The sequence below is a fragment of the Haliotis asinina genome, chromosome 3, assembly GCF_037392515.1.
Source record: "Haliotis asinina isolate JCU_RB_2024 chromosome 3, JCU_Hal_asi_v2, whole genome shotgun sequence".
NCBI lineage: Eukaryota > Metazoa > Mollusca > Gastropoda > Lepetellida > Haliotidae > Haliotis > Haliotis asinina.
Window position 1 is genome coordinate 26,433,913 of NC_090282.1, and position 72,089 is coordinate 26,506,001.

At 39.7% G+C, this 72,089-nt stretch overlaps 1 protein-coding gene across 1 annotated transcript; it reads right to left on the reverse strand.

Annotated features, from left to right (window-relative positions):
* Nucleotides 1-31,712: 31,712 nt before the first annotated feature.
* LOC137278806 (atrial natriuretic peptide receptor 1-like) lies at nucleotides 31,713-54,462 on the reverse strand. The gene is made up of 19 exons (XM_067811316.1): nucleotides 54,453-54,462; nucleotides 53,886-54,079; nucleotides 47,588-47,701; nucleotides 47,192-47,327; nucleotides 46,585-46,715; nucleotides 44,992-45,103; nucleotides 44,549-44,630; nucleotides 44,026-44,125; nucleotides 43,033-43,206; nucleotides 42,419-42,523; nucleotides 39,499-39,570; nucleotides 38,295-38,457; nucleotides 37,073-37,225; nucleotides 36,781-36,979; nucleotides 35,655-35,795; nucleotides 34,733-35,115; nucleotides 33,869-33,952; nucleotides 33,366-33,457; nucleotides 31,713-31,766 (listed from the first exon to the last, which is right to left on the reverse strand). Exons 1-19 carry the CDS (start codon nucleotides 54,460-54,462, stop codon nucleotides 31,713-31,715), a joined length of 2,499 nt encoding a protein of 832 aa, XP_067667417.1.
* Between the last annotated feature and the right edge of the window lie 17,627 nt (nucleotides 54,463-72,089).

Here is a 72,089-nt window from a genome sequence, read left to right on the forward strand (position 1 = left end):
GCATAGATTGGATTTTACCGCACAGTGTGCATTAAGCAGCCAGTACTGCTCATTAAAATACCAAATACAATTATGACGTGAATTACCCGAGACAGACATGGCATCATGGACGCTTTGTAACCTTACAGTGTGACAGGTTCTTGTATCCAGAAGGAAAGAATGATGACCAGGTATTCGGCGACCTTTTGGTGACATTAGAGCGATGGGAACTGTGATGTTCCCTGAGCAGCTATTGGGACGATAAACGATAACGATAATTTCAGAATAATTTATCCTATTCTAGGTTATGAACCTACGATTTCTGATAGAACGGGCATTATATGTGCTATAATAACGCCACTTATCTGGTCTTGGCCTTCACGCCACAGGGGCATGCTCTAAGCGCATATTACCAAAGTATGAACAATTGTCAGCTGTCTTTCCGCAAGATTTAAAGGCACGCTTAGGTGAAGGGTTTCATTGCACAGTTGCACTGTGTTTGAAGGATCTACCACCAAATGTCTTCGACTTTTGTTTTGTTTCACATGTATTGAATGTAATGAAAGATGATGCCATTGTGTTAATCAATGCCCCGAACAAGGTCCCATGGGCTTGTCTCACCACAGTATTTCAAAGCTTCCCAACACCTTCCCAGGATTGTGACAAACCTTATAATGTCTGTCATTTGCGTCACGTGTTAAGATTGTTTATCATAACAAAACTTCATCTGCAGAAAACGCCACAGGCATGTAGATGAGCTCATGAGCTCATGACGTCTTTATGTTATAAGTGTGAACCTAATAAACATTCACTGTTATATTTCTCACCATTGTTTTACGGAAGAAAACTGCCAAAACACACAGCTTACCCTGCCAATGCAAAGGGAAAATGCTAAGCAACTGCACAGCTGTTAAAACCAGGGAGTCAGGAAAACAACACTTGGACCAGACCACGTCTAACATGAACAGCTACAAAACAATCAACAAGAAACAATACACCAAAGCAAATAATCTTGATTACGTTCAAACATACCGCCCTACCCACAACCATAATTTATACACAAAGGAAACGTTCCACTTAATAAAATCTGTCTGTCATTCAGTCGTAGCTCCACTAACATTAATCCATCCTAACTCATTATGCCCACAAGGTCTAAGGGATACATCATTCAATAATGCACCTGCCACCCATGATCTACACCAACACAAGAAACTACATGAAACAGCGACACACCTCATGTCAATACAAATTAATAATCCAGTCCATTGATATAGGAACTAATTCATACATGCAAGACGAAACATTGCTCTCATAACATCAGGGACATTCCTAACGCATGTATTGCCCCAAACGTGAAACAGTACATCAAACAAATTGTACAGGCAACAAAGAAATACCACTAGCAAGCATTTTGTAAAAACAATGTGGAAATCAGCATTTCACTGAACACCTAGAACCTAACCACAAATAGGGAAATAGCAATGCAGATACTGCCCAATTTTCGAAAACAAGTAATCCCATAACACAGTTCAAAATGTATTTACATCTTCACCTGGGGTAGCGGGAGGGGATGTAAATATGAAGTCATCATTTGGTTAAACGTGTATTAAGCAAATCATGCTATGAGTAGAATGTGGTTTACAACACATTGTCATTAGATGGAGAAGCTATTCACTTCTAACATTATTTTGATGTGTTTTGGTTACTGTTGTATTTCCAACTATTGCTGAGAAGAAACTCGTTTCATTTCAGAGTGTAAACAACAGGGTGTTGAGTTTGGACAGTTCAAGATGATCCATGATTTATGACCCGGACTAGGTTAAGATTGTCAAAAGTACAGTATTTCAGTTCAGAATGTTTGTCGAGTCCTTAACATATTTCAGATATATGACGCATGCAGAGCCCAAAAGATTCAGTGTTATGGGCCTACATATCCACCACACACCTACCCTCATCCCCACCTGAGTACTGAGAGCGATCGCAATGAAAATGCCTATGGTTACTAAAGAGTGATGATCAAACCGGAAAAAAATGTAAAGCGTTTACTTACAACAGAAAGTCGTTTGCAAAGAGGCAAACGTTATTGCAAGTCTCCAATCACCTTTGTTCAATGCGAAATCTTAAAGCAATTTTACTGTCGGGGAAATGATCACATGTTTTAAGTTCATACTGGCCTCGTTAGGTGGAATGGATGTATGTAAAGTATACTCTCGGAGTTAGCGTCAACATATTATTACATGTTACAAACCGATGCGTTCTATTGTTTTCCTGAGGATGCGTGACTGCAGTGGAAACGTCCGTGACTGTATGCGAAGCATGCGTGACATGTTCGGATGAATAAAATGTACCATCCCAATTCTTATGATCAAAACTCCTAAAGAATCAATAATTGACTCAGTCTGAAAAATCAGATGCATACGTTTAATTGCCCATGGGAACCAGGACAGTTTCAGTTCATACGCCTCTGGTATTCCTCATAACTGATAGTGTTTCATGAAGTTGGAACTCAATGGATCGGAACAAAATTTATACAAAAGATACTGTGAGTCCTTTCTACAGCGCTATCGCCCAAATGTTTCACATGTGGAGTTGGACAGCATCACGTGTATTGACACCTTTGTGTATTTTCACAGGAAATGCGACGAAGGAACGATATGTTTACATCTTACTTGGTCACGTCCTTCCAGGGGTTCGAACACTGTATGAAGATAATTGGATTTCCCAGCATGATAACGACACAAAACACATTGTGGGCTACACCTACATCAAACACTGGTTGGTGGACGAAAATGTTCACGTTTTAGACTGGCCCAGTTGCAGCCCAGATCTTAATCCTGTATGGGGACAAATGAAGGACAGAATAAACCAAAAGGGACTTAGATATATTGAGTATCTGAAGAAAGTGGTCTAATACTGAGCTAAGCTTATTAGACGATTTTCTACAAACATTGATTAGTAGTTAGTCTGTCGTACAGATCCTGAAGCAAATACTTCCAAGAAAGCCCACGCAGGTCTAGAAAATGTGGCAAGTCTACATTTCCTTAGCTTCAGGAAGTGACGGATGTCTCAATGCTCCATTTCATGATATTATTGGGTTTTTTTACCATGATCTCTTTTCAGGAAAATATGTTCATTTCAGGGACTGGTTGTTAGTCTATATTGCAGGGTAAGGATGTCTCAAATGACACCTACATTGTATGAGACAGTAATCGTATATCCATTTAAATAAAGCTTCTACAGTTTATATACATGTAAAGGTATTATCCGAAACAACTTTCTCGTTTATTTCTGGGTATACTATATGTCTGTTTAGGACGCTTTCACTGGTTCATAGAAGAGTCAGAAAAAAACAGGCCCATGTGTATTTTTAAGATTCAATATGCTAGCCATATTGCTTTATTGAACTTTCAAAAAAGAACTATGTTTCCTTCTACCTAAGACTGCCCTCATTACATGTCCCTTCATTTCGGATGGAATAGGAAGTCCGTAAGTTTGGCGTAGTGGCAGTATCGCCAGCTTTGTATTTTGGTACTTCATTATGTCGTGTACTGGCTCCCTGTTAGAGACCCGCTGTTAACACTGAATCGAACGATTGGTACAGAAACTGACACACGCTTCGCAGGTTTCAATTTGGAGCTGTCAAAACAAATCCATATTTTCAAATTTTAGTCATCGTCTTAAACAAAGAAAGTAGATCCTGAACAAATTGCTTACACCTGGAGTGGACTAATATACCAAAACAAACTAATTACTCAAGCATCAGAATACTTCGACTCTAAAAATCATGAATTATGTCTAAAGTGTTCGAGCATTATGAGTTTGGGTTTACGCCGCTTTTATCAATATTCCAGCAACATCACGACATGGGACACCAGGAACTGGTTTCACATATTGTACCAATGTGGGGAATTGAATCCAGGTCTGCAGCGAGACGAGCGAACGCTTTAACCATTAGCCTACCCTACACCCTCGTGGAAGAGCTGACATTTAAGGAGAGGACAGTCATGCATTCCTCCACCGCAGGTGTCTGTATGGAAAGGTTCTCTCTCACACACACACACACGACATAAATCGATTTCAGCATACATATCAAATTAAACAACCCTCGAGGATAATTCTGTTCATTAAAATATCTAATACGATTAAGACTTGAGTTGATGTGAATTAAACGGGACAGACATGACATCACGATGTCCGTGAACGTTTTGTGACATGACAGCATGACACCTTCCCGCCTTGAGAAGGCGAGACAGATGACACTGACATGACGAAGTGGTCAACATACTCGGTGAAACGCGAGCAATGGGGAACTTTGATGTTCCTCAAGTACCTACTGATGAGTTGCCAATTGATAATTTTCATATGTCGCTTCGGGGACATATGTCCTTCCGAAAAATCGCACAAACGCACGTGACATAAATACTTAGTTTAACCCACACAGATTGAATTAAACAAGTCTTAAGGGCATAGCAGCCATTTCTGCTCATTAGTACCCTAATACGATTATGGCATGAACTGATGTGAATTTCCTGGGACAGGCATGGCATCATGGTGTCCGCGAACACTAGTTTTATTAACATCCATCCGCGAACGTTTTCCTTTATGCATCGTAACCAGTGTTAAGACATAAGTTGCCGACTGTAGGGTTTTTGGTTTGGGATTTTATCAGGCAGTACCTGACGGGGCATTGATAATCCTTTTATTAAATCACTGACATGACACAGGATTATATAGATTTGGTTACGTTTCTTTTCAGAAGCGTCTTCAGGTGGTACAGGGTGGTACATAAACTTCATATTTTACATACACCGGAAAGTTAAACGCATACGGCATATTTTACAATGTATGTATGTATGTATGTATGTATGTATGTATGTATGTATGTATGTATGTATGTATGTATGTATGTATGTATGTATGTATGTATGTATGTATGTATGTATGTATGTATGTATAGTTATACCCCACTCTTGTTACGGTATTCTCGTGGGGTGAGGGAGGGAGTTTAGTTTGGAATGATATATACATCACATATTGTGTCAGGCAAACGAAAACCCTCAGGGCAGCAAGTTCTGAATAAATCTCCACTAGTATCTTCGATGCATCTTCGACTCGGTCGAGTATTGTATTACCTCCCTTTGCTGGCTTTTTGTCCACTCAGGTGTGTATGATGCCAGGTTGGGCGTACCAGTCACATGACTTATGATATTTCCATAATTCCGTTCCTCTTCATTTTTACCCGTGACGACCCGTGTTAGACGTAATCTTCAGTACACCATGTTAGTCGTTAGAGGCTGTCGGTGCCGCGTGGTCAGACTCGCTGACTTGGTAGAAATATGTCATCGTATTCCTGATGAGTAGATCGATCCCCATGTACACACCGGCGCCAAATACATGGAATATTGCTCAATGCGGCGTAAAACTAAACTTACTTTCTGAATCACTTACTCACTCCGCTTCTTTCATCAAACTGATAAAACTTTGGAACATATTAGAGCTGTGACGGTTTATAGTAGTATCGATAATCGTGATACTTTATCGGACGATAAATATATCGATGCTTTTTCGATGATATGTCGATGATACGTATCGATGACCTTGAAATCGTTCATTTTCATCAGAAATTGACGGTTATGTCAAAATGTACATTGCTATATCAAAATATACGTTGTTAACGAAAATAACTCAACAGTTTATCGTGATGTGCATCGAATCGTATCGTATCGTTCTAAGATATCGCGATAGTATTTTACTTTCTGTATCGTCACACCGTTAGAACATATGTTCCCTGAAAGAGAAAGAAGGATTTCTTTCATCTATATGTTTGAAGGTTTCAGACCTGTCAATTTGCCTGTATGATTTTTTCCCCAAAATCCGAGTTGTACATTGAGCAAACCGTCCCATATTTGACACGGGATAACTCGGTTGTAACGGCTTATCTGATTGGCTACTATGAGAAGGCGGAGCCAGCAAAGGGAGGTATTGCAATTATCTGGCCGAGTCGTAGATGCATCCCGGGTAGTTTTGAAGATATATAGGAACGTATCCTAATTACTGATCAGATGGTCATTACTGATGATGTGTCAGAGTTTGCAGTCTCGACTCGATTGCTTCTTTGCTGCTTTAACTATCAGGAATGCGTCTCATTTGACAAAAATAGATTTTGAACATCTAAACGTGACGATATGAAGTCCCGTTTTCTGCCGATGCCTCTTTTCATACGCTATAAAGTAATTAGTGTGCACGAACGGACTGCATATCCTTATGTTTTGTCAGATGACTTTGTTGGAGAAAAAATGCAACCATGTTGAGGCAACGATTGCTTCTGAAATATTTGAAGTGGACGTCAAAAATCGCATAATTAAAAACGTCACGTTTTTACACAAAGCTGCGCTGAAGGAAGACTCCAACTCCAAAGTGCCCATGGTTGCTTAACTTCAACTGCGACCCGAGGAACTCTATGCACAGGAGGCTGCGCTCTACAATGACAGGGTAAAGAATGAGACGTCACTGTGACACTGTAACGTTGAGAATTAAGATGACATGTTGGCCAGTGAAAGAGAGTGTTGATGGAAAAAAGGAATAACGTATTTTTATGATTGACAGTCCGAAGAAGTATAAACAATGCGTATATTTACAACATAACATGTGCCCCCTTTATGTCTTCAGATCTATCAAAATCCGGTTTAGAAATAGTCTTCAGTAACCCACCTTTGTCGTAAAGGCGAATAACCAGATCAGGTGGTCAGGGTCACTGACCTGGTTCATGTATGTCCGAACTGTGTAGAATGTTGCTCATGATGCCAGTCAGAGTACTGTCTGGTCCAGACTCGATTTTTTACCGACCGCTGTCATATAGCTGGGATATTGGTCAGAACGGTAAATGTCATTATGTTAACATGCATAGAATACCACCCAGAACAAGAAAGGCTTTATTGATACACGGTGTATGCATGGGGCGGTAAACATTACGGATTTAGAAAGTGGTCACTTGTAACATATGTCATGGATTGCATTTTTTTAGTAAAGTGCAAATTCTAGTACTTTTTTGGTTGAGTCCCATCAAAAGGAGGTCAGAACATACCACCGCCCGGAGCAGTTGACGCTATGGTAAGATTCGGACAGACGCACATGACATACGTCGATTTTTACCACATAGATTTAATAAAACAGACAGACAGACAGACAGACAGACAGACCATTAATAGGCCAGTGGCCCAAAATACAAACATAGGTATAATTAGAACTTACATGCGTTTACCTAAAGACATCAGAATCTCTTAATTTCCCAACGTTATATAGAAATAGGCATACATTATTTTGTAACATCTATGTGTTTTGAAGTCATAATGTTTATAAAACTGTGTTGTGAGATAGCGTGTTTCAAATATTTATCCAGAAACCTTTTTTCTTACGTCTAGGTGGGCTTTACAATAAAGTAAAACATGTATTTCATCTTCAATTACATACAGATTCATTTGGTAGCAAAAAGGACAGAATCCTGAATCATAAGGGACATTGTTATATATACCAGTCTCAGAGCAAAGTTTATATTTTCCGCATCTAAATTGTGTTAAACAGTTTCTTAAATATTTAATAAAACTATTGTATATAGACTGTTAAAAACATGAAACTTGTATATGACACTTGGCAGCGAGACATACATTCTGCCTGTACAAGTGATATTATGGGATGGTTCGCACTGACGCGTATGACATGCATAGATATTTACCACACTGATAGAAAAAGCGTGAGAAGTATGACTATACCAGGAAGTAAAAAGCAACGTACTAGGAGACCCTTTGGTGACATGAGAACCGAGCATACATCCGTCTTGTGTGTTTTCATGGAAAGTTTCCCACTGACGCATATGACATGCATAGATGTTTACCACACTAATGAACAGCATAAGACGTATGCCCATGATTAGCATCCTTGGGGACATGAACACGCTAGATCTCTCTATCAGTCTTCGTACGCACTTGATATTATTCGTACGTACGATCGTGTGTTGTGATAGTTGTGGCAGTGCCTTCAAGCATTCAACCGTCATTCAACCGCCCATGTTGAACAGTTTGTTCTTTCACTCTTCCCAAAGGTGTCTTTTGTGTGTGTAGATATATTGTTTTGCTTTTGGATTTTGCTTTGTAAATGTAAATATCAGTTATGCGTTCTCACATAAACAAATACACAATACTTGACAAATTACGTGTACGTTTTGGTATCAATTTGAATAATCCCGTTGTCGTGTTCATATGTCCTTTTCTTCGTAACTGGTGTGCAAGAATGGAAATCTTATTCTTATTTTGAGTCGTTAATCAGAAAACGGAGGATCTCTGTTGCTTTAGTAGTGACTTCTGAAGCATGTGCAACGGAGCTGCAAAATTGCCAAAAAGAGCACCTGAAAGCAGACACCATTTTAAGATTCCGACTTCATACCATGTGTGTATGAATCACTACGAAATATTAATTACTTACCTTCCCTCCCCTTCTTGCCGGTCTAACTCTCACAAACACATACCCATATTTTATTTTGGGTTAATGTCTTTTAAAAATATATTGTTTATTCAAATCTTGTTGACACATTTCTGATGTCATCGTCAGCAAACTGAACACGGTGCTTGATACTGATTATCAACTAAATCCAGTTTGTAGTATCAGATTTGCCAATGAGCTCATTAAGCTCTTGCCTCTGGATCAATCAGCAACTTATTAAAACATGTCAGTATCAGACAGTTCACACATGCAAATCAAACACTCTAACCAAAATATTTTTAACATGGCATTCACATTGTGTGTTCTAGTTCAAACACCAGAATTACTGTCATTTGAGCAAGACATTAGACACTCGCTCAGAAATAACAGTCAGTCACAGTGTGGCTGTGCCTTGTTGCAACATCTACCGCCGACCCGGAGCCAGACAACGACATGCACAGCGCTGATTAAAAAGAGAGTCAACAGATCATGTCACATCTCCTGAAACCATAGTCATTAACTCTCTTTTCCACTTTGCTGTGCTCGAATGTGTATTTCAAGACTAGACGTGAGACGCAATAGCTGTAGGTATATAGATCACAGAAAGTCGTTTTCAAATTAAACTGGTAATGGTATTGATGTAATGCTTCAAAAGGTAACATCTAAAACGCTGCATCGAAACCTGAAAGTCAAAGTGATTTATTTAACAAATCGTTCCATCTTCAGTATATAGGTACTGTCCCATCGGAAACGTATGTGCACGTTAGTTTGCAGCGTAAGAGGTGTCAGAGATCCCTCTTATGTATTAATTCAGTTAAGTAACTGAGAATATAGACTTTGCCAACAACTTGTTAACCAGCTGAAGCGTACTTGGATTGACCAACGGATACCTTTGACACACTTCAGGCAAACAAGTAAGTTAATACCATATTTGATAACGAAGTATTGCCATCAGCAGATACTTTTGTGTTCAATTAATGCGCATTGTAGTATTAATTGCATGTGTATGAAGACTTACTTCAGTGGCACATGTTTTGGTACTGCTTGCATGAAGGGGATAATGTCAAAAAGGTTTCTAACTCAACATTAGTAATGTACAGAGACTTATTGCTTAAAAGTTCCATTTGTCACGACGTCCAACGTTATGTAGTTAACGACTTAACAAAACAAACTGTAACCTGAAAGAACTAACATTTTGTAGGCTAAGGTAGCAAAGACTTCAATTAACTCTGATGTGATCCCGAAATCTTGACGTGTCTTCTTGTCAACAATGTAAATCACATTTCGTCGCTTCATTGAGCATGATGTAATGGTTTTCATGGAGATCCACACACACAGCCACATATCCGGTTTTTCAATATAACCGGCATTTCAATATAATGCGTTTATTGGTTCTCAGAAGAGCAACAAAAGCATGACACATTTTTTGGAAATTTTCAGTATGCAGCAGATCTGAAACGGACGACACGTCTTATGTGCCCCCAGAATGCTGAACACACATAGACCAGAACAGATAGACTGTAAATATCAACTGCAGACTATTGAAGGGTTGACATACATCCCTCCACTACAGGTGGCATTATGGAAAGGTTTGCAAAGACGGACATGACATAAATAGAGTTTTACAAGACAGGTGGCATTAAACAAGTCTTGGGGCATAGTGGCTAGTCCTTCTCATTAAAATATCTAATAAGATTACGGTGTCAGCTGATGCACCAGGGAGAGAGTGAGTATATTTTTACGCCGCACTAAGCAATATTCCAGCTATTCCGGCGGTCGGTAAATAATCGAATCTGGAGCAAATAATCCAGCAATCAACAGTATGAGCACCGATCTGCGAAACTGGGAATCGTTGACATGTGGAGGTGGATGTTTATTGCTATTGCTCACAGGTCTTTCCAAAGTGACAATGTTCAGCGAGAACCTGCTGCAGGGTTACCAACTGATACTGTACCACAGAGTAGACATTGCCTGATGTCCGATGGGGCATTGATCCTTCTGTTTTAAATTAATATTGAACATTGTCGTGATATTTCATTATACTGATTTAGGTAATGTCAGCTTATATTTTGCATTTTGAAATTTCAATATGCTTGCCATGTTTCGATTTAGAGCTTTAAAAACCAAACATATTTCCAAAGTTTACTCTGCATATGTTAAAGAGGGAAATTAAGAATAACCAAAGAGTTTAAAATATGTATAGATCTGAAACGGACCACCTGTCTTACAAAAACAAAAAGCTCACGACTCATAGGCCAGACTGTGGAAGTCAATCATGTGCAAAGCGTTTGAAATTTTGATATTTGACGTGGAGGCACAGGTTCGAAAAGACGCACATGACATGAATCGCTTTTAACCACACATACTGAATCAAAACGTCTTCAGTGCGTAGAAGCTAGTACGTTTGTTTAAAATCCTCATAATATTATATCATGGCCTTAGCTGAAGTGAATTACCAGGAGGTGACATGACATCACGGTGTCCGTTATCACTCTCTGGAGGTGATCCACAAGATCTTGGCTTGGCAACTGAAAGTTATGGGTTTGTTTGTTGGTTGGTTTTGTTTTTGCAAACCGTGCCTGACCAGAGGGCATTGTCTTTTTTCTGTTAATAAATCAGAGAAAGTGAATTTTGTGGATGTCAACTTCTATATTATGAGGATCAAAACGTTTCATCAGGTGAATGAATGTTGTGAGGCAAAGAGCATACACGCGTACATCTGAAAAAAAATCAGTGCTTAACAAAACAGGGAAACCAACCGTTAACTGGCGCTGATAATTGGCCAGTAACGAATTGTAGCAGTGACTTTAATTATAGGTAATGGAAAAAGGATAAATTGGTGGCAGCGAGTTTAGATTCAAGCTACGTTTTGCTGTACTCCAGCAATATCTGGGAACACCCGAAATAGGCTTCAAATATTACACCCAATGTGGGGAATCGAACCTTGGTCCTCGACGTCACGAGTAAACGCTTTAGCCAGTCGGCTACCGGCAGCAGGTAATATCTTTGGAAGGTAAGGACAATAAAGATGGACAAATGGAGGCAAGAAAATATGTTTAGCACAGACAATTATCAAAACAGGCTCCGGGCAGATAGGTTCAGATGTTGGCTGAGAGTGATGCCTCCCAACATGATGTCATGGTTCTTGAGAATGTGTTTGGAAATGACGGATTTGTAGTCTAGTTTGTTAATAAAGGGCAGATGTTCTTTTCAGTCTGGTGTTGAGGAATCGGAGGATCTCCAATATCGTGATAGACGCAGTAGCAGGGGATCTGGTATATACATCCTCTGGGGTTGGGGCTAGTGTGATCCAATACAATTCTGCCACTGATACTAGTCCTTGTTTCAGAACTTAGGATAGTACCCGGAGCAAGACTGGCTATGTGTATGTACGGCGTGTGGATGTGACGGTGAATGACACCTTGAACCAGACGTCGTATGTTTATATTCCGAATGCCCTTAAGTATGGAGGTGGAATCGAAAATGAAATGTGATGCTTGAGGCTCGAGTTCAACAATAACGACAAATTACGATATGCTGTTTTCACTAGTTCAAAAAAGGAAAGAAAATACCAGACTAACCACTAGTCCCTTCCCCCATATTTTACAGGGGGAAAATTCTATAATACACACACAGAGAGAGAGAGAGAGAGAGAGAGAGAGAGAGAGAGAGACAGACAGACACACAGACACACACACACACACACATACACACATGTAAAGCATCCCTGAGACCCTCAGGAAACTCAGTACTCATACATATAACGGGATATTTAGACTCTTAGCAATTACGAGAAGTCACGAATTTGGCATTTGAAGTCGAAAGGTGACATCATGACAAGGTATCCACTGACGCATATGACATAAATTAATATTTATCACATAGATTTAATTCATAGCAGCTAATGATGTGAATCATCCGAGACATGACATCATGGTGCAGAGTGACATTTGTACCGTGACAATATGACAAGTGTGATTATAAGAGGAAGCAATAATCAACATACCTGGCAACCTTTTGGTGACGTGAGAACGGTGGGGAACCGGGAAGCTGGGTTTGCCTCTAATAATGTACCGACTGAAAATTGTATGAGGCATTGATCCTTAATATGTTTAATGAATCACTGTCATGATATCAGATGATATGCTTCAGTGATATTTCTTTCAGTTTATCGTGTCCGTGCTGAAGTTGTATATGACTATATATGACTGTATCCATGGCAAGCGTCATATCATCTCTTCTTTGGAGCAGCAACGGCGATGCGGTGTCTTAGTACAAATTTAGGATATTTCAACACAACGTAATTCCCCACAATGTTTCTTGCATTGGTAGCAAAGACTTTACATAATTTAACACTCCCCATTTCGAATTCGCAGTTTTCAGGGTTTTTTATCTTCAATATTGTTTCCATTTCATTCCAAAAGGTTTCTGTTCCTTCGTAGATGGTTGAGCGGTTACAGTTCCACCGCATTTAATGGTTTCAACTTTCTTTAGTGTGATGACTTTCCAGGGATTACTGTCGCCACAGACAACAAATGTCGACTAACAGTGGGGAAGATTAGCGATTATGACGTCTTCAAGTAATGACGTCACTATACATGAGATCACGTTACAAGCAAAACGGGTGTGAATTTGGTATAGTGTCACAGATATAAGACCAGCAATAGTCCTACATACACTCATGTGCCACATCAAGTTCACGAAATGGCCGTTGAAATCTTACCAGCAGAAGCTGGTTCTTTTAAATGTCAGTTTATTTCATCATTGCAATAGTTATAGGGTATGAAATTTTAGGGGTTGCAAATGTGACCTGTTACATTTTGGAAACCAAAGGAGAAAACCCTCAAATGCTTAGTATTGCGTTTGCTCAGTGAGTCAAGGATCCTAGTGGGTAAAATCTTACACTCTATCAGAAAAAAGCTTATAGGAGTTTGAATTCAGATGGGTAATAAGCACAATAACTGGAATCAGCAGGTTTACTGTCTGGAAATTCCTGAAAAAGGTATTCTCAAAGGAGAAACTTCAGAAAATTGTCACGAAAGTGGCACGAGATGAAAATCATCTGACAGAGATATTAGGGCTTTGTTGGAGATTGTATAGTGAAATAGAAGGAGATCTCTTCAGGATACATCTTCACTTGGGAACCAGACATCTCATGTATGACTATCCATGAGGACAATACAAAGGCGTCTTCATGAAAATGGTTTTCATAGAGGAGTTGTGAAGAAGGAAAACACCATGTCACCCCAAGACAGGTTCAAGAGAAGACCCTTTGCCAGAACACTCTTCAGGTGGAATGTAAATAGTGATTTGCCTGGGCCGTAGGATAATATTTTCATATGACTCAAGTTCTTGTAGGAAAAGATCAGAAACCCCGGTGCCTTGGTGTGTATAGGGATAAAGGTGTCCAGTGTCTCAGGGTCATGTTCTGGGGGTGTATCTGTTTTGAACGTGTTGGACGTTGATGGTCATATTAACTATACAAAGTATATAGATATTCTGGACAGCAACCTTTGGCCAGTAATAAGCAGTACCTTCCGGCATATCAGGGCTATATAATTCAATAGGGCAATTGTCCTGCCCTGTTTCTAGACAGACCATTCAGTGGAAACGTGAGAATGACATCCAGACAATGAATTGGCCCCCTCAGTCCACAGACTGTAATATCATTGAAAATGTACGGGGATATGAAGCTGCAACCCATTATGTTGTATATGAATGATATGAGGGAGCGTTTAGATCGAATAACGGCCTGTACTTTACCTGATCATCCGAAAGAACTTCAACCACAGGTTAGTGATGATCCGATAGAAAACGTTAGTGAAAAAAAACGTGAAGCTATTATTTTAATGGTGGCTTCTGAAGTCTCTGTAGTGGACGTGCAAAATCGAAAAAAGTTGCCCTGAGAGCAATTTATGATTCCGACATAAGAAGCATGTGTGTATGAATCACAATGAAATACTCATTTATCCCTAACCCTAACCATCCTGCATGTTTAACCCTTACCAACACATGCATATTGTTGATACCTCTTTTAAAACCTTTTTGTTCATTCACGGCAAACATGCCATTTCCTGCAAACTGAATCCGGCGCTTGATATTGATTATCAATATTGCAATATTCAATATTTCTGTGATCTCATTAGGCTGTTGCCTCTGGCTCAATCCGTCTTATATCAAAACATATCTTTATCAGTCAGTTCATACATGAAAACTCAAACAATCTAACAAATATACCTGAGACTTTTTCCTGGTATTTAAAATGTGTTTTCTCCCAGTTGAGAAGTAACTGAAAACAGCGTGACAACCATGTTGTTGATCTTGGTATTCTGGTAACGAAAATATCATCAACGATACAGTAGGGATGGTGCTGACTGATGTTCGTCTCATGTATTTACAACGTGCTCGCAACTGACGTGCAAAAGTGATATGCACAGCGCTGATCAAAAACAGAGGCAGTCACATCTTCTGAAACCATTCACATTGATAAAATTAACTCACTTTTCCAGTTTGTTGCAAATGTTTCAAGACTGGATGTGAGAGGAAATATCTGTAGGCATGTCGACCATGTCAATTCGATTTCAACTAAACTGTTGCTGTTGCTTGTATTGGGGATCACCTTGTTCGTATTTTTACTTCTGCAAAACACTGCGGTGTATAATTCGGTATATTTTGCTCTTTCTCATACCGAGTAATTAAACTTACATGTCACTATGTTTAACAGCTCTTTACAGGCAGTGATTTACACAGCTGTATTCATTCAAAATCATTTAAATCCATTACCAAAAGAACATCGGTTCAAAGCACACGTTGTTGCAGGAAATGTACGAGCCACTGTTGGGAGTTTCAAATGGTATTAATGCAATGCCTAAAAATAACATCTAATACACATGACTGCATCGTAACCTCCAAGATGTTTATTATACAGATAGCTCAGTTTTCCGGATGGCGTGATTGTCCTGAGGGACGACTAGCGGAAACGGATGTACACTTAAGATTGCAGCTAAAGAGATGTCAGAGAGCCCTCTCATGTCTTCACTCAGTTTATTAACTGGGAATATGGGCCTTGCTAACAACTTAACTCGTGGAAGAGTATTTGGGTTGCCTAGGGCATACTTTCGACACAATTCCGACTAAGATGTAAGTTAATACTATTTTTGATAACGAGTCATTGCTTTCAATTTGTCATTTGAGTCACGTAAATATGTCACATCTAAATATAGCATCCAAAACACATGACTTTGCATCAAAATCTCCAAGATGATTCAATAAACAAAACCCACGAAGGTCCAGGGTGGAATAGGCCTTCCGACGCTTGCCATAAAAGGTGTCTATGCTTGTCGAAAGAGGCGACTAGAGGGATCGGGTGGTCATGCTCGCTGACTTGGTTGACACATGTCATCGGTTCTCCATTGCGCAGATCGATGATGATATTGTTGATCACTGGATTGTCTGGTCCAGACTCGATTATTTACAGACCGCTGCCATGTGGATGGAATGTTGTTGAGTGCGGCGTAAAACTAAACTCACTCACTCACTTTAGTAAACAGATCGCTACATCCTCAGGATCCCATGATTGTCCTTCGAGACTACCATCGAAAACGGATATTTGGTTTTGAAAATTTCATTATGCAGTAGATCTCAAACGGACTACACGTCTTGTGTGCCCTTATAAATGCTAACACTCATAGAACAGAATATTCAGACGGCGAACATCCTGTGTAAACTATCGAAGACTTGGCATACATCCCTCCACCGCAGGTGGCATTTTGGAAAGATATGGTTTGATCAGACACAGATGACATAAATCGATTTTACAACACCGATTGAATTTAACAAGTCTTCAGGTTATATCAGCAAGGTCTGCTCAATAAAATTACTAATACGATTACTGTGTGACCACATGTGAAGTACCTGGGACAGACATGACGCCATGGACGTTTTGTAGCATGACAGCATGACACCTTTCCGTCTCCTGAAGGGGAGACAGATGATTATGACACGACACAATAATCAACATACTCGGTGACCTTCCGGTGAAATGAGAGCGATGGGGAACTGTGCTTCCTTATAGATTTTTTCTAAGTGAAAATCTTCGACAGGGACCTGCCGCTGGGTTGTCCATTGATGATGTACCAGAGGGAAGACATTGCGATGGGACACTGTTTTCCTTCTGCTTATTAAACCACTGTCGTGATACTTGATCATATTGATTTAATTACATGTTGTTTTCGCTGATTTCAGTGTTCTTGTCATGTTTCAATTTGGAGCTATCAAAAAACACAAATGCATTAAGATTTCACTCAGCATGGGTTAACGGGAAAACAGGGAAAATTGGGAAACAGGGGAAACAGGGAAAATAACTGAACAGTTCAACATATGTATGTAGTCAGAACAGAATAATGACTAATATGTTAGTCTGTGGAAATCTTGAATCATATGCAAACTGTCGACGGTTTGACATTTGACGTGGAGACATACGTCTTTCCAAAACTTAAAAAAGACACACGCGACATCAATCGATTAGTTTAAAGCACTGAGTACATTTGAACTCACACCTTGAACTTAAGCTATGTATTTTCAAAAGTTAAGAGAAAGCTTCCGGTGTCTTTGGAGGAAGACTCTGAGATTGCAGTAATTTCTAGATGATGGCGGGGTAGCATAGCTTTTATTAGAATTCTTTTGAACTGTATAATTCAATGCTTTATTGTTTTCAAGGCCATATGACCCATAATACATCGTTACATGTTTTATACATTAATTCCTAACATGCGTTTCAAAGATATTCTCCTCCTATGCGAAACACATTATAGAGATATTTTCCCAACATAAACAAGTGGTTACAATCAGTAGATATCAATAATGATTTTAAATTATCAATATTTTTGATTTGAGTGGAAATATATGGAACATCCTTACGAAAATCTTTGTACAAAGGACAATGATATATAATATGACATTCATCTTCTGTAACGTTACAAAGAGAACACATAGAATCATTCATTATTTTGATAATCGCTTAGGCCTTTTCTAATACACTGTATGCCTAATCGATTAAAACAGCATCTAAATACGATATGTTCTACATTTAATGTTTGTAACATTGTATATGTACAATTCTGGAGAAAGTGAATGTTTTATTAAGGAATAAAATTGTAATGACGCTTTATCAGATAGCTCAGAATGTCAATGTTGCCTGGTGCAGTCAATCACTCTTTCTTTAAAAGCATTTAAAACATATCAATATCCCCTACCCCTAGTTGAATCCATACATCACCAAGCCCGTAAGTAAATGATAGTTGCATTATATTAGTTGCCCAATTAGACCGTTTTCTAATACAGGGTTGTTTCATCATAAGGTACGATTGGTGAGGATATGGAGATTTTGATAGGATATGGACGGCATGGAGATTAATTTCAACCAATATCTAATACAATTCTTATATGAGTTCACATATAATGGATATCTCCCACATTCGCCAAACAGAGCAATATTTGAAAATGATTTACTAGCATTTAATAATTATCTACAAAATGATCGGTGAACAATTTCTAATCGCTTCATTTCCTTGAATCCCCATATTTCGTTACCATACATGAAAATCGGTACAATTCTAGCATCGAACATGTTAAAGGCATCTGTAATATCTATATTAAACTTGCGAATAAGACATTTCAAAGGGAATAGGGCTTTGTTGCTTGCTGCGATAAAACGGTACAGGCTCTTGTCCATACAAGCTTAGGGTTCATCATGATGCCTAAACACGTATATGCATGAACAACTTTTATTTGTTCTTCATTATAGGTCCACTTTTCATATCGTGATAACAGGTGTACAGGGATCATGGCTGCTGAGATGTGTGACTACTTTGGATGTACGATCCTCAGTGCGCCAACACTGACATTTCAAGACTGACGACTCAAGAGACCTCTTCTACATTGAACCTTCAACAGCAGACAACAATCAGTGCATCTACAAGGATCAAGAATCCAGTATATACAGACATTTAGGTCATATTTTAGATTTGTGACCTAACAGTATAGTATTAGAAGTCTGTACTGTCAAGCACTGTAATCGTATTTTTTATATATACAATTGAATATTGCAGCCTCGTTTGTGTATTATGTTGCTGACAAGCCTTTTATCACAGTACATTAAAAAATGTAACGCTTGTTTTTTCAAGACAAAGTCGAGTAATTCGTATGCTATCTTAGCTCCGTCACACTACTGGCATCTGAGACAGATCACCTACTGTCAATTAAGGAAACCATAGAGGAATCCATCACTGTCAGATTCAGCAACTACTAGTATGTGTGTTCACGCTCGACGGGTACGTCATGTTTGGTGTTAGTAGAAGTTGTTCATTATCAACAATATGAGCTGTCTTGCAACATATGTCATATTTGGGATTTCACGTTCTTAGTAAAGTACACATTCTAGTATATTTTTCGGTTGAGTCCCATCCGGGGCTTTCGTTTAAGACAAAAAAAGTACTAGAATTTGAACTTTACTAAGAAAATGAAATCCCAAACATGCCATATGTTGCATTTGACCACTTACTAAACGGCATTGTGTAATCATGACTTGACTTGTTTAAGAGAAAGCCCCGATTTCTGAGGACGCATCCTTTTGTTTGTAATAAAGTAATCGGTGTGCATGGAGGGATTGCTTATTCTTATGTTGTGTCCGATGTGTTCATTATAGAACATAATGCAGCTGCCTTGCGCTAATGATGGCTACGGAAGTCTGTGTTGTAGGCGTGCAAAATCGCCCTTTCCAAAGATGTTTTATGTCCTGTTCAGTTACATCAAAATCCTCATGAATCACTATAATCACACCGGCGGTAGCCGTGACAGACACAGGTAGATTATAGATCGTAAAAACCCGCAAAATACTCAGACTGTTTTGATAGATAGATATCTCCTGTTTTGTTTATTCAAGGCAAGCTCGTTGGCACTTTTGTGTTGACATTGCCAGCAAACCCGGATAAAGTAAGACCAAAGAGCTCGGCGGTTGATATCGACTATCAGTTGACACCAGGTTGCAGTGTTCAATTTGTCTGTCAGTCCAATGTCTCTTCCTCTATCAGCCTCAATACGGACGGGCCCGACAGTATTAGACCTGACACACGACTCACATATGCACATGATATACTCGAGCAAATATATTGGTTGTGCTACGTAATTGCTGTGAACGAACGGATGCCTCTTTTAGGCTCGTTGACATGTTTGTGTTGTCATTTTCAACAAACTGATACAGTAAGAGACCGGAACCCAGTGGTTCATATTGACTATCAATTGACAAAATGTTGCAGTATTCAATGTATGTATGGTTTCATTATGCTTTTGCCTCTGGATCAATCTGTTACTTATAAAAACATTGTCTGTATCAGACCTGCCATGCAAATCAAACGCTCTCACAAAATATTTCTGACATGGCGTTCAAATTCTGTACTCTATTATAAAACACACCATGTCTGCGGAACAGGCAAATAGTTTTAAGGGGTTACGAATATATCACCAATGACAGAGTCGGGATATTGGTGACTGATGCGCATCGCATGAAATTGTGTCGAAGTCGCAGTTGGCTTGGCAGATTTCCATTCTTACATCAAGCCAGTCACATAGTATTGTAGGTTCGAATCCCGATTCGTTAGGCTTAAGGTTCTGGTTTCAACACCATGCAGATGCTAGTAGATGTAGCCAACTTTCAGTAAACCGCCCCTTCGTGTTGATTTCCAGTTATACGACATAAACACGAAAATAATCACTTCTTATCCAATAAAACCAATTCTGTTAGGCAAGAGAGCTACGCAAAAACACTCATATACTGTGATCGTTCAGCTATATTTTCTAATGTGCTCTTCTTTAAAATGTGTTATCTGAGCAAGATATCTGGCACTCAGTCAGACGCTGCTGTCAATCACAAAGTGGTTGTGCCTTGTCGAAACCATCTGTCGCCTCGCTGGGAGCCAGACAGCACCATCTAGTGCGTTGTTTAATTAAGTGAGACAACTGGTGAAGTCACACCATCTGAATCCATTCACAGTAACACCCTTTTTCCAGTTCTGTACATGTATGTCCATTTCAAGAATGGATGTGAGATGACATAGCTGTGAGTATGTATAGACCGCGGCAATTCGTTGTAAAACTGAGTTGTTGACTGTCATTTTTTGCGTTGGGGTTCACAATGAATGTCACATTATTCGTATACTTTTCTTCCACGTACACTGCAGTGTATAATTTTCTATATTTTCCTCATCATCATAACGAATGAATAAAATCCCATGTAATATGCTGGACAGTTCTCCTTTATATGCAGTGATGAATTGCGCTTGGTTTGTTATTTTCAAAGGTAATGGATTTACAGTTGTATTGACACAAAACAATCGAAATCCGTCCACACAAGAACATTGGTTCAAAGCACACAGTGTACATCTATTATGCTGGAAATGTTTGAGCCATTAATGGTACTTCTACTGTAGGTTCCCATGGACCTTAGTATGGTGAGCAGCTTTTCAGTTGTTGGCGATCCATAGCCCGTGTTCTATATCGTGTTGTCCTCTTTAATTGCAATATTTTAGCTTTCAGTGCTAGTTTTATGTTCATATCTGTGATGGTCTGGACAGGCTTTTACGTTTTCAATTTATTGATTTTAACATTAGCATATTTTTTTTAAATTGTTCTCGTCACGATATATCTGCAATACTGCCGATGTGGCGATAAATTACTCACTCACTAGGGCTGCTTCTGAGTGGTAATAATGTAATGCCTCAACAATAACTTGGGAGTTCTAAAACACCTGAGTTGACATTCTCAAAATAATTTATCAAAACTCGCTCCATCCGGGTTAGAACTTATCATCAGGATCCCACGTTTGTCAAAGTCAGGTGTACCAGCTCGACTACTTTTTTCCTGCATAGCATCACATCCTGTGAGCAGTGCTCACGATGTCAACCAATGAATTGTTTCGCCCAGGCTAAATGATAATAGCAGGAATGTTAAACAACAAATAAAATTTCACAACTCACAGATAAAAGTACCATAAAATTTATTATGAATTCCAGCGCAAAGAAGCACAAACATCGCATGCGTTTTGCGGCGTAACATTTGTCCTAGTGCCTTTTTATGTCTTCATCTCAGCCAGATCAGGCAAATAATTATAATGTTTCCTTTAAGTCTATCATGATATCTTCCAGTGCAATACAACTGTATACATATATATACAGTACATCCCAACATATTTAAAAACCAGCATCATTTCTTAACCATTCAGGCTTACGTCCTTGCCGATGCCGAAAATGTAATGTTCACTGAGTGTCTCAGATGGAGGGTGAAATCTGAAGTAAGCGTTGTTCGAGCATGTTGGTAGCGACTCTTGTCACGTCTTCAGTTTCATGGAGACCACATTTCAGTATCTCACTACCACTAGGATATCGCTTTGACAAAATACGTTTCTAAAATATAACATAGTCATGTCAGTTGTGAAGTTCGAGTCATTACTTTATCTTATGGGTTCTCAATTGCGCAGATCGATGCCCATGCTGTTGGTCACTGGATTGCCTGGTCCAGGCTTGATTATTTACAGACCGCCGCCATATAGCTGGAATATTGCTGAGTGCGGCGTAAAACTAAACTCACTCACTCACTCGTGAACTGATAAGTTCCCATTTTCTTCTCACGGTTATGTTTGCTATCAGAGGCAAAGGGGTTACGTGCAATCGATGTATCGTCGACATGATCAGCGAAATGACATATGACACCCTCTGACAAGAACATAATGATTTCATTATTCCCCTTACTCTGAACTCCATTTAATTCATTTTTAGGAGATTAAAGCGTAAAATCAGTTAGGAATATTACAATCCAACATTTTATGTTCATACGCTTCACGAATAAATGGCATCCTTCACAATGTTTCAAGACTGAATGAAGTATCGTTCTTTTATGTGACGTATGTGTGTGTCCGTTGCCGTAGATGTTGCCTGTTTATGGGCTCAGAGCTCTCATTGATAACAGGAGTAGTTTCTAGACAAGCCTTGGATATTACTCCGAAAATAGGATTGGTTACTTTGATGCACGTATCCATGTTGCCAAGATGTATCTGACGGTGATCAAGATCCTGTGATTCGAGCGGGACGTCGCATGTCCACCCTCTAATAGCCCAGTCTCTATTTTGCTCGTAATCATGAAAGAGGAATTGGAAATGAATTGCGATTTTGCAGATACTGGTTTGTGTGAGCGGCTCCAATGATTTTCAGTAATGAGAGATGATTATGTTAGGGTCCAAATGAACACTTTAGAAACTGAGAATATATTGTATGTCAACAACTGTTTAATTGCAGCGTATTCTGATTGCCTGAAGTACACTGAAGTTTATGACTTGAACACGTCACAATTTAATTCTGGACTCACAAAAGTCCAGAAACTCTCAGCACTCTGGCCACTCTCTCACAAAGGATTTGGCAAAATTAAACAGGCAGCTGTTATGTATATGTGCTAAGGATGAAAAAATGAAAAAAATTTTTTTCGAAAACTCAAAATTTAAACTCGCTCGCCCATGGGCACACCCATGGGCGAACAGTGGCCAATGGGTAGGCCCATGGGCGAAAGAGTATAATTTCATCCAGAATAAATGTTTTGGAGGTTGTAAATGAATGAAAAAATGATAATAAGTATCATGACACACATTTCAGCTTGTTGTGACTTGACTCTGCTAACTGACAGCGATTTTAAAAAATCTCGCCCATGGGTGAAAAACATATTGGCCCATGGACGAGAATAATTAATGTCATTGAAACTACATGTTTTTTCCAGGCTTTGCAGTTTTTCAATAAATGAACGTGTATTTATAAGTGTCGTGACGCGAAATTAAGCTTATTTTGACTTAATTCGGCTAATTTAGAGTGATTTTTCAAAAAGTCTCGCCCATGGGCGAAAACCATTTGGCCCATGGGTGAGAATATTCACTTTTACTCAAAATACACCTTTTCTCATGTTTTGGAGGTTGTGAATGGATGAAAGTATGTTCATAAGTATCATGTCACAAAATTCAACTCATTTTGAATTAATTCCGTTAATTTAGAGCTGTTGAACAAAATCTCACCCATGGGCGAAAAACATTTTGGCCCATGGGCGAGAATATTTCCTTTTACCCCAACACACATCTTTTCCAATGTTTGGAGGATGTAAATGAATGAAAGTACATTTATGAGTATCATGACAGTAATTTCAACTCACTTTTACTTAATTCCTCTAAATGAGAGCAATTTTGAAAACTGTCGCCCAGCTCTAAATTAACGGAATTAATTCAAAATTAGTTGAATTTTGTGACATGATACTTATGAACATACTTTCATCCATTCACAACCTCCAAAACATGGGAAAAGGTGTATTTTGAGTAAAAGTAAATATTGTCACCCATGGGCCAAATGGTTTTCGCCCATGGGCGAGGCGTTTTGAAACATCACTCTTAATTAGCCGAATTAAGTCAAAATAAGCTTAATTTCGTGTCACGACACTAATAAATACACGTTCATTTATTGAAAAACTGCAAAGCCTGGAAAAAAACATGTAGTTTCAATAAAATTAATTATTGTCTTCCATGGGCCAATATGTTTTTCACCCATGGGCGAGATTTTTCAAAATCGCTGTCTGTTAGCAGAGTCAAGTCACAACAAGCTGAAATTTGTGTCATGATACTTATTAACATTTTTTCATTCATTTACAACCTCCAAAACATTTATTCTGGATGAAATGAAACACTTTCGCCCATGGGCCTGCCCATGGGCCTACCCATTGGCCACTGTTCGCCCATGGGCACGCCCATGGGCGAGCGAGTTTAAATTTTGAGTTTTCGAAAAAAATTTTTTTCATTTTTTCATCCTTAGCACATATACATAACAACTGCCTGTTTAATTTTGCGAAATCCCTTGTGAGAGAGTGGCCACAGTGCTGAGAGTTTCTGGACTTTTGTGAGTCCAGAATTAAATTGTGACGTGTTCTTGTATTTTTGTGGTTGGATACATTTGTCAAACAAGCCAGTTCATATTAAATCAGGAATCAGTTTGTAAGTAAAATCATTGAAAGATTTGATTAAAGCTTTTAAAATGTTTTGTTGAAAACACTTCTGTTTGTGTTGAAATATGAAGCACTGTACATGTTATTTACTGTTAATCACATTTGTCTTCAAGAGTGTCTCATTGAATACAGACATTTAGCTTCTGGTGAAGACTTCGACTTGATCAGCATGTGTTCTGGCACAGTTTGCCTGATAAAATATTCACCTCCATTTTGTTTGATGGACGTCAATTGGATAATATCAAACAGGTTTCCAGTTCAACGAAAGTAAAGTATAGGCACTAATTGTATAACGATTCCATATGGATTGATATCCTATCAACACGGCTAAAACAGATTACGACATAACGAAATAAAAACTGGTACTGTACTGGTACTGTTAGGTCTGTAGTTGAATAAGTGTGACCAGCTGTCTTCATCATGGACATCGAAACAACAACGCCGCAAAGGTCATGAAGCTTTGTCATAACTTTGTCATATCAACAATCGTAAAGACATTGTGTGTCACTGAGCATGTACCGGTTCTCATAGACAGTAATATGGCCAGATTTCATTTTTTAAACATGTTTATTCATTTGAATATGATGCTATGTTTTTGAAAATTCACTATGCAGTTGATCGTAAACTACCCGTCCAACCAATCTTGTCTAAACAGTCGATGGGTTTTCATTTCACATGGGAACACACATCGTACCATTGTAGGTGGCATGGTTTTATGTTCACAGGGACGCACATGACATGAATCGACTTTTTCAACACAGATTAAATTACACAAGTGTTTAGGGCAGCTACTTCTGGTGATTACAATACCTAACAACATTACGAGACGAGCTGATAACTCGGCACAGACATGACACTGTGGACGTTATGTAGCATGACAGCATGACACCTTCCCACCTCCTGAAGGGGTGACAGACGATTATGACACGACACAATCATCAACACACGCGGTGATCTTCTGGTGAATTGAGTGCGATGGGTGACTGGGATTGATAATAGATCTCTCCTAAGCGAAGGTGTTCGACAGGGATCTGCCTCTGTAACAGAGGATCTTTTTGTTTTCTTTTTGCAGACAGTGATTTCACAGCATTGATGTTTCTGCTTATTAAATCACTCTCATAGATACTTGACTATGTTGATTTTTCATTTAACTAGTCCATGTTGCAGTTGTACATAAATATGTACGTCACGATCACATAGCACATAGAATGGAGGGTGTGGGTAGATGGGTGTAACCACGCTTGATATTCACCACTTCTATGAAAGTAAATTCCAAGAATCATAACTAGACTGATCTAGCCTTTCGTCCTACATCTTTGACCTAGTGGTCAACGCACACGCTCGTCACTTGGAAAGGCCCGGGTTCGATTCCCCACGCAGTGAAGCCCATGTTTGGTGTCTCCCGCTGTGTTTAAAGCTGTGTAAAACTAAATGCACTCACAGGTCTTGCTGTGGGGTGCTTTAATAAGATGAAGGAGCAAAACTCTTCACGTCCAAAAACGAGTGTTTTGGGTTTTTTCCTATTCTTAGTTTTGTTTGTTTGTAGACACTTATTCGTCTTTTGATTTCTTATGACTTTGGGAAGGTCTTTTCGGTGTTTTAATGGTACCTTTGATAAAAAAGCTAGTGACAACCATTGCAGATAATTATTCAGGGGCTGAATTTTAGACTACTTCACAGTGTCACAAAAGAATTATTACATCACAATTATGTACAGAATCATATCAGCTTAATAAAACAGATGATAATAAATAGAAAACAAACGACTGAGTATGCAAGTGATCGGCCTCTTGTGAAGCGAAGTAACCCACACAAATAAGAGGGTACTACCGACGATTACAGATCACTGGATATTATATATGACCTTTCAGCTCCCTGGGCAGTATCATTCCAAACGTATGCGTCAATCCCTGGAAGGTGTTCACATTACACATTCACATACCCATCATAAAGCCTTGCATCCATTCCTTATTTTTGTGAGACTCGTAAACAGATACTTGCGCACTTACTGCAACATCGTGGTATTTCGGTGCAGGTGAGAACCGGACCCCTCAGAGTCACGTTTTATTCACTTCTGTCTGACCTGTGTGGCTCTGTTTCCATGCCACACCTACAAGGAACACCGGAATCAAGTTCCAATTACAAAAGAAACCATCTACCAGTATTGTATCCCACTACATTAAAACCGAGCTGAGTTTTGTTTTATTAGTCGGGAGGTTTATTGTCTAGACAGCCTTCGAGCATCGTGTCCCCAATGTATTATTACAGTAAATAGGGACTTGACCTACACTGTATCAATCTTGGTCTTGGATTCAGGCTCCTGATGAATCATAGGTGTAAACCTGGGCAAGCCGTGAGCTTACCTGTGACACTTCTAAATGATGAACGTCTCCGACAATCTATCTAAAGTTGATATAACTGGCTCTGAAGGAGAAGTTGGACGGACTCACTCAGTTTTACGTTTCTTAGCTTGTTCGTAATCGTTATTTAAGCCAGCAAACATTATTTAAGAGAGCTCAAAATACAATTTCTTATGAACTTTATATAAACAGACCTAAAAATACAGTTTGTTACAAACATTATTTAACAGAGTTCAAAATACAATTTCTTATGAACTCTATATAACAGAGCTAAAAATACAGTTTGTTTCAAACATTATTTAACAGAGCTCAAAATACAATTTCTTATGAACTTTATATAAACAGAGCTAAAATTACAGTTTGTTTCAAACATTATCTAAGAGAGTTAAAAATGCATTATCATGCTCTGGATAACATTTCATGAACAAATTACCTTCATTTTCGGCTTCTTTTCCTGTATACAAAGGAGGAAAGTCATTTGATTGACAGAGTAAGTGCACAGTTAATACAGATGAGAAATTGTTTTAAACTCGCGTGCTTCGTGAAACTTCAGTTTGAAAGGCCTCTCAGAACAGAACAAAAATTCTATTTTCAAAAATCACGTAAGGTGACACAGAGAACATACAGCAATTGGATGTATATTAAAACATAGAGCAAAGTCCAGTTTTGGTGAATCTGGCAATTTTTGAATTAAATTAAATAGTCACATTTCATTAGATACACAACTTTTTCAGTAGTGGGGTGTTTACAGAAATATTGAAGAAGAAATTTATGTCTGAGGGCTTTGAGCGCTGGGCAGCATAATTGGAAGTGAAGTTCATCACAGACAGGTGATGCACAAAGTTGGCAGGCTCTATTACATCGTTCTATACCGTACCAACGTCCAGTCTCAATGGGCAACCTGTGGTTTGAGGTTCTAAATTTAGATATCAAGCGTCTATAGTAATAAGGTAGTTGTAAGAAATAAGGTTCTAAAAATAGAGAATGCTTATACATTACGTAGTAATAACCCTTCGATGAGTCGACAGCAGAGCGCCACCATGACTTCATAAACTGATCAATTAGTGTCAGGAGTAGAGTACTCTTAAGCCAAGCAGTGCTAGGTACAGATTGGCTGACCTAGACAGAATACAATCCTGTATCCTGAAGGATACTTGACACTTGATGTCAATGGCAAATTAAAATCAGCATTTGAAGTATATAGATTGTTCATGAAATGATAAAAAATGGTATTTAATTTGCCATTACAACATAACATTTTTGCCCAGTTTGATATCATTCTAAATCTAACGGATTTACTGATGGGGTATCTACCTAATTCACCGTACACCATGAAATCTGGAGTTGATTGTTTCAGATTCAAATTATATTTACAAAATTTAAGATTGACACGTCCGATGATGGCAACATTTTCAAATCCCCACACTTCGGCGGCGAAGAAAAGGATTGGTTTCACAAGATTATCAAACAATTTCAATTGGCAGTCTATCGGAATCTCAAGTTCCCGAATGCTTTTGAAATTAATAAACATTACCTTATTAGCTTGTACAGAAAGGCGTTAAACATGCTTTAACATTTACATAGCACGATAATGAACTGTGGTGTTTAGCTGACCGAATTGCGCGCACCTCTTTTATATTTATATCATTGTACAACTTCCAGCAAGGATGAGCGATAAGACATCAGAGGTCTCATTTACAAAACATTAAAGCAACCATATATGCAAAAAAGTAGAAGCTGACAACGTTTAGTGCAGAATTCCTGTGCACGCTTCTGATACGGGGTTATTTCCAAGTTAAAATATAAAGTTAATATTGAACAAACTTTATGGATGAGTGAGTGCGACGTGTAGACATAGACTCAATACAAGAGTTATAGGCCATGAAGTTTGTACAATACTTTACGTCCCACAGTCTTAAAATGCCACTCAAAGAAGGTAAAATGTAAAACATGAATCCGGGTCATACAGATTTTGTGAAATCGGTAATGGACCACATAATGCAGAATGCATAATCAATACATTAATCATAAACCGAGTGTTATCTTTTCCAACAGGAATGTCCGTACAATAGATTAATTGTGTAGTAGCAGCCCTATAACTGTGCGTAATGATTTCACCAACGTCGGTATTGACTTACATAATCCAGCCTCGGATCTTGAATCCAGAAAACGTTTAGAAGCCATCAGCCTTGCAATGTTTCTAAATAAACACCTGGCAATTGTACATGTGTAAAGGCTACTGAAGTTGTATCCACATATCAGTTATTATGATCCATTTCCCATTTCACCATACCATTTCTAAAACCGGTAGCATCAAGCTCGATGCTGGACGTTGCAAGTGTCTAGATATGTTTAAAACACTGAATGCTGTACATATTCCATATGCATATTTCTCAACACTGTATCTTGTTACAAAGCTTCATACTGTTGTGTCCAGAACACTACTTGTTGTGACTGTACCGCTTGTTATAGAGGGAACTATTTCTTTAGGTGTTGAAAAACCATGAAGTGGGGATTGTTGCTGGATTTTACACACGTTTCCTTTACCTATGTCAAAAGTGACAAAATGCGAAAATTCTGTTCTGTTTGTGTCGTAATTGTGGGGGTAATTTCTAACTTTTACATAACAATATTGTGAAGTAAAATTGTTTCAGTTCTGTTGCCTGCAGTGTGGTACCTCGAAAAATCAAATCCATTTTTTCGCAAAGGTGCGACATGTTTGTGAACCCTGTAAAATGTGTTTTGACAACATTTACAAAGTTCCAAGGGCGATAACTCCGAAACCATTCACGATGTCAACATGGGCAGAGCAATCTCTGTAGCCCGGTGTGTGGGTTTTACAGCCATGCATCAAACTCAATGGTACTATCTGCCGTTCAAGAGGATCAGATTTTTAAACACAGACAGTCAAAACCTGAGAAAATAGGGGGAAAATAATGTTTGTATTTGTGTAGTAATAGTGTTGGCAGTATTGATTTTGACATAACCATAACGTCAAGCAAAGTTGTTTCCTATTCTATTATCTACAGTTTAGTACCTTCAACGTTGAAATTTGTTGTGTTTTCTCAGAGCTGTGACGTTTTTATTAAATGACTGTATGCGTTGAACCAATTATGGATCATGTTGTCTACATCTAGTATAAATTTGGTCAATTTATCTCTTCTAGTTCTGGAGATATTAGGGTTCAAAGATTTTGACATTTGGGATAATCTGCCCATACCGGAAGCCGTAAGTCAGGATTTTTGTCAACATTGCATGGATGCAGTTTCAGTATAACAGGGTACCATCCCTGAAAGTTTCATCGAAATCGCCCCAGTGGTTAGTTCAGGAGACTTGGTACAACATTCGTGAAAATAATAAGAACGTTATTCAGTTAATAACAGAAGGTCATCCAGCCTTTCGTCTGAAGACCTAACAATACACCACCCATAGTAGCTCTAAAAGTGGGTCGTTGATATGGTCTTACGAAAGTCGATGTAGGAATGATGAATCTTGACAACTGTCCGCTCCAACTTTATTTCTCTTTCACAAGAGAGGCATGTGAAACCTGTGTCAGGAGCGCAGGCAGCTAAATATGACCATGACTGCATGCAACATTGTACAGCAGCATGTGGCTCGGCGTTTGACATCTCAGTGTCGAGAAATCGTCAGCATTGTGATAACTTCTTTGAACAATTAGGTGCAGATGGTTTAATGTTTCCTATTTCGGGCTTTTAGGCAGCGAGGTCCCATATTTAATGAAGTTAACTCGACGAGCCTTTCGTGCCGTTTGACCTCCCGCGTCATGCATATGTAAAGTAGCTCTGGTCAAGCTGAAAAACCTATACATGTACATACATATTTTCACAAAACCGAAACTGAGCTTCATGTACATGTTTACAGCATTATCAACTACAAGTTAAATATGCTGCATACATGTATGAAGCATAAAATGTTGCATTACATCGTTTGGAATATACCATGTATGTACATGCATTCAACCAGTAAACTAAACAATGTTGCACTAATGCGTTATCATTTATTATTCTTTATTTATTCTTTGTGTAGCTTAAATAGATATTATTATTTTGCAAAATGTTGCTTAATTTCCTCGTTGTTCTTAGTTTATGACATAGAGTGAAGAAGTTGTTTCAATGTGTGCTTATTCGCGTTTCTACAGAAATAGTTGTTGATATATTTCTTGCTTTCAGTTATGTTTTGGAAGTTAACTGAAAGGTTCTAAAATTGAGTAACGCCTTCCGATTATTATAGTGTAGCAACATCAGATAGGTTTCGTATTTCGGTTCAGAACTTTGAGACAGAGTATTGACATTGAGTTTTGGGGACTGCAGACTCAAAGCTCTTCTGATAAGGTTCAAATGGCTACATTACACGAGTTGAGGTCATCGTTTGGAAATGGTTCGATGACCTTCCAAATCGATGTGAACACACTGGCTTATGCCAGGTTACAGTGTTTGAACCACGAGTCCAGATGTGTCCATTACAGAATGAGAGAAATGAACGATATAACACGTGTATTACACTTATTTGATGAAAATTCTTGTACAAAATTAAGACACGTACTGTCCATCTATTTCACAGATTGCGTACAAAACACATTCAAGGGTACTTATACATTAAACATGCATTTATATAATTTACCCAAGTTGGTTTCTTTATCGTCACGTAGATAATATGGTTGTCCTGGGATACCGATAAATGTGACAAACACTGCGCAGATGCCAATAGTGTTTTGTTCTTTTTTAACTTTTTTACTTTTCAATAATTGTTTTCACGCAAACTGTCTCTTGCGGATACACACCTGCTTCACATATGTCGTCAGTGGTGTTTGTTTCTGGCACAGAGCCAATATGTTGTCTGTCGCCCCTTGCCCTGAAGAAAAAGACATCAATGAACACAGTCATATAATCATGTGATAGGAGGGGGTCATGAAGTAAATATTACCCAAGTATTAGAACAAAAACATAAGTGATGTCAATAAACGAATGCAAAGAGAGTAATGATACGCCTGTTATTAATATATATGGCAATGAACTGGTGATCTTTGTTACCGTTGAAATATATGATAAGCCATGCAGTTTGACAACGGTACCTGCATTATGATCCCTCCAATGTGCAATGATTAGAAATATTTATGATCAGCTGTAATGTGTGATCAGCTGTAACGCACAGACAACTGTATTGTAGGAACAAATATCATATGTGATCTGGTGTAATACGAGATCAGCTATGAGTATGATAAGTTGTAATGTATGATTCGCCTGACTGTAGGATCAGCAGTAATGGATGATTCGCTACATTGTCCACTATACCCTGGATACATCTACGGCCGGTGAATGTATTATCTCCCTTGGATGGTTTCTTAGCCAATCAGGTGTCTACGCTGGGAAGCTGTGTAGCAGTCACAACTCACTTCTCCTTTTAAATTATCTAACCGATTAAACTTGGCAACACAAGCCATGCAGAGGTTTTCTGAAAGAGGTAGAGGGGGTTCATGCAAATATGTTTTTAAAGTTTCGGACCTGTCAGTTTGTCGGTATGATTTCCCCTAAATCTGAGTCGCACTGCTGCCGTTAACTTTGTATATAATGACAAGCTCGATTGTAACGGCGGCTGAGCCTGGCTACTGTGAGAATGCGGAGCCAGCAAAGGGAGGTAATAAAATTATCGAGCCGTAGATGCATCCAGGGTATAGTGGAGATTCATCGGAACGTATGCCTTTGAGATATCAAGGATGAGATATTTGGTGTATGACGTGGAATTCGCATATACCTGATTTTCATTTATACAACGGCTAGAAACACATACGGACAACTGATGCAAGCTTGTCAAAAGCTATAGTCTACAGTGATTTGTCTACCTTCGTGAAAACCGTCAGAATAATGAATGATACCCCATCCATGTGTATGGGACGACTGTGTTGTGCTCGTGCAACCAGTGCGTTGTGTGTAGGGTGCTGATAAAGAGAAATGGTGGTATGTCCATAAGATGTACTATGTCTGTCTTGTTTGTTGACGCTTATACGTCCTATTTTAGTTTACAATATGATCAGATGTAGGGCGTCAATACCGGCAATGTGTGATTAGCTATCATGTCTGTAATGTGTAATCAGTTGCAATATATACCTGTGTATATATGATCAGATATTAGTATAACCTGTGATCTGATATAATGTCCTGACATACGTAACAGTTATATATGAGCAACTATAATGTATGATCAGCTACAAGCAGCTGTTGTGTACGATCAGGTATAATGTATAATAAATATTGCTCAGCACATCAGCATGCCATGGTAGCAAGTTCTTGGAGTATCAGTGACCAGAGTACTTGGGGGTGGGGGGGCTGTTATTGATCCCACACTCCCCTATCCACCCACCTCCAGACCCTACATACCTAGCATACACACATAACGTCCATACCCAGTTAATGTCATTCAACACCATACACAGTTGTCGGTAACACATATTACCTTAATTTCAATCTCCCCTCGTAGAGAAATGATGTAGCTGTTTAATTCTTGCAGGAAGCTTGCAGTCACCGCACTCATATGTATCTTCAGTGCTGAGACCAAAAACAGGCAGGAGAATACACAATCAACATTTGATGCCAATCTCCCAAAAGAGGTAGCACTTCAAGGTCATATGCTGTCACGTACGTATACAGTTAACATGCTATAAACAGAACAAGATGTTCAGTTCACTTAACTAAGTCTGTCTGGATCCGCTGCTGTCTGATGTTTACGTATTTCACCTAAGGGTTTCTGTGTACTTTCAACATAATACATCAACGAAACAGAATCTGGCGGCGAATACATCATGTTTTAAAACACGTTTCAGCGTTTCCGATAATAAAGACACCTTTGATTTATTTTTATTTTGTTAAGACCGGTCACGCTGATGTTGGTAATATTTTATGGACGCTTCGGATAATATTCACGAAAGTGAACTGCACTAGCGTAAACTATTTCCTCACCTTCCCCGTTCGATTCCATCCTGGAGGCCATGTTCACCGTATCACCAAAAAGACAGTACCTGGGCATTGTTTTGCCGACAACCCCTAGAGACAGATTTATGGGAGAGAGTGAGAGACAATTGTTTATTAAAGCGTCGACAGTGACAAAAGACGTGGACACGTAATACACCAACAGTAAAATATACGTGGCTGTATGCCATGTTGCCTTACGTTTGTCAACACAGTAAACATTTTGACGGCACTCTTAGTTCCATCATTTCTGGGAAACTTTTCTTTGCCATAATATATCATTTGACCCTATATTAATGACGCCCAGTATGCATTTCACACACAAACACACACAGAGAGAGAGAGAGAGAGAGAGAGAGATACGCACGCACGCACGCACGCACACATGCGTGCATACATGCAACACAATGTCACGCCAGTTCATTGTTTCCAGAATTCTGCAGTGCCAAGTAGAAATTATGAAATTTGTCCAATCAGAATTCTTGATTCAAAGACCGATAACATATAACACCACCCTGAACATGCCACACTTCAAAACTTTCATGACACTGTACATACAACACACTATTCATAACACTGTACATACATGTGCACTGTATTTAGATTCTACACTGACACACACTCAACCAAACATACGTTGTACACATACACTTCATGTGTTCCCCACCGTGATATTGCGGGCATATTGTTAAAAGCGGTGTAACACTCACTCAGTTATGTTACGTATAGAAAGGGTCTAGGCCGCTCGACATCATACATAACAAGCAATACATTAACCATTATATATTTACTTGGTATGAGGGGACCCCCCGGGGTCAACCACTGGTTTATAGGACCTAGATCTAAACTACCTACCTGCAGCACAGCTACCAGTATGAAGTCCTATCCGCAGTTTCATTTTGTAATCCGGACAATGCCCAACCTTGAAATTTCCAATGGATTCTAACAAGTCCAGAGCCATATTGGCAATCTCAGAGGCGTGACAATTTCCGTTTCGGTCTGGGAGTCCGCTGACTACCATGTAGGCGTCTCCGATGGTCTCCACCTTGTACACGTTGTGGTGGCTGATGTTGAGGTCGAACATAGTGTACAAGTCATTGAGAAGGTCGACTACCTGAATAGGTGTGCTCCTGGCCGCAAGATCGGTAAAACCAACGATGTCAGAGAAATACACAGTGACTGACTCGAAGATCTCCGCTTCAACCTTAGATCCACGTTTCAATTTTTCCGCTATTGAACTGAAATTGAAGCATAAATAACTCGGTGTATGAAGCATGAGAGTGAGTGAGCATGGTTTACACATGTTTTAGCAATATCCCAAAGACAAAGGAATGGGCTTCTCATATTACATCAATATGGGAAATGAAACCCGGACCTTAGGCGTTAAGAGCGAACACGTCAACCACGGAACTACCCTCGTTTAGTTTTACACCGCTTTTAGTAAATTCAAGCAATATCACAGCGGGGGTCACAAGACATGGGTTTCATACATTGTACCCATGTTGGGAATCGAACTTGGTTCTTCAGCGTGACGAGCGAACGCTTTAACCACTAGACTACCCCCATCGCCTTCTAAACATGAGACCAATGACATCAATAGATCCAAAGCCTCCTTGCCAGGACGTGCAAAATGTTCAAAACCTAGAAACATATTAACGATGAAAACCACTAGCATCGGCTTCTGGCACGCCCAAGGGACGCAGCACTGGACAGCAAGTTATGTTGCTGTAGAAAACAGGGCAAAGAGTGTATCATGGCAGCTGGAATGTATACTGACACTGGCAGCATCCTGTAGAGCAACTTGTCTGATTTCTTCCTCTCCTCCACGAGGTCACTAGTCCTCTGCTCTATGATCTCCTCCAGGTTGTTGGCGTATTTCTCCAGCATCAGGATCATGTTGTCTACGATGTTCAGCTTCCTGGTGACATACGAATTATGTTAATGTGCTTCTTTACATGAAAGATATTCCACAATGTTCTTTTGCGACCAATACTATTGCAACAGATTTTTTCTCCTTGAATCGTCTCATCGGAAGTCATTTTCCAAATGAATGTATAGTTTATATGAAATAAAAACAAGCTAAAGTAGTTTCAGTCTCTCTTCATAACTGACAAGAATCGTGAAACCAGATCAAGTAAACAGTTAAAGCATGAACTGTATAAAGCTGCAAGTCTGCTCCCCAAAATCCCGTATTATACGCGGCGCATTGATCGACGAGGTCAGATACTAAATTATCGATAGTCACACATACTATTGATGCATCGATAGTATTTCTTTTTTACTATCGATTAATTAATATCTCAACAATAATGCTATTATTACTATCTGTGTTGATAGATTGTCTGGTCCAGACTCGAACATTTAAAGACCGCCGCCATTTTGCTTAGTGTGGCGTAAAACTAAATTCTCTCATCAGACTGGTTGGGTGGATGTTTCCACATTCAGCAGTGTTCCGACTTCATTGCGGCGGTCTATGAATATTGAAGTCCGGATGAGTAGCATGGACATCGATCTATATGGCGGCGGTCAGTAAACAATCGTGTTTGGATCAGACAATCCAGTGATCAACAATACAAGCATTGATCTAGGCAACCAAGTCAGAGAGTCTGACCACCCTATCCCGATAGTCGCCTCTTGCAACAAACATGGGTTACTGAAGATCAATTTTAACTCTGATCTTCACGATTGTTAGTGGTGCTAGGACTGACACTCACACGGCACTTCTAAATGCAACAAAGAATTTGTTTTCCATACACAATAAGGCGTTGGCTTCTAAACCATGATCACAGGTTTCCAGCAGGCTTGTTGGCCGGCTTAAGAGGACCGCCTCAATTGGCTGAATCAACAGGTGACAAGTTATTTAGTGCCTGCAGGTGACAAGATATTTAATGCCTGCGACCTACCTTCCCTTGTTCAATGTTAGCAAGGAGTGTTTGATGCATGAAAAGGTGGGTCTGGACTCAGGGGCTTCATCCCAACAACTCTTCATCAGAACCACGGCGGATTCACCATTACCACATGTCTCATACTGGTTCTGTTGGTTTTTTTCAGTCTCCGGACGGAATATCGGTTTTCTTGGAACCATTAGATTCTGAATAATCTCTGAAGAATACAATTGATATAGGACGGTACCATCGGGTTTGCAGTTAAAAAGCGTAATGTTCCAGTTAGCTAACTGTACAAATGTGATTGTACCTTTGGGTGTGCGCCGATCTGTGTCGTAAGGTTGACTGCGTTCTAAGATTTCGTACATGATGATGCCAAAGCTGTACACATCCGCCTTTTGAAGCTGAGCAGGATCCATGGTGACTTTAGAACGAAGAACCTCTGGGGCTGTCCAGAACAACCCTGTGTTCAAGGCAATAAATGCGGGTTAACTGATGAATGTTATGAACTTTGGTACGGTCCAAACACAGGCATACCTGATTCATGAAAGAGGGGGCATGAAGTTCCACAACACCACTGTTTCAAAATCATTTTGAATGATTACATTTCAGTCATTGACTATCCATAGACTTGGGTTTTCATCATCTTTACAACTTCTAGAATGCCTCTCAAAGAAGTTGCATTTCAGCAGTTACAAGTTCACTTCAACATTAACACTCACAACAAGGTTTTAACGTTTTAATTGAGCGTATCAATACCTAGCTGTGTCTTGCAAAATGAACCTTCGCGTTATGTCATAACTGGAGTTATATTTAACGTGAAGGAGCTAATTTGCATCGGTTACCATGCAGACGCGCGTGTATTTTGCATAATATACTCAAAAACAGTAGGGGATCTTCATTTTTATATTTACGATTAGAATGTTTAGGAGATTTATCAGAGTAAATCAATGTTGATATGATATTATTGAATGTTTTTGAGTGCGTCACCAGTTGCACCAGTTGTGGCTTTTGAAAGATGATTGGTGTATGGCATGTAATTTGCGTGTATACGATTTTCATTTTAAAACAAACGACTAGAAACAAACACTAACAAATGTGTAATGAAAGATGAGTGTCAAAATTAATGTTCTAAGTGATTCTCAACCTTCTTGAAAAAACGTCAGAAAACGACCCCATGCATGTGTATGTGGCTACTGCGTTGTGTTCAGGGGTGGTAATAGAGGGAAATGGCGGTGCGTTCATAAGATGTCTGTCCTTGAGACGTTTGTTAACGTTTACACTTCCTGTCCAAATTGAAAGTTTATTATCCCCTACTTCTTGGAAGACTATAGAACAAGCTGAATGAAGTAGTAACCCATAAGTCTTAATTTTCAAAATATCATAACGCAATGAATGTCTGGTTGCACTTAGTGTAATTAACCTAGAGGCTAGAAGGGTACAAGACCTACATTCGTTTCAATGGCTTCTATAATGCTGCCCTTTAACGTATACTATAAGCAATAATAGTTGATTGATTGATTGAATAAAACCTTGTAAAAGCTGATATTCTGCATTGATCTTGTCAGAAGGACGTCGTAAGTGCTTCATGCCAAAATCGGTTACTTTCAGCACCCAGCGGTTGTCAACGACACAGTTGCTGCTCTTCAGGTTGCCATGGTAACGAAGGAGCGATGAATTAATGTAGCATAAACCCTAAAACAACATCAAGAACATATAATTTAATTCAATTCGTTACATTTTATTTACATCCTGCTAGCGATATCAGACCAGAATGGCGTATAACGCACGTCTTTCTATATACAATGTATATGATAACAACGTATTTACCCAAAGCAAATATGTGGATCATTCTGGTTTGGATAGGATTTTATACCGAATATACTTGAGAAAATACTATCCAGTGTTGACCAGAACGAACCAGGCAATTTACTCACGTATATAACGAACTCACAAATGACCAGCAAAATTCCAATTTGAATCGTTTGAAATATTTTTTGCTGTTTTCGATATGACCACTATTCGTGTAGATTGTATGTCTGTACAAATAGTAATGTAGAAACAAAAGTCTATGACCTACTGTCAATACAATTAAGAAATACTTATTAAGAAATTCAGTTCACTCTGTTCCACCATGCATAATATAATAGAGCACACTTTCGCTCTCATGAATATGAATATGAACGTCGCATTTCTACTACCAACGTATGTTTAGATCTGGACACCCAGATGAAGTTGACTGGTCAAGCTACATTCAACGATTGCATTATGAGGTGGCAACCGACATGCACCGTGACGTTGGATACAACTGACGTAATGCAGTACTGCAAAAAAGTGTTTGAGTACGAGGGGGCAGACTAGAGTGGTGCAGTGACGCAAGTGCATTGTGACGTAATGCAAAAAGTGCTCATTATCATCTGATAAAGTATAGGCGGCGCCTTTGATCTTTCCCCGAAGCATCTTTGAATTATATTTCATAAGTGAAATCCATATTGTTTCTTGCAATAATACATTTGTACCTTGCTCTTTTACGAGCATGAAGGTCATATAGATAAATTATGCCACAAACATTTTTATTATGATCATTATCACAATACAATATGAAAATGCTTTATCCAAGACCATATAGGTTCAGTATTGATCTTTATTGATCAATGTCCTTAAACTACCTTCTCTAATGGGATGCGTGGTATAAAATAACTCTTTTTCTCTCATATAAAGTTTAGTTGCACTTACATTCACCAGATCAGTGATTAGGCTCATCTTGAACATCCACTCCAACTTGATGTCCTCATTACCTATAATATCCTGTAAAGACGAAATATTAAAGTTTAGGTTGCCAAGGACAGCAAGGTTAGACGTCGACGGGATTTAGACGTTCGATAGAGTTTATATTTGTTTGATAGTCAGTGACTATCAGAGCTACAATAGAACGTGGTCCACCGCGAGACGCAGATCGATGAGAGAGGCATATTCCCTGTAGGAGTCGGAAACATTGCAGGATTTTGATACCCTTTGTTAAAGACCAATGGTAGAACTCAGAAGTCAGGCACAAATTAGAACCATGGAATTACTCAACGTATGACAACTCAGAATCGGGGTTGTTCAGGGGTATGGCACTACTCTCAGAAGTGGTGGTATCAAACGGTATGACAATACTCTCAAGCGTAGTAGTACTACATTACTCATAGCCGTGGTGTCACCAACAAGTACGATACAACTATCAGCCGTGGTAGTACTCAAAAATACGATGCTACTCTCAGCCGTGATAGTGCTTAGAAGTACGGTACTACTCTTTCGTGGTAGTACTGAGAAGTATGATGCTACCCTTAGCCTTGGTAGTACTGAGAAGTACGATGCAACTCTCAGCCTAAGTAGTACCTTATAAGATGGGTAGTAGGTTCTCATCCGTTAAGATTTGGGCCGTCATCTTCATGTGTTATGACGGGATAGATTGTCCTAACACCTCATTATAGTGGGGACGGTAGCCAAGTGGTTAAAGCGTTCGCTCGTCACGCCAAAGATACGGGTTCGATTCCCAACATGACTACAATGTGTGAAATCCATTTCTGCTATCCCCAGTCATGTTTCGGGAATATTGCTAGAAAGGGCGGAAAATCATACTCACTCACTCCATTAACGCCCATGTGCTTCCATTAACCGCGTCATAAATTCATCCTTTGTCATCCCTTGTCAGGATGCCATCTTTGTTGGACTACGATGGCCGCACTCGGTTGTTTCCACCAAGGCAACACGACCAGAGTATTGTTGAAAACGACTTAGTGTTTACAGCGGCTATAAACTAAACACACTTAACATCGTTGACATAATTACTGATGTATTTATCGATGTGCTGTCGTCATACGGGTTTAGTTAATATTTATATGAAGGTAACACGACATGCTAATCTCGTTGTTTACCTGGGGTACTAAAATGGTTTATTCTCGTGAAGAGATACTGTCTCATGTCCTTTCATAATCTCAATACATAGTCGTTTTGGGATTAAAGGGTTTCTTTTTATATAAATCTAAACAGATAATAAAGACTAAACAATCAGTATATCATAGAAATTCAAAAGACGTTCATGACTGCCCTATCCTTTCCTTTCTCTGTGTTTAATCTGTAACCATACGCCTTTATACTGGGGCATGACAGGTGGGGTGAATAGACTAAAAACAATAAAGCCGTGTTAACATGAAAAAGAAATTTCTGATAGAATCAAATGTTTGTCAGTCATTTGTCCGTTGTCGTTTGCATAATGAGGATGTGTTTATGAATCACTCATAATCATGAAGAGAGACGAAAGGTGAAAGGTCCGCATATCTTGACCTACCGGGCCGGTTGGGGAACCTAACGATCAAAGCGTTCACTCGCCACGCCGAAGACCCAGGTTCGATTCCTCTCAACTCACTCACTCTTCACCTACCCTGTCATACACAAATGGTCACCAGAAATGAACACACGAGAACGCATGGTACTTTTAAATGTAAGGATTTGCATCGGACATAGTTATTCTACTGTGTCAAAATTGCACATGTCGTCATTTACGTTTTGAAAGGTTTACCGGGGATATCAATGTTATAAACTTGGTCGAACAAGGACTTCTCAAGAGGCATCTGTATGCAATCTGGATACAAAAGCCATGCTCTATTGTACCTCAAACGTCAACAAACGTGAACAACAAACGCTGGAGCTGTTGAAATACTGCTCGCATAAATAAAAAGATTTTTAGAATACCACACAGTTGAAATCAACCAGGCTATCCTGCAAACATGTCGGGAGTCATTCCCTTCTTCATACACTGATCTAACTGTACTTCACATGAAGCGACCTCACGGCAAATCAACTATGATAATGATTTTGATATAAAATAATGTAGGGATACTACATCCTGTATGATACTGACTGACTAAAGTTTAAAATTGCTGTGGGTCATATTTGAATCACTGAACCGAATCCGAAACCATCGATTGTGATATACTCTTGGCAAATAATGTTTTATTAGGAAACAGAAATTATTTATTCATAGATTTAAGGGGGATTGTTTTTAATATATTTGAAAAAGACAGCGTATGCGGAATATTTAGAATGTTAAACTGTCAACGTCAGACAAAGAATATTGTTAGGATGTAGATCTCGTATCAAGCTGTTGGGATATGCCATTCAAAGTATATATTACAAAGTTGGGGATATTGAATAAAAATTGATAAAATGCAAATGATGAAGGCAGAAACAGATGATGAAGAGAAAGTAAGGGAAAATGTGACAATTTATTCCATTCCTTTGGAAATGTTTCAGCTATATGGATACATATTACATTTTATCATGTGCATTGTCGTTGGTATTGGCTCGTGGTATGCTCGCTAAATTGCGTATCCCTTACTTATTCTTAATGGACAATGCGTCGAGATGCACATGCCGGTTGTTAGATATTTGTCATCGTAAAACATTAAATCAGAAAACATACATCTTACAGGATAACAGCTTGATCAATTGTAATTATTTCCTCTGAATGTTAATTCTTTCTTCTGTGAGAATTTGTTAGAATATACCTCGGAAAGAAGATAAATACAATAAACCTGGAGTTGCTATCTATGGCGTACTCGACTGGCAATCAGACAGATACAAAACAAGTTGTTTTATTGTATTTGTTTACCTGCAGACTACCTTTAGAACAGTAGAGTGTAAGCCAGCAGGGAAACCGGTCATCAAGGCAAAGACCAATAAATGCATTGACGTTCTCGTGGCGCAAATCTTTCATCTAAAGCAAAACACAAACACATTCAGTACAATTTAAATGCCTAAATAATCCCAATAATCACTGTGGACAGTGGCCATATGAAATGGCGGAATCAGAATATGTTTTAAGGCGCGTGCTATGTCCAAACGCCGTTATTGGTAATGTTATCTGTTTGGGAACATGTGGCTAAGCATAATAGCTCCCCGTGGAATCGATGGTCAGCTTAATCGTTTTCTCTGAAACCTCGGTTTACCTTAATCAGTCTTCATGAGATCGAAGTCGTTCCTTTAACGACGAAAACGTCACAGCTTTGCTCGAAGCGATCTATTTTGAAATCATAATGACAGCACTGAGATCAAAAAACCTCATTTTCCCTTTCATTAACTATGTTCTCTACGTAAATTCACATCGAAACTACCCATTTACCATATTAACAACTGAAGACATATGATTAAGCATTGGCGTACGTGTATGTTCTCCATCGTAAATATTCATTGTAGCATAATGGTTTACGTGTAACAATTACTTACAGCTTTGAGTTCAAGCATGTCTTGTCTTGACATTGTCGAGACGTTGACTGGGTACTCTATTTTCCTGATCGCCACCGTGTTGCCTTTATAATGCCCAATAGTTGAGAATATTTGACCTTCACCTATCCCTGCCGTTTCCAGCTTCTGGGAGGATGCATTAGTGCTAATGCTTATCTGAAACAGTTGGGTACATTCTCACATATATTAGCCCATCGTTGTACCCTATGGGTACCATCACGGGGGCCATGTTCCGATCTACAGTCATGTGTATATCTTATTATCTTATACATGCAAAAAATAAAAACTCCTCCCCTACGTTTGGATGCCTTAAGCAAAGAAAATTTGAAGTTTGAAACGATACAATTCTACACTTTTCAAAACCTTATAAAGACTTAGTCGTTCGGATGCACAATACCGACTTAACTGTCTGCAGGCAATGTCCCTGCACTAGATTCCATAACGTATGTTGTCATAAAACATGGAATTGTCTCGAACACGTACCGTGCTCATAAAGTTACAGGAATATACACCTACGAATGCCCAGATTCTGCTGACAAGATCGTTTCTTTTTGAATGGCATTTTAGAAGTTGTGAAGTACATTACTGACAAACCTTTTCGATAACCACTTCTTTTATTTCGTGAGTGCGATGTTTATACAAGAAGAGAAACGTCGCAATGACGAATAGGAATAATAGAAACCGAAATCCCAGAGGTTTATCAATAATGACATGATCACATGTGACATTTTACACAAGTCGATATCGAAATGTCGCACTCACGAAATAAAACAATTGTTATCCAAAATGTTTTTCAACACTGACATGATCACATTTCAGAAAAACATATCCGCTGAAACCCTTGCCATAAACACACCCACAACAGCTAAAACGCCTCCCACTACGATTTCCGCAAGCAGTACATATCACGTTGCTAATGCCCTTCCTGATTCACTATGTAGTAGCGGAAACCAATATTGACTATATGTTACTTACTGTGCTTATACTGCCCAAAAGGCGAGCCTTGCTGAAAGTGATGTCATCATAGGGAATCACCCACAGCCGTTGTTGTAACTCGCGTTCCAGATTTGAGCGTCTATCATCGTGTACAAAAACATCAATCAGACAGCAGTATCATGCGTCAGTTGCATGTACTTGAACAATTTATTCACCTTGATATGTTTGTTGTCATTTCTATTTCCTTACACTAACTGGGTTGATGCATCAGGTTTCACTTACAGATTGTGTATGAGTTATGCACTAACGTCATAGAATGAGGTATGATACGATCCAGTTGTTGCCAAGTGGAACCATTGAAATGGCTATATTGTTTTGAACATTATCTACACATCCACGTCTCTTGTGTTCTTAGAACTTACTATTATGAATTATGACTTGATAAAATAAATTAATCTCATGTAAAATAAGGAATTAATATCAAATGCTCAAATGCTCAAATTCAGGAAGTTGTCCTATATGAAAAACAAAAAAGCTTCCCAATCGACCAATCCTACTTTACCTGAGTATTACGACCGCTATGACAACTGCCACGATGATGACTGCAACCGCTAATACTGACACCGTTATTATGATATCCAGACCTGGAAGGCAGGGAACAACCACTGACCATTATAAACATCTAATTGATCCTTTATGTGTTCTGGTATATTGTACCCGTGGAAATCCGGGTTAGAACTGATCTTCAGTAAAACCATGCTTGTCATACGAAGCAAAAACGGGATCGGGTGGTCAGATTCGCTTACTTGGTTGACACATGTCAGCTGTTCCCAGCTGCGTAGATCGATGCTCATGCTGTTGATCACTGGATTGTCTGGTCGAGATTATTTACAGACCGTCGCCATATTGATGGAATATTGATGAGTGCAGCGGAATACGTTTGAACAACAAGGTATATAACTATATAACTGTTTTGATGCAAACAAGTACAACTCTGAATCTAACCTAATCCTCCTTCTGGACGACAGAGTTCCTGGAAGAATCCACAACCAGGGACATCTGGGGGAGGTCTGCCGTTGCTTGTTCCCCACACTATGTCCTTGATTACGTGTATTTTCTGTAACATAACAACATCACATTGACTGCGCCATTTATTGCAACCTATCACATAGAACATACAATAAATGTTGGGGGTATGTGGCATCCAATATTTGATGATACTGTCAAAGTGAGCCGCTTGGTTGTCAGGACACAATGTCAGCGATCTAACACCCTCAGCCACCGATTTAATCTGAGTTTAAAAAGTGTAATGCAAAATAGAATACGTTACATTTGTTACCACTGTTTAATGCAACTGTACAATCATGTCAGCATTACCCGTTATTGTAAATACCGTCGACGACTTGACACCAAAGTCTCGTTTCATAAGAAATGTATACGTAAGCATAAAAACTGTAGCACCCCTTGTTACCACAAGGAGCCTAGTGGTCACGCCCAAGCCCCGGGTTTGATACCCCACATGGGATATTACACGCCGTGATCGGGTTTGATACCCCACATGGGATATTACACGCCGTGATCGGGTTTGATACCCCACATGGGATATTACATGCCGTGATCGGGTTTGATACCCCACATGGGATAATGGGATATTACACGCCATGATATTGCTCGAGTATTGTTTTTATTTTTCTTAAGCAGTATAAACTTAAACTCACTCGCCCAGTATACTATATAATGTATCATCACAATGGAATGGAGTTCAGTTCAGCTCTTTATCTGAAATAACGTTAATTTACATTGTAATATTTCATCTTCTTCTTATTCCAAAAGCGTAACGATGGACAAATGCCCGTTTATTAAATTGTATTCCTATGTTATAATTGTTACCATACAGACATCTCCTGTGTAAAGCCTTGTGATACATGCTGTGTAAAATATTGCCCGCTAACACATTTTAATAGAGAACATATTAACTATGCCATGTACTGGGGCCTGTGGGTCTCGCGAGGAGCTTCAGCACACAGGAAGATTGCCTAAACAAAGCCTAATCAGTGATTGTGACATTTTGCAAATATACTCTTACAAAAGGTAGAAGAACCTGACCTTTGAAGTCTGGCAGAAATAAAACCCATTGAGGAACGTTACAATGACATTCATCTTGTGTATGCAGCACCACTTCACGTTATCACCACACGCAAACACAATGCATGGAAGAACTACGTGCACAACGTTGGAGCCCGCAACACGCGCATGGGGTGCCATTAATGAATTTTTGACGTTTTTCAGGCAGGTCGATAAATCACTGTAGACCATGTTTTCCGATAATTTACATGCATCTGTTCATGGTCAGGGTTTTCAGGGTCAAATCACACACTACTGACAGAAAATTGTAAACCTGAAATTATCATATCATACTTCCGGTACCCAACTTCCAGTGACAAGCGTATATTCAAGAACCAGTTCTGGTTCCTAATTACGTGACTGTCAGATACGACTTTACCACATCGGACCAAGTGTACGTTGTTTGTCACCGGGTTTACTAAGGTCTCGTGGAGTGTCGTGACCTAGTTAAGGGCCCTATATGACACGACGCACCTGGTCATCCGTGGTGGTCAACCTGGCCTCCAGGGCCACACTAAATTTTTGCTCTCCTGGCTGTAAATCCCACACCCAGTAATCCGGCTCCCGGTCACCGTTGTTGTCCACCTGCACTGTTCCCGTAACGCCTGTAGAAGAACAGCAATGAGCTACTATTCAATTTCACACTAAAGACGAGGTGCTCATTACATTCATTTCAATCTGCTTAGCCGCCTCAATATAGGTGGAATATTGCTGAGTGCGGCGTAAAACTAAACTCACTCACAGCCACCAATCAGTCCTCAGTACAGCCCAATGTTTGGTCACTGTCTTTACAACCCCGCTACACATCACGTGACTCTCATTAACCAATTAGATCATGGACTCCTTCGTGTACATATGTGGCACTGAACTGTCATTTTGTATTCACCACACTCTGATACTTTCATATAGTATTATATTACAGAATACAAAGCGTCATTTCTTCACCCTTTATGATGTCCATCAAATACACCTGGATGAAGTGGACCTAAGACATTACTATACTAAATAATACACTATACTAAATAAGTTTCACATATCACATAACTTTCTATGAAACGACGTATGACTGGTTACACGTTACCGCGGAACGATTTCCCTTTGGCTTTGTTAAACATGAGCGTTCCGTTCCGATGATCTGCTCCCTCAGCAACAGCTTCATGCAACACCAGCAGGTACAGGTACACGACATCGTGGAGGAACGGGGAATAGTCGGAACCCTGATGGACATATCAGATAGTTATTTGAGTAAGTATAGTTTGGCATGCTTTCTGCAATATTCCATTAATATTATGACGGGGTGTGGGCAACAAAAATAGGCTTCACACGCTAAACCTGTGTGAGGATCGAACTGGGTCTTCGGCGTAACGGGTGAATGCTTCAACCACCCGTCACACACGTTCTTACAGACACTGGTTCTTATTGTGGACAAATGTATGATCGGGACGCGGTAAAGTCAAAATTATTTGAGTGTCCATACCTTGATGCCATTGAGAAGTGTGTAGTTATAGTACCATGGTGCCTCAGCCATCTTTACAGACACTAAATCCCGAAATGCCTGGACATCGGCACCCGCCAACTCAGACACTGTAATCTGAAGAAAATATGAAAATGGCATATCACGTATCCATTGTTAAATTGCGCACATGAAGGTCCCCACATTTTTTTATATAATCCATATAAATATGTTATTCGTAACAATGAGTGAACTGTTGCGTATTTCTCAGAAAGATACATATAAATGCAACAGTTCAAGCATTGGCAGAGTACCATTGTAAGACTAATCTGTAGTCAATACTGTAGTCAATATCGCAGCCACCTTTGACAAACTGTATATACCCATGTCAATTTATGGTTGTCACCCACCACCACTCTTCCCCACGCTCTCTCTCTCTCTCTCTCACACACACACACACACACACACACACACACACACACACACACACACACACACACACCTCCCACTTTCCAACGCCTTTTAATTTTGTGAATAGGTCTAGGGGTGACAAGCATTACTGGCACTGGGTCTATACGGTTTGTCAAAGGTGGATACGGGTACTCAGTACAAGTGTTCACGTGTAGACGATGGTGTTGGCTGTGTTGTTGTGAGTGAAATGAAATGAAATAATGAATAAAATAATATAACTATTAACCAAAGCGTTTTATGTCATTACAAATATAACCTTTAGGCTGTATTTTAGGCCAACTTAAAAAAATCATTTATTATTTCCTAAGAGAGGCATATTCCTTAGTAGTTGTAAAGACAAAGGAAAACCACCTTCTATGGATAGTCATCTCGCTGCAATAAAGAAACTGACTATCCATAGAACTTGGTTCTCCTTGAACCTGTTCTATACGAAGAACAACCAGCGAACAACCTAAGGCACATGACACCGTAAAGAAATAATTACACCTGTATTTAACAATTGCTACAGTTTTATAATATCACATGGATTTCATTATGATGACACCAGTAGTGACACCATAGCTGGTGCAGTTGACCTCAGTGTTGCGCTATTCCAAGACCTAACACCATTGGTGTCTGCACAGGAATGTATGTGAATGTCATTGTGCAAGGTCCATATGCAACTGTCTCTGGGGAACGAAACACAAATGCACTCTGCAGCTTCTGTCTCATTTTGAAGCAATTATCAATCTGGTAACTAGCAATTTCTAAAGACCATTACCTGAATTGTTGTTCTGTGTAACGGGACAACAGTGTATGGATCATTAACACAGATGGTGATAACCAAGGTACTCTATATCGATCAAGGGTCAACAAAACACTGTAGAAGCACTTATATCCCTGATTGAATATTTCTTTGAACCATTCTCAAAACACCAAACAACATCCAACTACATACTACCATCATAGTTACTAAAAACCATTATAATTTCAAACTAATAAACTATGTAACCTATTATTATAAAACAACATGCTTTGTTGTCATGTTACACAACATTTTGAGCTCATATATAACACTAAGGAACACCTATCACTGAGATCGATCTGCAGCCCAATATCTTTTCACATGGGCCAGCTGATTATACCTGTGAGCAAGTGGACCATCAGTGATGTGGAAACAGACATATGGAACTTAATTCCCAGAAAATCAATTTTGGGAAAACAATAGAAACAATGTAGGGCGGAAAATTCCATATGTCCCATCTTTTGAAAGACGGACCGCCGGTATAATATTCCAACGGACGAGAGAACGTGTCAAGTAAGCACTTCCCAAGACATCGCAGATGAGTATCATTATATTTTTCGTTGCAACGCTTTAGATATTTTAAGGAAACAATATTGATCTTACCCATCTAACCTCTTTTCCCACTGAAACAAAGTTCACGAAAATATTATCTACAAAAACATCTTGAGACATAGTAAATCTATCACAATATATTCCACATCTGCCATCTCCTGTCAGAGAAAGATATATCTTGATATGTTGTTTTCTGCCACCTTGAAATTGAATTTGTATTTGTATATTTTGTATATATAATACTCATCAAAGGTTTAATCTCACTAGTGCAAATGTAGCCGATTCATTCAGTCGACTGTTCAAAAAGTTTTTCAAAATATGCCATATTGTTTAAAGGTACTGTCTTCAAAAGAAGTGATGTATTGTAAAGCAAATTCATAACGCTGAAAAGATTATTGTTATGAGTTAAATAAATGATGAATCTCGGTGAAAGCTGGAGAATATTTACGAGTACACCAATACTTTACACCAAAACGCAGTTGTTCACGTGCACGATATTTGCACTTGATTTCCAGCAGACTGAAGCTTGATCCTCCTGCAGTTCATCTGCATAAGGTTTCCCCAAGTTAGTGGCGACGTTCATCCTAACTCTTCTGAGAAATTCATAAATAACATATAGTGAGTGCCTCCTAAAGTTTTGATGGGTAGTATATGTTATATAATATAATTATGCTCTTGTAGTACCGAGGTGATTTATGAGAATAAAGAACTGAATTGAACTGCACTGTAAAACAGACAAAACCCATGGTAATATCACAAGCATTATTACGCATGATTATGATTTCAAACAACTCTTTATGAATGACGTTTTGATTCTTGATCGATGAATCGATGTGTTGGAATGTTGTTGGCATCGTAAGATGTCAAAGGAACTATCAGTATCACAGATTATGAATCACTTAATGCATGGCGCTGACACGGACAACAGGGTGTTGAGACGTCAGGGATTTCGGTATGAAATGGTCATACAGACAGAGGACAACTTTTAGAAAGCGTTGGAGTGTTTTCAAGGTATCACTGTCATTATGTAAAAAAAGTATTCGCATTACAAGACAGAACTTTAAGAAGAGCTTTCTGTAAATTACGATAATCACTAGAAAAACTTAATGCTAAAAATCTTAGAACGAAAACGTACATGATAAAAGTAATAGTTTGTTAATGAAGGCTATATCGAGGATGAGTTACATGTTCTTTTATTTGGTGAACATTACCAATTTCTTAGCAACAGATGCCTCTGTATGATCTCAACTGTGTACAAAGATGAACAACAAATGAAAAACCTGTTAAACACATGAAAAACACTATAATATTATCTGTTTCAATTTTTCTAAAAAACCTTTTTTTAAATGAGACGGTAATATATACAAAGGAGCATTAATTAAGCACCACCCATTTTCATGCTATAAGATTGTGTTTAACACATCAAACTGGTCATTCATGATGTTGAAACCAAACACATGGTTATACTTTCGTTAACTGAACCATCTAAAGTGTCATTCCATCAACTGCCAACACTGCTGCTACTTTCGGCTGTAGTTTATTGACAGTCATATGGGGGCACTAAAACGTTATCAATAACCATGTCCAAAACTATGGTCACACAGACATTGTCTGTGGTCCAACGTACACAAAGTTCTCACAAAATGTTCACTGTTCAATCCTAAGCCAACAGTAATGGTGACATCAGTACTGTGGTGTGTCCTCCCCTCGCATGGATAACTGCTCCAACCCTCCTCCTGGTCCTGGAAATCAAACGCCGAATGCGCATCATCGGAATCGTCTGCCATTCCTCATGGAGAGCCTGGGCTAGTTCCTGTAGATTTTGAACAGGTGGATCCCTTACTTGAACTTGACGCCCCAGATGGTCCCATAAATGCTCAACTGGCTTGAAGTCAGGGCTTCTCGCAGGCCTAGGTAATCTGGCAACTGCGTTGTTCTGCAAGTATGTGATGCCAGGTCTGGAACGATGGGGCCTAACATTGTCGCCCATAGATACTTGCGAGGGGGCGAGGGGGTGGTTATCAAAATGCGGGACAACATCACCTTCCAGTACTTCCTGTTGGTATCTCTGACCATTGAGTGTCCCTTGAATGGTGATAAGATTCAGCTTACAGTCTTAGGAGATACATCCCCACACCATTACACAGTCACCGACAAAGGGTTCAGCTGCATGGATCACCACCCACTGCTGATAAGCCTCATTACTCCTTCTCCTAACTCGCCAACGGCCATCACTAACACGAAGAAGAAAACGTCTTTCATCGGACCAATGGATCCTGCGCCATGTCCTCAGATTGTGGTTTTGCCGTTGATTACACCACACCAAACGTTGAGCCTTCTGTCTATCAGTGAGTAGGGGACGTTGGATTGGACGACGTGCACGGAGTCCAGCGGACCTGAGCCTCCTTCGGATGGTGCTGGTTGAGAGAAGAACACCCACTCTCCATTGTTCACTGGGATCTTTGGCATTGGTCATGGGCCTGCGTCTCACTAGGGGAGTTAGGGCACGGCCATCACTGGGGGTGGTCTTTCTCGTCCTTCCTTATCGTGGACGATCCTTGACGTAACCAGTGGCCACATGTTTCCTTACAAGGCGACTAACGACAGTGTGATTGATATTCAGTCTGGACCCAATGCTGCGACATGACAAACCAGATTCATGCGTGCCAATAATCTGTCATCTGGTATTTTCAGAAAGCCTACGCCTTGGCATGTCCCAAAAAGTTCAATTTCAACCCTGTTCAGTTATTGATGCGTCGATAAGAAGACAATGAGAATACTTCATTTCATCTTTTTATACCCCTCAGTTGCTTATACCATGACAGACCTTCAGTATGAAAAGCATACATTTGAGTCAACACGTGAATTTCATCTAAAACTGCATGTGTATTTAGATATCACTGGTTGTCTTCTCTGTTTTGATCCTTTTTTTGTCAAAATCGACAATGCTTTTTGGTGGTGCTTACGAGGGTTGGCTGAAAAGATCTAAGCCTCACTGTGAAAAAAAGTTACAAAGTCCACGTTTGTAATTTATTTTTCTACATAGTCCCCTTCCAAGTTCACACACTTTTGCCAGCGATGCTGCAAGGCCCGAATCCCGGTCAGGAAGAAATCTTCTTCAGCTACCCTAAAAAAAATCAGTCACAGCGGAAATGACGTCATCATTACTTGCAAAATGGCGACCGGCGAGTTCCTTTTTCATTTTGGGGAACAGGTGGAAGTCAGAAGGAGCCAAATCAGGTGAATAAGGAGGATGGTCGATGAGTTCAAAGCCACAATCGCGGATTGTTGACATGGCCACCACCGATTTGTGAACAGGCGCATTGTCTTGGTGGAAGAGGACACCTTTAGCGATCATCCCTCGTCGTTTGGCTTTGATTGCTTCTCGCAACTGGTTCAGTAGATCAGCATAGTATCTGCCGTTGATAGTTTGACCTTTTCCAAGATAATCAATGAGCAGAATACCCCTGGAATCCCAAAAGACTGATGCCATCATCTTTCCAGCTGAAGGAACAGACTTGGCTGTCTTCGGAGCCGGTGAATCAGGATGCTTCCACTGTTTTGACTGTAGTTTTGTTTCTGGTTGAAAGTGATGTATCCAGGTCTCATCCATGGTTACAAATCGTGCCACAAAATCATCGGTATCTGCTTCAAAACGACGCAGATTGTCAAGGGAAGTCTGGAACCTGACACGTTTCTGTTCTGCTGTCAAGAGCTTTGGCACCCATCTTGCAGAAACTTTAGTCATTCCTAATTCGTTGGTGATAATATGCTTAACCCTCTCATGAGAGATGCCCACTACACTAGCAATATGTCGAGTAGTCAATCGTCGATCATCCATCAACATATCGAGCACTCGCGTGATGTTTTCTGGAGTGGTTGCTGTTGAAGGCCTTCCTGAGCGTGGGTCATCATCAAGGCTTTGTTTGCCACGCTTAAATTCTGCAGCCCACTTCTTTACTGTGGAAAATGAAGGAGCATCATCCCCTAGAGTGGAGACCATGTCAGCATGTATCTGTGTTGGGGACATCCCTTTCTTTTGCAAGTGCTTGATGACTGCCCTGTATTCAGTTTTGTCCATTTCTGATGATTTCAGAGGGTAGGTTTACCAAAAGAGCTGTAGTTTAGATAAAACTATTAGTACGTTTGTAGTTCTTGTGTCTATGATTCACTAAATGATTGTCCTCATTGGTGGCAAACACCTGTCTCTACCTGGTGGGGAAAAACCACTCAGGCTGAGAACTTTTCAGCCACCCCTCGTAATTAATGGTCATGTGTATATGTATGTACATTTATATTTCCAAGTGACTGTAATATATTAATATAAAACAACCCATTTGTACTACAGATCATATGGCCTGAAGTGTTGAATAAACGTCTGTCTGTCGTTGTCATTATCCAATAGACCATTTGTTTAGTGTATTGTAATCTTCAACCGCCTCTGGTGAACATTTCCAACAGCGGTGACATTGTGAACAGAAGACTGACTGAATGAATACCAGAATTAAGATTTACCTGGAAGACGTAGGTGAACGCTGCTTTGACCTCCTCATCAAGTTCGTCTCCCGTAACCCACGGTGTCTGCACATTGGGCGGTGGAAGATGCTCTGGCAGGAAGAATACGTACGTTCCATCCATCAGACCTGCACGTGCTGCTTGTAACAGGATGGTACGTCGATCGGCTGTGTTTTCAGTGCACAGTATTACAACTGAAATCAATAGGTAACACTTAGGTATGTTCTTCACTTGCGGGAACAAAGTTTTGTCACTTAACAATCATTATTTACAGCTCGAGGTTTTAACTCCATAATTCACATACATCTATACCGTGGGCTGTCATGAAATTGAAACATGTACACCCTGTGTTGCATCCCTCATTGAGTGGATGAGTTTAGTTTACTCCACATTCCAGGTATACGGTGGCGGTCTATAGGTCATCGAATTTGAACCAGACAGTCAACAGCATGAGCATCGATCAACGCAAATGGGAACCGATGACATATGTCAACCAAGTCAGCGAGCCTGACCACCATATCTCGCTAGTCGCCTTTCACGACAAGCATGGGTTACTGAAAATCTAACCCGCATCCATCATTGAGCAAATAAGTAATATGTTCTTGAAAGTTGTCTTAAACTCAGCAATCAAATTTTCACAACAAGGATCTTCGCACATATTAGACCAAATAAAATGATGTTTGCGGGCATTAAAATCAGAATCACCTTCAAGTATAAATACCACGTTGATAAATTTGTCAAAACCGTCGAAACATATCTACAAACAAACGTTCAGCGTTCAGTGGTTTGGTGATATCGAGGAAACCCATATCATCACTGTACTGAGTACGGGTGGACTAGTTATCCAAGTTACGCCCGTTGGTCACGTCAGAAACAATTAACCATGGATTCTGATCCCGGGTGGCTCAGAATATGTGGCTCGGTTTGTGAACACCATCCACATGCTGGTTGGTATCACCACAGTAATAAACCCGCACTTCCGATTCCTGACAATGTTGCTAAAAGCGCTGTAAAACCACACTCACTCACTCACTCCTATTAAGGTCACACCGTGATATTATTGTGACACAACTGACTCTTTCACTGACTCGCTCCACACAATGTATAAACAAAACATGATACAAACTTCTTCCTCGTTGCTTGATCTTCAACAGCATGTCGTCGATTTCACTTAGGCTGATGCCGTCATCGATGACAATCCAATCAGCAACTGTGATATTACTAGCTCTGAAAATCTCTTCCGCCGCGCGAGACGAATAGTCACAAAACACCCTTTTGTTATCTGTTCTACGCCTGGATATGATGACAACGCGAGTCCAGCGATAGAAGTTAAATATCTCAACAAAAGCCCTGCCCATTTTGTTGAAAGGTGGTCCAAGTCTTACTAGTGTCTTGTACACTGTTTTGTCACCAAGCATTGGGTCACTGGAGGCTTGACTGAACATCGGTAGGTTCCAAAACGATGCTAAGAGACCAGAAGGCTGTGTTGCTGAAATGCCAGTATTCAGTAATATATTTGACACATCATCGTCAACATGTATTAGGTTATGGATAACACAGATTGTGAATGGTTTCCTGGTGGAGAATGAAACGTTTAACCTGAAATATTGATTCTTTGTGAAGTAAATGTCTACTGCCTTTATGTAGTTTAAGCCATAATAGTGATATATTTATGTTCTCTTTATACGAATTCTACTCGCGATCATTACAAGTCTTGGTGTACGAGTTGATCGGTATATGGTGTTGTCGTATTCCGACTTTTGTAGTTTGTCTGACAGAGTCAGAAAACAAAATTCATTCAGTAATTACACGATACCAGGGATATTCAGCTTAGTACGCTTTTTGAAGAATGAAGTCCATCAGGTGTTCAAACTTATACTCATAGAAATTCAAGTATCCCAAATACTGATGTGCAATAGTATTCGAGAATCAGATTAATAGCACAAACGAGACAGGTGATTTGCATCAGTCATTGAGTGTTGGAAGACCATGAATTTTGCAAGATGATTGGCCAAAGCTCCCTTCTGTCCATCAGGTCATTTAAAATGAAAACCGTTTGCACTAACACGTTGTGAAAGCAGCAACCACGGCAAAAATCTATACACATATAAAACTATACAACTTGGTTCCAATAGCACAATGGTCTTTGGAATAGTATATGACAACGTTACGAATGCAGTCGTAAAGACAAAGGAAGAATGGCGCGTGGTCTATTTTACACAAAAACAATGTTCTATGACGACGTCATTTCCGGTGATTCGAAGTTTTACTAGTAAATGTGTCCTCATTAATTAAGCATGTGTCAACGTTTCCTGGCAAAGACATAATGGCACCGGTAATGTGGAATATCAGGTTATATAATTAGTTCAAAGACAAATTGTCCTCGGGTTTTTTATTTAGTCGATAAAAACGTAGCTGTCTCCTTAGCATCTGAGTTGTTGTCATGTCAAGGACATTGGCGAGTTAAGCGCATTAGAAACTGATTGTTTGAAAAAGACCCTTTGCCATTTTCATGAGGCGATATGGTTTTCGCTCTCTTAATGTTTCCCTGCTAATCACATCAAAACAGTTCTTAAAGAGGGTATTTGGGGTTTTACGTCGCTTTGAGAAATACTAATACGACGAGGAACAACAGAACTTTACTATGTCGAGAGGCTATCCTAAATCCCTACAGTCCTAAGACTACCAACAACTAAGATATCAATAATTTTCTACCCAGAGGATATTCATGAAGAGTTGCCAGAATTCCTTGTCTGTTTAATATCATTAACCCACAAGTGTTGAACATGTTTTTGTTTGTTTTGGGGTTTTTTTTTCAAGAAAAAAAAAAGAATGATGTGGCTTGTGTAGCATATACATTTTTCTCCGGTTAACTAAACTTATTTTACCGACAAAATACTCGAAATTAAAACGAAAGCGTTAGATAGTATCTGACTTTGAAAATTACTGAAAAGACGAGCACGTTATTGAAATAACGAATAATTAATAATTGTTATCAAAGCAAAACAAATACTTTTAAGAAACTAGTTTTAAGAAATTTAATCTACAAAGAAAACAAACTGAATCTACGAATGATTCGAATATGTTCGATGACAGAAGAACATACCTGGGCGTTTCGAGATAAAAATAACGAGGAATTTCGACAAAAAGAATATTTTGGGCCAGAAAGGTGAGACTTTAGTATATTTTCCAGTGCAGCTATATGTTCGTGTAGTATTTACAAATTTTAAGTTTGCTTTTGCAGAACATTGTCTATGTGTGTTCTAGGTTTTCTAACAAGTACTTCAAGTATATTACATCCTGGAAACATTCCCCTGCGTATGTAATAGGTAACTCTAAGCGATCCCTGGTTTCACATACTATGTTTCTAAAACATATTCAAAAGTTGTCCTGAAACATGCAGTTATATTGTTTAACGTGTTGATATTGCCGTACGTCTATTATGGATACAGATCTCTTGCCATTATTTTTAGATTTTTGTTCCAAATACAATTAATATTGTCACAGAAAAAATAAGACTGTCATGATATATATTTCAGCAGTTTGCTGCTGTTCCATGATGTTATATGGCGTCATCATTTTCACGTGAGTACATACAACAGCCATACATACAACTCGAGCATGGAGGTCCTATAAAGACATCAACGTCATCTTCATCCCGCAACAGCACGGTGTTGCCTGACCCCTTCAGTGCGCTACAACCATCGTCCCTCCACCTGACGCTGACAACAGAGGACTCACTACATTAGTGATATCATGGGTAAGTTACTTTTAACTCAACATCGCACATGCACAAATGATTAATTCGTAAAATGAACAGGCACATATGTGAGCACATAAAAATGCCTGTCAGGTCTAGAAACATATCAGAACTGTTCGTTAAATGCGAACAAATCGTCATAATATTCATATTCACAGAATGTGTACACTTTAAACGTGGACTACAATCTGTAATGCAACATGGAGGAGAATATGTCATTCGCGAGCAAACGTAGTCGTCAAGATATGCTTTCAAGGTCCACAATATCTGCATGGAACATGTTCTATACTAAAGCAAGAATGTGCTAAACTAGAGCAAACGGGTTCTGCTGCAAAAACATTGATTAATGAGAACACAAAGATGATACCTTGTCTATGATAAAACGTCCTTTCCTCGATAGACAGTGCACAATTTTACTGAAGCCGAACACGAGAAGTTTTGTTTAGGAGGATTAAGTCAGACTTATTAATTATAATTTGAACAGAAACGAGAATAGAACAAGCCCCAAAGGCTTAAATCATAATACTATTTCTGTTTACTCTATTTAAGACTCGATATCAGATTCGATATTTTATTTTTACTTTTAATGATATTTGGCACCCAATTACTCTGACAGGTAACGTCAGTATTTGAATGCCCTTTTGTCTCGTTTGAGCTATTTGGGATTTGTATCAGCGCATCGACTACTGTGATGGGAGTTTTAACAAAACAAAATGTTAACGACTTGATCGTTTGCCACTGTTTTTGCTGGTATTTATAAGCTGATACATAGCTGCCGTGACAGTTGCTGTGTTACAACGTCACATCTGCCCCATGCCATTGTCTTCCAGACCGCCAATAAGCTCAAACTGGATGATACTGGTATGTATAACTCCAGGAAAGTCAGCAGACCCCTGCCGTTGCTAATGCAGTAAATTAGTGTTACAGTTTCAGGCCAAATTTATGTTTGTGCGCGTGTGCGCGTGCGTGTGTGTGTTTTCACATACTATGATTCACACGTAACATCATGTGTAATATTCAATGTTTTGAACCTTATGGACTGGAATCATGTGGCATGCCTGACCAATTCATTACTTCAAGGTAATAGGTTTAGAAAATTACGAATAATGCGAATCTAGAACTAAAGAACATGGTGCACGTGACAAAAATAATACTACATTTCTGTAAATCCAGGGCCTAGATTTTCGAAGCTCTCTTAGCGCAAAGATAATCGTAAGTGCCATACATTAACATTAACTTACGACTATCTTAGCGCTGAGAGAGCTTCGAAAATCTAGGCCCAGTATCATAACCTAGTGACAATTTTGCCTAAGCAACGCATTAATATTACCAACCCTTTAATCAAATTTGTAATATATATCACTTTTCTTTTGAACTGGATTCCTTCACAAACCTCTATCTTCGGACGAACTGGACAAACCGTACAACATGAAAGTACATGTTACTTCAAAGTGATGAGGAAAACGATATGTGCAACCGTTCACTGCCTAATATTTGTATCTATGTATGATTTAAGGCTACAGCCTTTAGGAATAGAGTAGACGTCCTTATGGGTATCAGTTCTTGCCTCAATGTCTTAGACGTTCATTTGACCCGTAAAGATATTGGTCCTCAGTAACCCATGCCTGTCGTAAGAGGCGACTAACGGGATCGGGTGGCCAGGCACGTTTACCAGGTCGTCATCGTATCTATATTGCGTACATCGATGTTCGTGCTGTTAATCACTGGATTGTCTGGGCCAGACTCGATGATTTACAGACCACAGTCATATAGCTGTAATACTGTCGAGTGTGGCGCGAAACTAAACCCACTTACTACTGTTTCCCTTCTAGTTGCGTGTCTGTGCATGCCAAACGGATAGCAGATCTATAAACCACCAGATTGTGTCACGGTAACCCATCGGTGTTGGTCGTAGTTCATGTTTTCTTTGATCGAGATTGATTATTGACATTACGCCGTGACAGAATCGCAGTAATGTTGAGTGAGATTTTGTGTTAAGGATGGTCATTGGGCTGTGTTAACAAACCTGGTAAAATAAACCTTGGCATTCAGAAAACCGAAGGACATGAAATCAGTGATAGAAAGAAATGCTTCGATGTACACCGATCATAAGACGTGTAAACGTATATGCAGGATATAATGAGTGTACAACGATGATTATGTAAATAGAAGGACAATTCCAGTTTACCATCTGGTTACTCATTATCGTGTTGCCTTTGTGTCTGTGTTTGTTTTCTAGGAAAACACTTGTCATTATGTGGTCTGCTATTCACACAGGGGATGATAACCTAGGTATGATGGGTTAGATACTTATTACATAATGGTTTCTATATCAGGACGAGAACTAACATGCAACAGTGATAATGCAATAAGAAATATGTATTGCCTAGTGTTATGATTCACATCGAGATTCAAGAACGTGTAAAGGCATTTGTCTCAAATTGAGGGAATGAGTGGGTAGGAGTTTTAACCAAATTTAGCAATATTGCATCAAAATCATGCCGAGGGATACTACAAGTGGGTTTCATACATTGCACTCACGAGGGAAATCGAACCCTGTTCTTTGGCACGACGAACGAACGCTTTAATCACGGGGCTCACCCACCGCCCTTCACATTTGAGATAAGGTTTCATTATTTATTACACATTTCCAGTAAAACCACATTATCGTGAATCTAGGAGATAAAATATTTATGTAATGGTTCAAGACTTACTTATATAATGCATAAAACAGACAGAAATCATTGCTCCTATTCCAGACACTGCTGAGAATAAATGAGTAAAGTTGCCATCTCCTAACGTGATAGAGGACATCTGACTTGCTGTGTTTCGATGGTTTTGTATAGTGTTTAAAACCATGCAAGTGTTCGTCATATTAGTTTCCGATGAATACGAACTGTTCATATTAATATTAATGATCGTAAATATATTCTTACATCAGAATTGTTGGTCAAAGGGATTCATTACCAAAACGTCGACGTTCTAAAGCGTGTACAAAGGAAATGGAGCCGACAGTTTCCACGCAGCGCTGACTGGTTGCAAGGGGATTAAAATGATCGGCAGCAACACGTACCTTAGACTTGCACAACTCTCTGAGATTATAATTTAGAAGGCAGTGTCAGTATTTGAGGCCACGTGGCCAAGAATATAGACATGTAAAAACATTATTGTGCAGATGGACAAATAAAAGAATGCAATGAGTTCACAATTCATAGTTTTAATGATATTTTCTATATAACAAATATAAATACAAGATTGGGTCACTGTCCCCTTACATAGACTTCGAAGGCAAGAATAATTACACACATGCATGGGTTTAGCACTCAATAAGGCTGCATGTATGCAAACATCCATATCTATGCAAGCAAAACTTACACACAAATATATTTTTCACAATGTGACGTTCAAAATAAATATAGTTCTCATGTTAAAAACGGTTACCTGTAAATGATATCATTATTTTCCATGTCCAGTACATCCATATCTATTTGGGGCGGTGGGGAAGCCAAGCGGGTAAGGGTTCCGGGGCCGAAGACCCGGGTTCCATTCTTTACATGGGTACAATGTGTGAAGCCCATTGTTGGTGTCCCAAGCCGTGGTATTGCTGGAATATTTTTAAAAGCGGCGTAAAACCATACTCACTCACTCAGTATATCTATATCGGTTTTATTAATTTTAGATTACACACGGTGAAGGTTATGTAAGTGGTTGTGAGTATTATTCAGTTTGGTTTGTCTGGCCCTCTCAAAACACAAGGAACAAGTATATCAGTTGTTATTCCATTCCTTTTCCTCACGCTGACATTACATTGTTGCCACCCAACTCTAGCGTTGTGTTCAGGTCTCGGAAAGGGAAACGCGGCTTATATCTCTCTACTATGACGTTACAGCTAAGCAACTGTAGTATGCAAATGCGGTGGTTGCAGTTTTAGATTAGTCGTGGTTTTTGTGTTTGGAATTATATCAAGCTCTGTTTCCAACAGTCAGCTTTCCCTTGCTATGGAGCACTGTTTCCAACAGTCAACCTCCTCCTGTTATGGAGCACTGTTTCCAATAGTCAGCTTTCCCTTGCCATGGAGCACTGTTTCCAACAGTCAGCTTTCCCTTGCTATGGAGCACTGGCTCCAACAGTCAGCCTCCTCCTGTTATGGAGCACTGTTTCCAACAGTCAACCTCCTCCTGTTATGGAGCAGTTTTTCCAACAGTCAGTTTTCCCTTGCTATGGAGCACTGTTTCCAACAGTCAGTTTTCCCTTGCTATGGAGCACTTTTTCCAACAGTCAGTTTTCCCTTGCTATGGAGCACTGTTTCCAACAGTCAGCTTTCCCTTGCTATGGAGCACTGGCTCCAACAGTCAGCTTTCCCTTGCTATGGAGCACTGTTTCCAACAGTCAGCCTCCTCCTGTTATGGAGCACTTTTTCCAACAGTCAACCTCCTCTTGTTATGGAGCACTGTTTCCAACAGTCAGCTTTCCCTTGCTATGGAGCACTGTTTCCAACAGTCAGCCTCCTCCTGTTATGGAGCACTTTTTCCAACAGTCAACCTCCTCCTGTTATGGAGCACTTTTTCCAACAGTCAGCTTTCCCTTGCTATGGAGCACTGTTTCCAACAGTCAGTTTTCCCTTGCTAAGGAGTACTGTTTCCAACAGTCAGCTTTCCCTTGCTATGGAGCACTGTTTCCAACAGTCAGCTTTCCCTTGCTATGAAGCACCGTTTCCAACAGTCAGCTTTCCCCTGCTATATAGCACTGTTTCCAACAGTCAGCTTTCCCCTGCTATGGAGCACTGTTTCCAACAGTCAGTTTTCCCTTGCTATGGAGCACTGTTTCCAACAGTCAGCTTTCCCCTGCTATGGAGCACTCTTTCCAACAGTCAGTTTTCCCTTGCTATGGAGCACTGTTTCCAACAGTCAGCTTTCCCCTGCTATGGAGCACTGTTTCCAACAGTCAGTTTTCCCTTGCTATGGAGCACTGTTTCCAACAGTCAGCTTTCCCCTGCTATGGAGCACTGTTTCCAAAAGTCAGCTTTCCCTTGCTATGGAGCACTCTTTCCAACAGTCAGCTTTCCCCTGCTATGGAGCACTCTTTCCAACAGTCAGCTTTCCCTTTGTCGAGCACTTTCTAACAGCCAACTTTCCCTGTTATCGAGCACTTTTAATAGTCAGCTTTCTCCTCGTGGTTGCCATTATTCGACCAGCTCCAATTTTTGGAAACCCGAGCATGTTCTTAAACTGAAGATGTAAAATGCGCCGAATACCTCTGGTACAAAAGGTGTTGGATCAAGTTTACAACGCCCAAGGTGTCATTCACGCTTTCAAAACGCTTCGTGGTAGACATACGGAATACATTTACCAATACTAACGCATCTGTGACTTTTGCCTTTGTCCCTCTTTGACTACCATATGTGCTCGTGAAATCCATTTCCGGTGTCCCTGCCGTGATATTGCTGAAATATTCCTAAAAGTGGCGTAAAAAGTAAAGTCACTCTTTTCCCTTGTAAAATTGACTTGACTTGGACATGCCCGTGCTTATCATGCAATCGGATGGTGGTATCGTTGATGACAAGCGTGTACAAGACATCTCTAAATGCCTCCTAGCATTCAACCTGGGCTTCGTTTTCATCTTTTCCTGACATCTCTATGAACATGTGAGCGATAATATAAGGGTAACGCTATATTTCAGGGCATTATTATTTGCAGAGTCCCAAGGTCTTTCATTAACTGCCCGGCGAAGGAGGGCAGTTGAAAAGACCAAGGGCTTCTGCAAATGATAATGCCCTGAAAAATAGCGTTACCGTTATTATAGCTAAAATGGATAGAGTTTTTAATAAAATAAAATAAAAACGGCATCGGTTTAGAAGCATTTACTGCTAACAACAAACGACGGAGGTCACTGACACACCTTTTACAAATACACACCCGTCATAGACCACAGATGACGTCACTATTGAGAGTGACGACATTTGACCTTGACCTTTGCCCATTCTACCAGCAGTCGATATTTTCATCGCTGTATGTTGTAATTTACGGCACAAATGTTATCGTTGGCACAGGCAAGAAAGTGCATAATTTGTTGCTCCACATTTCGACAACCATCCACTTGCTACTCGTCCTCAGTTCATGGACGACAACGCCAGGCCATGTGACGAAACTGAGCCAGATATATCGTCACTAATGAGCTCAAGTTCAAACGAGTCGTAGCTGATTGAACTTCAACAGCTGAGCTAGCCTCAACGGGCCCGCCCTCAAGCATTTTGCGGGCATTATCAAGTTATAGTGGCCCGTTCATTTCTAACGTTTTAATGATAATTCTATCCATTTTAGCTATAATACGTATTATCAAACTCCACACGGTCCCCACCCGACCCATAGCCACAAATTCACATATGACCCGCAATTGTTTTCTCACAAAAGCAGATCTTAACCTGAACAATTGCTCATTCATACTATGAATAGTTTCACGAGTCAGGGTCAATCAACACTGCATAAAATAGTTGTTTTTATCCAAAAGTTCAGCATTCATTAATCCGTTGAAATAACGCTAATGTGACTGCTCGTCTTAGGAATATCATCGATTTAGTTAAAATGGTTGGGTCATAATGAACTGTGTACATTTAGACAGTTTGCGTTGTGTGATCTGACACACATGTGTCACTGAATGTGTCCTAATTATCTGATAAACAAGGTACCCCAAAATAGCTAATGACGGTAACATTGATTGATTTCTTTAAAGATATTTTCCATGTATGAGACTGAGAGCATAAAGTGAACTGCCTCCCTCAGAAACTAGTAACAATGGACAGTAAGAAGCATCAATGCCTTCTTAAGGGTGAACATCAACCAACACTGGATGATTTCGATCACAGGGGTTCGAATCTCTGTTTGGACAAAAGAAATAAAAAATATAAGTCAGACTTTTGCAATCATTTAGTGTTTTTAGATGCTATAATTTACATATATGGAAATCTGATCCAACACCGCACAACCAGACAGAATCGGGAGTGTCACCCCTTGTGTATTTTATGTAATGAGTGTAGCGGTAGAATTTCCTAAGAAATCCACTTCTTCATCGATGTCGATTTGAAATATCTGTAAATTATGGCATCTGAAAACATTATACGACTGCAAAAGTCTCGACATATATTTTTTTAAATATCTGTCCAAACAGAGATTCGAACCCTTGTGATTTCGATGAGACTATGATTATGCATCAACCGGGTCAGCAAGCCTGACCACTCGATAGTGTTAGTCGCCTACTATCGCAAGCCAGATGTTCCTGAAGAACAATTCTCCCCTTGACCTTCACGTTTTCAAGCCTGAGTGAATGAGTAAGCAGTTAAAGTCACATCGGCAACACTACAGCCACATCGTGACTATAATAATGTTGCTACGAGATCGTATTTTCTGTGAATTGTATCATTAAGTGATAAATAGTATTGGGACACATTGTTGAGCGATGGTGGCACACGTACTCGAATATTCAAGAATCAGTGAATGTATATATAAGGGCCGTTTGTGTTGACACACACACACGACACACATACGGATTAACTGGAGTACATCATTCGGTCAGCATCAACCTGCCTACCTTTCCGTCAGCGCTTAACCTTTATAACCGCTGCCTGACCGCTCGCCGTGAGGGGATTCCTTATACCACAGCAAAATTGTAACCGCAACAAAGTATACTTTGATAATAAATGCATTGTCTCGTAAAATCTGTCCGCAAAGGGAAGTAAAACAGCGAGGTTATCACAGATAGAACATTAAGACTAGCATGTAAGCATGAAGACATCTATTACCATACAAGATAAAAACCGGGCTATAGGTCACAAATAACCGAAGATAGATCACCATACTAGGGACTTTAGTTGAAGAACTGGGTAACCGGGTTTGCGATTACCAAGGGATTAGTGCTTTTCTCCCACTCCAGACAAACCAATAGCTTCAGTGTAGTAACTGTCGATTATCAGCATCACCGCCACACATCAATGAGGCTGTGGGAAAGAATTTGTATGCATCAACGGCAACGTCCTATGGGGAAGCCCGATGCTAGTCAGTCGCTGTCAAAAAGTGTGGAATTCGGTCTTCAACGACGAATCTCGATTCGCATTGCGAATTGCCGACGGCAGGACCTGTGTGTATGGCCATGCGAACGTCACGCTCAAGTCTGCGTACGTGAAGTAGACAGATTTGGTAACGAAAGCCTAATGGAGTCGGGAGTCATATTGCGCACACTGAGATCTCCTCTTGTGTTCGTTCGAAGGAACTAAAATGCTGCCCAGTAAAGGGAACATATTTTGCAACATGCCATTCTTCCATTCATGCTGAGACATGGTACTGGACTGATGTTCCAGCAAGACAACCCTGGGTCGTATAAAGTAAACCTTAAACAGAATTTTATACGAAATGCTAGTATTCAAGTTCTGGATTGGACATGCCGTAGCCCCACCTCAATCCTATTGACAAGAATGTTGGGTCGACGTGTTCGTCTGCAAGCCAATCCACAAAAAAATTTCAACGTCACTTGTTGAGCAAGAGCGACGCCTTCCTCGGGTTGTATTCACTAACGTTCTATGAGGAGACGTTCTGTGGCTGGAAGGAACGCTACAGGAGGAGACAACCCTTACTCAAGACCTCAATCGAATTGTTGTGACCTTCATGTTGGAGGGTACACTGACATCCTGAACGTTTTCGTTGTCAAAGAGTTTCGCCGAACTTGATTTTGTTTGTTTTCCTCTGACGGAGAATGAAGACTATTTTCATGAATATACAGCTTCTCTATTCTGTATAGGCGACGTTTCGACATATATTCTAATGTCGTTGTCATCTCTTGCTTGAACATGAGCTTAAGTTGTATATCCATAATATTAATCCTGATTCTTTATCCACCCAAATTCTAGATTGTCAGTCAAGGATATTTCTTCTCTGATGTCATGATGAATCTGTGCGATCCATAATGAAGTATTCTTCAGTTGGACACTATTGTAGGACAATACACAATGCCAAACCTGCGAGCTGATCGATATCACACAATAAGAAGACAACGAGTACTGTGTGAGTTAATATCCACTCACATCGGCAATATTCAGATTCAGATTCTTTATTACGTGTAGATGGCCATGAGGCCAACAGTACAACATGTGTAAACAGTGAGGTAGAAACATACATATGCGCCATACTGTAAATGTGGATTTTAGTACAATTAATATGAGTATATCTTCACAGCTTTTTTTTTTTGTTTCGATCGGAGTACAAACACTTTTTTAAAAAAGATACATAGTCTTAATAGTCTATTGTTGTCGCGTGTTGTCATCAATTCAAGAAACATTTGGACACGAGGTTGTGTATGACAATATTCAGGTAAATATCTAGCACGATATTCATTGTAGAGAGGACACACCAGTGTGATATGGAATTCATCTTCTAGTTCAGTCACACAAGAAGTACAAAACACAGTTTCATAAGTTTTGGAGCGTCCATAACAATTAACATTGAAATCATGTGCATTACAACGAATCTTTGTCAAACATCTCCGTAAATCTTTTGAGCCAATAGCTTTTAGATAATTTTCCAGAGAATAATTAGTATTTATTCTTGCATAGAGTGTCAATGATTTGGAAAGGACCGCGTGTTGATGCCACTCTTAGTAATAGATATCTTTTGAGCGCTGTTTAAAATTGTCAAGAAAGCATTTCACATTATTAACATTTTGTGCTATCAAGCCGAGGCCCTATCTAAATAATAACATTCTCACCTTTGATACCCAATTCTCGTCTCCATTATCATCCAGTCTTTTTAACATTTGATAACATTTCCTTGTGTATCTGTATAGGGGTTGGCGTAAGATCCTGATCCAAAACGACAAAAGACTAATATGGGCATAAATTTCAATTGGATAACGACCACATTCTGCCAACGCGGGTTTACCTAATGCCTTAGAGCCAATCTGTAACACGTATTTACAAAATCTTGAATGCACCCTTTCAATTGGTTTACGTTTTTCCCATCCCCGAGTTCCGCCCCGTATAAACGAATAGGCTTAATCTTGCCATCAAATAGCTTAAATGCTGCCTCAACTGGGAGATTTTGTATTTTGTTGATAAAGCGTTTGATTGGGTAAAGGGGCTTTTTCGGCAATGTTGCGGCCATATTGTGACAAGAACAATTAATAATTATATTGTATATCAAGAAAATTAGAAACTAAACACTGTTGACGAAGAACAGCGAAACCACTAGTATATCACAAATATCCGTTTAAAACTAGTAGTTATGTCTAAAACAGTTTAACTGGAGAGGACAATGCAGTATAAAAATGGGCTATGGAATGGGTCGATCACTATACCAGGGACCATGGGGATGTACAGTACACACGCAATAAGAAATCGTCATGAATGTATCACAACAAAGCCTCTGTGTATAATTCAATAGCGTGATTAATTACAGTATACTTAGTTGAAGACGAGCGGAAGGGATGGTCCATGCAGGAAGTAATGTACCCTTTGTCTGCCTTCAGTTGTTGGCAACCGATAGCCTGTTTTTAGATTGTATTGTCTTATGTAATTCTGTTTCATAGTTACATTATTTTTAGGCAGTGTTTGTTCTATATTCATATTTGTGATATTTTGGGTGAATATACTGTCCTTCGCTCACAGCTTCTATTTAATTTACTTTTATTTATTCTAAATCATTACATGTTTTCAGTCACTATGTGGCTGAAATACTGCCGATGTTACTTTACATCTTAACTCACACACACTCGCACACTCACTCACTCGCTCACTCACTCAAGAAGAATATTACAAAAGTTATAATTCACGGCCATGTGTGTGGAGCTTATCTCGTAGGTAGGCGTGGACCTTTTGAATCTAATACACGGACCAATGACGTTGCACGAGTCATGAAACGTGTGGACACGGCTATCGTCTAAAAGTAAGCTTCGCGTACGTTGCCGAAGTATACATCAAAATGTATGAGTACAATCTACACTTTGTTCAAATTGACGCAAACAGATAATACATTCTTAGCACTGATTATCCTTTGGTGACTCGGCCTAAGAGCAATTAAATGTGACCAAAAAAGGATTACAATAGAATCCTTCAATTAATATAATGTCATGGCATGTTTAAAAGAGATTGTGGGCCGGAGCAAGCCCATACATGTCTCAAACACATCGCGCCAGTACTGTAGGTTTGAAATGTCGATTCCAAATTGCATGTCAACTTTTCTTACCCGACTTCACCAGTATTTTATGCGTACTGACTTCAGTGGCTGGCATGAAATGATGCTTGTCTTAGAAGTTTGTCATTTTAAGCAGTGAGTGAGTTTCGTTTTACTCAGCACTCAGCAATATTCCAGATACATGGCGTCTGTCAGTAATCGAGTCTGGACCAGACAATCAAGTGATCAACAACATGAGCATCAATCTATGCAGCTAACAACCACTTTGTTGTCAACCACTTTGTTGTCAACCACTTTAACGAGCTGGACCACTCGATCCCGTCACTCGCCTCTTACGACAAACATGGGTTACTAAGAATCAATTCTAACCCGAATGTTCACGGGTGATATTAACTGTAGAGTTGAATATGTGCTGAATATTTCACAATAAATTGTGCAGACATTTCAAGGAAACAGATCGTGACATAGTCCTTGTCGTCTGACCAATTCGAATGAGAAACAATTTAAACTCCCGTAAATCTGCGGTTGCTTGATTAGGGTAACCAATGAAACTGAATCCAAATAATTCAAATATGAATGTAACTTACGTAATGTTGTGTCCAGGAAGAAGTCCTTCTGCCTGAGCCCTCTCGATGGCCAGAGTTGCTGCTGCCGCATTGTTTTCCCAGCCGAGTCGGACATGTCGAAAAGGGCTCAGCATCCCCAATCTGAACTCCCTTGCTTGACAGGTTCCCAACAGCAGAAGTTGCAGACCCAGTAGGAAACTCACCACCTGCACCTTTACGTTCGGGTTGTTCATGTTATTCCAGTACCGTAACATATGAATGACGATCCTCCTGCAGTGCCTTCTTTTCGTCACCAGATTACGAGGTAATGCTGATATACGACGTGATTCGTTGTCTGCCGTCCTGTGACTGCGTAGGGTGTGTTTCCTGCAAGGCGGGCGATTTGTTCACCCAAGCACGGCGAATCAGCTCAGTTCATATTCAGGTGTGTTGTGCAGATCAATAACACTCCATGACCACAGCCAGCCAGCTCAAATCAGGACAGGCTCATAACTCTGATGGTGTGTAGAATATATGTAAACTATCAAAACTGTAAGCTTACTTTACCGAGTTTATCAGTCATCTGAATGATAAAAAGACAAAATTGTAATTTCGCATACAGTTAATTTAATGTTCATCATGTAAATCGGAAGTGCACGGTTGATGTATTCTCTCACGCGTCTAGCTGTATAGCTGGTAAAACCACATGGACCAGTGTATAGGAAACAAACACAAATAGATTACCCATTTTATGGGAAACAGATAAATTGACCAATCAGTGTCACAGAAACTCCAGGCTCGCATGTTACGCTGCATTGCATAGTAGGATGATGCTGGGTACAATGGGAACTTACACATTCAGTCAGAATTCAGTCGATTAAACTAAATTCGGATCATCTGGCTATTGGATGTTGTATAAACGTGACGGTGAAAACCGGTGAAATAGGACAAGCGACTAATCTCGACCCTATAATTGGTGTTGACGATAATCAGCCGTGGACGTGTGATAAGCCGTTGGGTATATAAATTACCGCAACACATTTCATCCGGGAATGAACTTACATCGTCTGTCTGCCTTTTGTCAAATCATAACGAGGTGTGACCTTGGGTTGTAAGCGGATTTGTAAATGGGTCGTTTGTCAGGACCAGGTGGCAAAATTCAAGTGAAAGGTGACTGTTAATGTGCAAGATCTGTTGGCTTTTTGCACTGTGTGGTTGGTCAGGTAGATAGGAATGCATGTTTCTTTGCACGATTGGGTATCAAAAAGTCTCAGTTATCACCAGAGAAGTTTCTGAGCAATCAGGACAAAATTTTGACAGTAACATAAGAGATCCTTGTCTAGTTAAGGGACCAAGAACTATCTTCTTCACTATTTCTAGTCGTGTGTTATTTGCTCCTACACACCAATATGGATAAGATTAAGCAGACAGTGTAATTAAGGTTCTTGCACTTAAAGGGCTGCATTGCGCTGCACGACACATTCAAATGAGATGAAATCGGTTTGTGGTGATAACAGCCCATCCTATGACACTGCTGAGAGATGGAAAAGGAATTTCCAAACTGGTCACATGTACCTCACAGATGAGGCACGAAATGGAAGCCCCTCTCTGACTGACGATATGGATATCTTGAACAAAGTCGAGACACTGGTTCAAGAAGATCGCCGTGTAACAATACAGTGGTTATGCATGAGACCGACTTGAGGTATGGAACATCACTCATAACCAACTGTACATGTCCAAAGTGTCAGTATGCTGGGTTTCCTCGCTTACTGGCTCCGCTTCGAAGACAGACTCTATGGTCTACATGGTCACGACAGACATTGGGGCTTCCGGAGCAGGATGAAGAGGATTTCTTCAGTCTTGTAACCATGGACGAATGTTGGGTCTATTTGAATGATCCAGAGATGAAGAACCCACTGTGTGGACGACGTTTTGATGAGACGAATCGGATCATTCAAGAGGTTTTACTATGAAATCAGGGGACGTCTCTCTCTCTCTCTCTCTCTCTCTCTCTCTCTCTCTCTCTCTCTCTCTCTCTCTCTCTCTCTCTCTCTCTCTCTCTCTCTCTCTCTCTCTCTCTCTCTCTCTCTCTCTCAAAACAACGAGAATCAAATTCTGTGTGATATTTAGATGAGACATTGGCATTCAATATGTGGATAGGGAATGTATTTGGATGTTTGTTTCCGTCTCTGAAAGAGGTATTTCATTAGAATAAAAGCGTTCCACACGTAGATACATCACAGATCTCCATTACGGTACCAGCCATACAACATATGTAATAACATCTGCAGATACGCTGAATATCGAGTCATGGGGTGAGTCATGGGAGTCTTAGGTTCAGATTCGATAGAGCTGGAATAAGGCTGAGAGCATCGATAAACAGCAAACTCGAGCCACAAAAACAATATCATCAGTATGTAGCAAGGGATGGAAAATATTAATGTTTTCTGTTATGTGATCACCCAAGTTATTCAATTTGTAACTCTGCGTTAATGCTTGGGTTACACTACGTTACCGGAGGCCATGGCAGCCCCGTTCCTCCCAAAGGGGACAAAACGAGATGTAAGAGAACTTGTAGACGTAGTGGGACAGGAGGCATGTTATCAGGCATCTCACGATCCTCTCACGTTTTGTCACGTTCGGCCAGGTTTTTTGGAGCTTCGTCCCAATTGTTTCACCCGTGCATCCCGCTTTGTCCCAGTTTCTTTAAGAGCCAGATACC

Excerpts from the sequence above, each read along its gene's own strand:
- LOC137278806 (XM_067811316.1), bottom strand. Across the intron at positions 42,524-43,032 it reads ACATGCTTGAACTCAAAGCT|ATGAAAGATTTGCGCCACGA; the intron begins GTAAGTAATTGT and ends GTTTTGCTTTAG. Across the intron at positions 31,767-33,365 it reads GAGGGGAGATTGAAATTAAG|GGCAAGGGGCGACAGACAAC; the intron begins GTAATATGTGTT and ends CTTTTTCTTCAG.